Below are 72,089 nucleotides of genomic sequence, written 5' to 3' on the forward strand. Positions count from 1 at the left end.
CTTCTTGAGGGGAAAGCTGTAACTCTCTGAGATGATTTCACAGAACACAAAGAAGTTTCTCAGAAAGCTTCTTTCTCTTTGTTATCGGAGGATATTTCCTTTGGCCCTATAGTCTTCAAAGTGATCCGAAATATCTGTTCTCAGATTCCACAGAAATAGAGCTAGCAAAGAGATCCCCGAAATACACATGTAACGCTGTGAGATGAATTAACAGAACACTAAGCAGTTTCTCAGAAAGCTTCTTTCCAGATTTCATCTGAGGATATTTCCTTTTTCACCATAGCCCTCTAAGGGCTTCCAAATATCACTTTCCCAATTCCACAAGAACTGTCTTAGCGAAAGGCTTCTTGAGGGGAAAGCTGTAACTCTGTGAGATGATTTCACAGAACACAAAGAAGTTTCTCAGAAAGCTTCTTTCTCTTTGTTATCCTAGGATATTTCCTTTGGCCCTATAGTCTTCAAAGGGATCCGAAATATCTGTTCTCAGATTCCACAGAAATAGGGCTAGCAAAGAGATCCTCGAAATACACATGTAACTCTGTGAGATGAATTAACAGAACACTAAGCAGTTTCGCAGAAAGCTTCTTTCCAGATTTCATCTGAGGATATTTCCTTTTTCACCATAGCCCTCTATGGGCTTCCAAATATCACTTTGCCAATTCCACAAGAACTGTCTTAGCGAAAGGCTTCTTGAGGGGAAAGTTGTAACTCTGTGAGATGATTTCACAGAACACAAAGAAGTTTCTCAGAAATCTTCTTTCTCTTTGTTATCGGAGGATATTTCCTTTGGCCCTATAGTCTTCAAAGAGTTCCGAAATATCTTTTCTCAGATTCCACAGAAATAGGGCTAGCAAAGAGATCCTCGAAATACACATGTAACTCTGTGAGATGAATTCACAGAACACTAAGCAGTTTCTCAGAAAGCTTCTTTCCAGATTTCATCTGACAATATTTCCTTTTTCACCATAGCCTTCTAAGGGCTTCCAAATATCACTTTGCCAATTCCACAAGAACTGTCTTAGCGAAAGGCTTCTTGAGGGGAAAGCTGTAACTCTGTGAGATGATTTCAGAGAACACAAAGAAGTTTCTCAGAAAGCTTCTTTCTCTTTGTTATCCGAGGATATTTCCTTTGGCCCTATAGTCTTCAAAGGGATCCGAAATATCTGTTCTCAGATTCCACAGAAATAGGGCTAGCAAAGAGATCCTCGAAATACACATGTAACTCTGTGAGATGAATTAACAGAACACTAAGCAGTTTCCCAGAAAGCTTCTTTCCAGATTTCATCTGAGGATATTTCCTTTTTCACCATAGCCCTCTATGGGCTTCCAAATATCACTTTGCCAATTCCACAAGAACTGTCTTAGCGAAAGGCTTCTTCGGGGAAAGCTGTAACTCTGTGAGATGATTTCACAGAACACAAAGAAGTTTCTCAGAAAGCTTCTTTCTCTTTGTTATCGGAGGATATTTCCTTTGGCCCTATAGTCTTCAAAGGGATCCGAAATATCTTTTCTCAGTTTCCACAGAAATAGGGCTAGCGAAGAGATCCTCGAAATACGCATGTAACTCTGTGAGATGAATTAAGAGAACACTAAGCAGTTTCTCAGAAAGCTTCTTTCCAGATTTCATCTGACGATATTTCCTTTTTCACCATAGCCCTCTATGGGCTTACAAATATCACTTTGCCAATTGCACAAGAACTGTCTTAGCGAAAGGCTTCTTGAGGGGAAAGCTGTAACTCTGTGAGATGATTTCACAGAACACAAAGAAGTTTCTCAGAAAGCTTCTTTCTCTTTGTTATCGGAGGATATTTCCTTTGGCCCTATAGTCTTCAAAGTGATCCGAAATATCTGTTCTCAGATTCCACAGAAATAGAGCTAGCAAAGAGATCCCCGAAATACACATGTAACGCTGTGAGATGAATTAACAGAACACTAAGCAGTTTCTCAGAAAGCTTCTTTCCATATTTCATCTGACGATATTTCCTTTTTCACCATAGCCCTCTATGGGCTTCCAAATATCACTTTGCCAATTCCACAAGAACTGTCTTAGCGAAAGGCTTCTTGAGGGGAAAGCTGTAACTCTGTGAGGTGATTTCACAGAACACAAAGAAGTTTCTCAGAAAGCTTCTTTCTCTTTGTTATCCGAGGATATTTCCTTTGGCCCTATAGTCTTCAAAGGGATCCGAAATATCTGTTCTCAGATTCCACAGAAATAGGGCTAGCAAAGAGATCCTCGAAATACACATGCAACTCTGTGAGATGAATTAACAGAACACTAAGCAGTTTCGCAGAAAGCTTCTTTCCAGATTTCATCTGAGGATATTTCCTTTTTCACCATAGCCCTCTATGGGCTTCCAAATATCACTTTGCCAATTCCACAAGAACTGTCTTAGCGAAAGGCTTCTTCGGGGAAAGCTGTAACTCTGTGAGATGATTTCACAGAACACAAAGAAGTTTCTCAGAAAGCTTCTTTCTCTTTGTTATCGGAGGATATTTCCTTTGGCCCTATAGTCTTCAAAGGGATCCGAAATATCTGTTCTCAGATTCCACAGAAATAGGGCTAGCAAAGAGATCCTCGAAATATGCATGTAACTCTGTGATATGAATTCACAGAACACTAAGCAGTTTCTCAGAAAGCTTCTTTCCAGATTTCATCTGACGATATTTCCTTTTTCACCATAGCCCTCTATGGGCTTCCGAATACCACTTTGCCAATTCCACAAGAACTGTCTTAGCGAAAGGCTTCTTGAGGGAAAAGCTGTAACTCTGTGAGATGATTTCACAGAACACAAAGAAGTTTCTCAGAAAGCTTCTTTCTCTTTGTTATCGGAGGATATTTCCTTTGGCCCTATAGTCTTCAAAGGGATCCGAAATATCTGTTCTCAGATTCCACAGAAATAGGGCTAGCAAAGAGATCCCCGAAATACACATGTAACTCTGTGAGATGAATTCACAGAACACTAAGCAGTTTCGCAGAAACCTTCTTTCCAGATTTCATCTGAGGATATTTCCTTTTTCAACGTAGCCCTCTATGGGCTTCCAAATATCACTTTGCCAATTCCACAAGAACTGTCTTAGCGAAAGGCTTCTTGAGGGGAAAGCTGTAACTCTGTGAGATGATTTCACAGAACACAAAGAAGTTTCTCAGAAAGCTTCTTTCTCTTTGTTATCGGAGGATATTTCCTTTGGCCCTATAGTCTTCAAAGGGATCCGAAATATCTGTTCTCAGATTCCACAGAAATAGGGCTAGCAAAGAGATCCTCGAAATACACATGTAACTCTGTGAGATGAATTAACAGAACACTAAGCAGTTTCTCAGAAAGCTTCTTTCCAGATTTAATCTGACGATATTTCCTTTTTCCCCATAGCCCTCTATGCGCTTACAAATATCACTTTGCCAATTCCACAAGAACTGTCTTAGCGAAAGGCTTCTTGAGGGGAAAGCTGTAACTCTCTGAGATGATTTCACAGAACACAAAGAAGTTTCTCAGAAAGCTTCTTTCTCTTTGTTATCGGAGGATATTTCCTTTGGCCCTATAGTCTTCAAAGGGATCCGAAATATCTGTTCTCAGATTCCACAGAAATAGAGCTAGCAAAGAGATCCCCGAAATACACATGTAACGCTGTGAGATGAATTAACAGAACACTAAGCAGTTTCTCAGAAAGCTTCTTTCCAGATTTTATCTGACGATATTTCCTTTTTCACCATAACCCTCTATGGGCTTCCAAATATCACTTTGGCAATTCCACAAGAACTGTCTTAGCAAAAGGCTTCTTGAGGGGAAAGCTGTAACTCTGTGAGATGATTTCACAGAACAGAAAGAAGTTTCTCAGAAAGCTTCTTTCTCTTTGTTATCGGAGGATATTTCCTTTGGCCCTATAGTCTTCAAAGGGATCCGAAATATCTGTTCTCAGATTCCACAAAAATAGGGCTAGCAAAGAGATCCTCGAAATACACATGAAACTCTGTGAGATGAATTAACAGAACACTAAGCAGTTTCTCAGAAAGCTTCTTTCCAGATTTAATCTGACGATATTTCCTTTTTCCCCATAGCCCTCTATGGGCTTACAAATATCACTTTGCCAATTCCAGAAGAACTGTCTTAGCGAAAGGCTTCTTGAGGGGAAAGCTGTAACTCTCTGAGATGATTTCACAGAACACAAAGAAGTTTCTCAGAAAGCTTCTTTCTCTTTGTTATCGGAGGATATTTCCTTTGGCCCTATAGTCTTCAAAGTGATCCGAAATATCTGTTCTCAGATTCCACAGAAATAGAGCTAGCAAAGAGATCCCCGAAATACACATGTAACGCTGTGAGATGAATTAACAGAACACTAAGCAGTTTCTCAGAAAGCTACTTTCCAGATTTCATCTGACGATATTTCCTTTTTCACCATAACCCTCTACGGGCTTCCAAATATCACTTTGGCAATTCCACAAGAACTGTCTTGGCAAAAGGCTTCTTGAGGGGAAAGCTGTAACTCTGTGAGATGATTTCACAGAACAGAAAGAAGTTTCTCAGAAAGCTTCTTTCTCTTTGTTATCGGAGGATATTTCCTTTGGCCCTATAGTCTTCAAAGGGATCCGAAATATCTGTATTCAGATTCCACAGAAATAGGGCTAGCAAAGAGATCCTCGAAATACACATGAAACTCTGTGAGATGAATTAACAGAACACTAAGCAGTTTCTCAGAAAGCTTCTTTCCAGATTTCATCTGAGGATATTTCCTTTTTCACCATAGCCCTCTAAGGGCTTCCAAATATCACTTTGCCAATTCCACAAGAACTGTCTTAGCGAAAGGCTTCTTGAGGGGAAAGCTGTAACTCTGTGAGATGATTTCACAGAACACAAAGAAGTTTCTCAGAATGCTTCTTTCTCTTTGTTATCGGAGGATATTTCCTTTGGCCCTATAGTCTTCAAAGGGATCCGAAATATCTGTTCTCAGATTCCACAGAAATAGGGCTAGCAAAGAGATCCTCGAAATTCACATGTAACTCTGTGAGATGAATTAACAGAACACTAAGCAGTTTCGCAGAAAGCTTCTTTCCAGATTTCATCTGACGATATTTCCTTTTTCACCATAGCCCTCTATGGGCTTCCAAATATCACTTTGCCAATTCCACAAGAACTGTCTTAGCGAAAGGCTTCTTGAGGGGAAAGTTGTAACTCTGTGAGATGATTTCACAGAACACAAAGAAGTTTCTCAGAAATCTTCTTTCTCTTTGTTATCGGAGGATATTTCCTTTGGCCCTATAGTCTTCAAAGAGTTCCGAAATATCTTTTCTCAGATTCCACAGAAATAGGGCTAGCAAAGAGATCCTCGAAATACACATGTAACTCTGTGAGATGAATTTACAGAACACTAAGCAGTTTCTCAGAAAGCTTCTTTCCAGATTTCATCTGAGGATATTTCCTTTTTCACCATAGCCCTCTATGGGCTTACAAATATCACTTTGCCAATTCCACAAGAACTGTCTTAGCGAAAGGCTTCTTGAGGGGAAAGCTGTAACTCTCTGAGATGATTTAACAGAACACAAAGAAGTTTCTCAGAAAGCTTCTTTCTCTTTGTTATCGGAGGATATTTCCTTTGGCCCTATAGTCTTCAAAGTGATCCGAAATATCTGTTCTCAGATTCCACAGAAATAGAGCTAGCAAAGAGATCCCCGAAATACACATGTAACGCTGTGAGATGAATTAACAGAACACTAAGCAGTTTCTCAGAAAGCTTCTTTCCAGATTTCATCTGAGGATATTTCCTTTTTCACCATAGCCCTCTAAGGGCTTCCAAATATCACTTTCCCAATTCCACAAGAACTGTCTTAGCGAAAGGCTTCTTGAGGGGAAAGCTGTAACTCTGTGAGATGATTTCACAGAACACAAAGAAGTTTCTCAGAAAGCTTCTTTCTCTTTGTTATCCTAGGATATTTCCTTTGGCCCTATAGTCTTCAAAGGGATCCGAAATATCTGTTCTCAGACTCCACAGAAATAGGGCTAGCAAAGAGATCCTCGAAATACACATGTAACTCTGTGAGATGAATTAACAGAACACTAAGCAGTTTCGCAGAAAGCTTCTTTCCAGATTTCATCTGAGGATATTTCCTTTTTCACCATAGCCCTCTATGGGCTTCCAAATATCACTTTGCCAATTCCACAAGAACTGCCTTAGCGAAAGGCTTCTTGAGGGGAAAGTTGTAACTCTGTGAGATGATTTCACAGAACACAAAGAAGTTTCTCAGAAATCTTCTTTCTCTTTGTTATCGGAGGATATTTCCTTTGGCCCTATAGTCTTCAAAGAGTTCCGAAATATCTTTTCTCAGATTCCACAGAAATAGGGCTAGCAAAGAGATCCTCGAAATACACATGTAACTCTGTGAGATGAATTCACAGAACACTAAGCAGTTTCTCAGAAAGCTTCTTTCCAGATTTCATCTGACAATATTTCCTTTTTCACCATAGCCTTCTAAGGGCTTCCAAATATCACTTTGCCAATTCCACAAGAACTGTCTTAGCGAAAGGCTTCTTGAGGGGAAAGCTGTAACTCTGTGAGATGATTTCAGAGAACACAAAGAAGTTTCTCAGAAAGCTTCTTTCTCTTTGTTATCCGAGGATATTTCCTTTGGCCCTATAGTCTTCAAAGGGATCCGAAATATCTGTTCTCAGATTCCACAGAAATAGGGCTAGCAAAGAGATCCTCGAAATACACATGTAACTCTGTGAGATGAATTAACAGAACACTAAGCAGTTTCTCAGAAAGCTTCTTTCCAGATTTCATCTGAGGATATTTCCTTTTTCAACATAGCCCTCTATGGGCTTCCAAATATCACTTTGCCAATTCCACAAGAACTGTCTTAGCGAAAGGCTTCTTCGGGGAAAGCTGTAACTCTGTGAGATGATTTCACAGAACACAAAGAAGTTTCTCAGAAAGCTTCTTTCTCTTTGTTATCGGAGGATATTTCCTTTGGCCCTATAGTCTTCAAAGGGATCCGAAATATCTTTTCTCAGTTTCCACAGAAATAGGGCTAGCGAAGAGATCCTCGAAATACGCATGTAACTCTGTGAGATGAATTAAGAGAACACTAAGCAGTTTCTCAGAAAGCTTCTTTCCAGATTTCATCTGACGATATTTCCTTTTTCACCATAGCCCTCTATGGGCTTCCGAATATCACTTTGCCAATTCCACAAGAACTGTCTTAGCGAAAGGCTTCTTGAGGGGAAAGATGTAACTCTGTGAGATGATTTCACAGAACACAAAGAAGTTTCTCACAAAGCTTCTTTCTCTTTGTTATCGGAGGATATTTCCTTTGGCCCTATATTCTTCAAAGGGATCCGAAATATCTGTTCTCAGATTCCACAGAAATAGGGCTAGCAAAGAGATCCCCGAAATACACATGTAACTCTGTGAGATGAATTCACAGAACACTAAGCAGTTTCTCAGAAAGCTTCTCTCCAGATTTCATCTGAGGATATTTCCTTTTTCAACATAGCCTTCTATGGGCTTCGAAATATCACTTTGCCAATTCCACAAGAACTGTCTTAGCGAAAGGCTTCTTGAGGGGAAAGCTGTAACTCTGTGAGATGATTTCACAGAACACAAAGAAGTTTCTCAGAAAGCTTCTTTCTCTTTGTTATCGGAGGATATTTCCTTTGGCCCTATAGTCTTCAAAGGGATCCGAAATATCTGTTCTCAGATTCCACAGAAATAGGGCTAGCAAAGAGATCCTCGAAATACACATGCAACTCTGTGAGATGAATTAACAGAACACTAAGCAGTTTCTCAGAAAGCTTCTTTCCAGATTTCATCTGACGATATTTCCTTTTTCCCCATAGCCCTCCATGGGCTTACAAATATCACTTTGCCAATTCCACAAGAACTGTCTTAGCGAAAGGCTTCTTGAGGGGAAAGCTGTAACTCTCTGAGATGATTTCACAGAACACAAAGAAGTTTCTCAGAAAGCTTCTTTCTCTTTGTTATCGGAGGATATTTCCTTTGGCCCTATAGTCTTCAAAGGGATCCGAAATATCTGTTCTCAGATTCCACAGAAATAGGGCTAGCAAAGAGATCCTCGAAATACACATGTAACTCTGTGAGATGAATTAACAGAACACTAAGCAGTTTCGCAGAAAGCTTCTTTCCAGATTTCATCTGAGGATATTTCCTTTTTCACCATAGCCCTCTATGGGCTTCCAAATATCACTTTGCCAATTCCACAAGAACTGTCTTAGCGAAAGGCTTCTTGAGGGGAAAGTTGTAACTCTGTGAGATGATTTCACAGAACACAAAGAAGTTTCTCAGAAATCTTCTTTCTCTTTGTTATCGGAGGATATTTCCTTTGGCCCTATAGTCTTCAAAGAGTTCCGAAATATCTTTTCTCAGATTCCACAGAAATAGGGCTAGCAAAGAGATCCTCGAAATACACATGTAACTCTGTGAGATGAATTCACAGAACACTAAGCAGTTTCTCAGAAAGCTTCTTTCCAGATTTCATCTGACAATATTTCCTTTTTCACCATAGCCTTCTAAGGGCTTCCAAATATCACTTTGCCAATTCCACAAGAACTGTCTTAGCGAAAGGCTTCTTGAGGGGAAAGCTGTAACTCTGTGAGATGATTTCAGAGAACACAAAGAAGTTTCTCAGAAAGCTTCTTTCTCTTTGTTATCCGAGGATATTTCCTTTGGCCCTATAGTCTTCAAAGGGATCCGAAATATCTGTTCTCAGATTCCACAGAAATAGGGCTAGCAAAGAGATCCTCGAAATACACATGTAACTCTGTGAGATGAATTAACAGAACACTAAGCAGTTTCTCAGAAAGCTTCTTTCCAGATTTCATCTGAGGATATTTCCTTTTTCAACATAGCCCTCTATGGGCTTCCAAATATCACTTTGCCAATTCCACAAGAACTGTCTTAGCGAAAGGCTTCTTCGGGGAAAGCTGTAACTCTGTGAGATGATTTCACAGAACACAAAGAAGTTTCTCAGAAAGCTTCTTTCTCTTTGTTATCGGAGGATATTTCCTTTGGCCCTATAGTCTTCAAAGGGATCCGAAATATCTTTTCTCAGTTTCCACAGAAATAGGGCTAGCGAAGAGATCCTCGAAATACGCATGTAACTCTGTGAGATGAATTAAGAGAACACTAAGCAGTTTCTCAGAAAGCTTCTTTCCAGATTTCATCTGACGATATTTCCTTTTTCACCATAGCCCTCTATGGGCTTCCGAATATCACTTTGCCAATTCCACAAGAACTGTCTTAGCGAAAGGCTTCTTGAGGGGAAAGATGTAACTCTGTGAGATGATTTCACAGAACACAAAGAAGTTTCTCACAAAGCTTCTTTCTCTTTGTTATCGGAGGATATTTCCTTTGGCCCTATATTCTTCAAAGGGATCCGAAATATCTGTTCTCAGATTCCACAGAAATAGGGCTAGCAAAGAGATCCCCGAAATACACATGTAACTCTGTGAGATGAATTCACAGAACACTAAGCAGTTTCTCAGAAAGCTTCTCTCCAGATTTCATCTGAGGATATTTCCTTTTTCAACATAGCCTTCTATGGGCTTCGAAATATCACTTTGCCAATTCCACAAGAACTGTCTTAGCGAAAGGCTTCTTGAGGGGAAAGCTGTAACTCTGTGAGATGATTTCACAGAACACAAAGAAGTTTCTCAGAAAGCTTCTTTCTCTTTGTTATCGGAGGATATTTCCTTTGGCCCTATAGTCTTCAAAGGGATCCGAAATATCTGTTCTCAGATTCCACAGAAATAGGGCTAGCAAAGAGATCCTCGAAATACACATGCAACTCTGTGAGATGAATTAACAGAACACTAAGCAGTTTCTCAGAAAGCTTCTTTCCAGATTTCATCTGACGATATTTCCTTTTTCCCCATAGCCCTCCATGGGCTTACAAATATCACTTTGCCAATTCCACAAGAACTGTCTTAGCGAAAGGCTTCTTGAGGGGAAAGCTGTAACTCTCTGAGATGATTTCACAGAACACAAAGAAGTTTCTCAGAAAGCTTCTTTCTCTTTGTTATCGGAGGATATTTCCTTTGGCCCTATAGTCTTCAAAGGGATCCGAAATATCTGTTCTCAGATTCCACAGAAATAGGGCTAGCAAAGAGATCCTCGAAATACACATGTAACTCTGTGAGATGAATTAACAGAACACTAAGCAGTTTCGCAGAAAGCTTCTTTCCAGATTTCATCTGAGGATATTTCCTTTTTCACCATAGCCCTCTATGGGCTTCCAAATATCACTTTGCCAATTCCACAAGAACTGTCTTAGCGAAAGGCTTCTTGAGGGGAAAGTTGTAACTCTGTGAGATGATTTCACAGAACACAAAGAAGTTTCTCAGAAATCTTCTTTCTCTTTGTTATCGGAGGATATTTCCTTTGGCCCTATAGTCTTCAAAGAGTTCCGAAATATCTTTTCTCAGATTCCACAGAAATAGGGCTAGCAAAGAGATCCTCGAAATACACATGTAACTCTGTGAGATGAATTCACAGAACACTAAGCAGTTTCTCAGAAAGCTTCTTTCCAGATTTCATCTGACAATATTTCCTTTTTCACCATAGCCTTCTAAGGGCTTCCAAATATCACTTTGCCAATTCCACAAGAACTGTCTTAGCGAAAGGCTTCTTGAGGGGAAAGCTGTAACTCTGTGAGATGATTTCAGAGAACACAAAGAAGTTTCTCAGAAAGCTTCTTTCTCTTTGTTATCCGAGGATATTTCCTTTGGCCCTATAGTCTTCAAAGGGATCCGAAATATCTGTTCTCAGATTCCACAGAAATAGGGCTAGCAAAGAGATCCTCGAAATACACATGTAACTCTGTGAGATGAATTAACAGAACACTAAGCAGTTTCTCAGAAAGCTTCTTTCCAGATTTCATCTGAGGATATTTCCTTTTTCACCATAGCCCTCTATGGGCTTCCAAATATCACTTTGCCAATTCCACAAGAACTGTCTTAGCGAAAGGCTTCTTCGGGGAAAGCTGTAACTCTGTGAGATGATTTCACAGAACACAAAGAAGTTTCTCAGAAAGCTTCTTTCTCTTTGTTATCGGAGGGTATTTCCTTTGGCCCTATAGTCTTCAAAGGGATCCGAAATATCTTTTCTCAGTTTCCACAGAAATAGGGCTAGCGAAGAGATCCTCGAAATACGCATGTAACTCTGTGAGATGAATTAAGAGAACACTAAGCAGTTTCTCAGAAAGCTTCTTTCCAGATTTCATCTGACGATATTTCCTTTTTCACCATAGCCCTCTATGGGCTTCCGAATATCACTTTGCCAATTCCACAAGAACTGTCTTAGCGAAAGGCTTCTTGAGGGGAAAGCTGTAACTCTGTGAGATGATTTCACAGAACACAAAGAAGTTTCTCACAAAGCTTCTTTCTCTTTGTTATCGGAGGATATTTCCTTTGGCCCTATAGTCTTCAAAGGGATCCGAAATATCTGTTCTCAGATTCCACAGAAATAGGGCTAGCAAAGAGATCCCCGAAATACACATGTAACTCTGTGAGATGCATTCACAGAACACTAAGCAGTTTCTCAGAAAGCTTCTCTCCAGATTTCATCTGAGGATATTTCCTTTTTCAACATAGCCCTCTATGGGCTTCGAAATATCACTTTGCCAATTCCACAAGAACTGTCTTAGCGAAAGGCTTCTTGAGGGGAAAGCTGTAACTTTGTGAGATGATTTCACAGAACACAAAGAAGTTTCTCAGAAAGCTTCTTTCTCTTTGTTATCGGAGGATATTTCCTTTGGCCCTATAGTCTTCAAAGGGATCCGAAATATCTGTTCTCAGATTCCACAGAAATAGGGCTAGCAAAGAGATCCTCGAAATACACATGTAACTCTGTGAGATGAATTAACAGAACACTAAGCAGTTTCGCAGAAAGCTTCTTTCCAGATTTCATCTGACGATATTTCCTTTTTCCCCATAGCCCTCCATGGGCTTACAAATATCACTTTGCCAATTCCACAAGAACTGTCTTAGCGAAAGGCTTCTTGAGGGGAAAGCTGTAACTCTCTGAGATGATTTCACAGAACACAAAGAAGTTTCTCAGAAAGCTTCTTTCTCTTTGTTATCGGAGGATATTTCCTTTGGCCCTATAGTCTTCAAAGGGATCCGAAATATCTGTTCTCAGATTCCACAGAAATAGAGCTAGCAAAGAGATCCCCGAAATACACATGTAACGCTGTGAGATGAATTAACAGAACACTAAGCAGTTTCTCAGAAAGCTTCTTTCCAGATTTCATCTGACGATATTTCCTTTTTCACCATAGCCCTCTATGGGCTTCCAAATATCACTTTGGCAATTCCACAAGAACTGTCTTAGCAAAAGGCTTCCTCAGAGGAAAGCTGTAACTCTGTTAGATGATTTCACAGAACAGAAAGAAGTTTCTCAGAAAGCTTCTTTCTCTTTGTTATCGGAGGATATTTCCTTTGGCCCTATAGTCTTCAAAGGGATCCGAAATATCTGTTCTCAGATTCCACAGAAATAGGGCTAGCAAAGAGATCCTCGAAATACACATGTAACTCTGTGAGATGAATTAACAGAACACTAAGCAGTTTCTCAGAAAGCTTCTTTCCAGATTTCATCTGAGGATATTACCTTTTTCAACGTAGCCCTCTAAGGGCTTCCAAATATCACTTTGCCAATTCCACAAGAACTGTCTTAGTGAAAGACTTCTTGAGGGGAAAGCTGTAACTCTGTGAGATGATTTCACAGAACACAAAGAAGTTTCTCAGAAAGCTTCTTTCTCTTTGTTATCGGAGGATATTTCCTTTGGCCCTATAGTCTTCAAAGGGATCCGAAATATCTGTTCTCACATTCCAGAGAAATAGGGCTAGCAAAGAGATCCTCGAAATACACATGTAACTCTGTGAGATGAATTAACAGAACGCTCAGCAGTTTCGCAGAAAGCTTATTTCCAGATTTCATCTGACGATATTTCCTTTTTCACCATAGCCCTCTATGGGCTTCCAAATATCACTTTGCCAATTCCACAAGAACTGTCTTAGCGAAAGGCTTCTTGAGGGGAAAGCTGTAACTCTGTGAGATGATTTCACAGAACACAAAGAAGTTTCTCAGAAAGCTTCTTTCTCTTAGTTATCAGAGGATATTTCCTTTGGCCCTATAGTCTTCAAAGGGATCCGAAATATCTGTTCTCAGATTCCACAGAAATAGGGCTAGCAAAGAGATCCTCGAAATACACATGTAACTCTGTGAGATGAATTAACAGAACACTAAGCAGTTTCGCAGAAAGCTTCTTTCCAGATTTCATCTGAGGATATTTCCTTTTTCACCATAGCCCTCTATGGGCTTCCAAATATCACTTTGCCAATTCCATAAGAACTGTCTTAGCGAAAGGCTTCTTCGGGGAAAGCTGTAACTCTGTGAGATGATTTAACAGAACACAAAGAAGTTTCTCAGAAAGCTTCTTTCTCTTTGTTATCGGAGGATATTTCCTTTGGCCCTATAGTCTTCAAAGGGATCCGAAATATCTTTTCTCAGTTTCCACAGAAATAGGGCTAGCAAAGAGATCCTCGAAATACGCATGTAACTCTGTGAGATGAATTAAGAGAACACTAAGCAGTTTCTCAGAAAGCTTCTTTCCATATTTCATCTGACGATATTTCCTTTTTCACCATAGCCCTCTATGGGCTTCCGAATATCACTTTGCCAATTCCACAAGAACTGTCTTAGCGAAAGGCTTCTTGAGGGGAAAGCTGTAACTCTGTGAGATGATTTCACAGAACACAAAGAAGTTTCTCAGAAAGCTTCTTTCTCTTTGTTATCGGAGGATATTTCCTTTGGCCCTATAGTCTTCAAAGGGATCCGAAATATCTGTTCTCAGATTCCGCAGAAATAGGGCTAGCAAAGAGATCCCCGAAATACACATGTAACTCTGTGAGATGAATTCACAGAACACTAAGCAGTTTCTCAGAAAGCTTCTTTCCAGATTTCATCTGACGATATTTCCTTTTTCCCCATAGCCCTCCATGGGCTTACAAATATCACTTTGCCAATTCCACAAGAACTGTCTTAGCGAAAGGCTTCTTGAGGGGAAAGCTGTAACTCTGTGAGATGATTTCACAGAACACAAAGAAGTTTCTCAGAAAGCTTCTTTCTCTTTGTTATCGGAGGATATTTCCTTTGGCCCTATAGTCTTCAAAGTGATCCGAAATATCTGTTCTCAGATTCCACAGAAATAGAGCTAGCAAAGAGATCCCCGAAATACACATGTAACGCTGTGAGATGAATTAACAGAACACTAAGCAGTTTCTCAGAAAGCTTCTTTCCAGATTTCATCTGACGATATTTCCTTTTTCACCATAGCCCTCTATGGGCTTCCAAATATCACTTTGGCAATTCCACAAGAACTGTCTTAGCAAAAGGCTTCTTGAGGGGAAAGCTGTAACTCTGTGAGATGATTTCACAGAACAGAAAGAAGTTTCTCAGAAAGCTTCTTTCTCTTTGTTATCGGAGGATATTTCTTTGGCCCTATAGTCTTCAAAGGGATCCGAAATATCTGTTCTCAGATTCCACAGAAATAGGGCTAGCAAAGAGATCCTCGAAATACACATGTAACTCTGTGAGATGAATTTACAGAACACTAAGCAGTTTCTCAGAAAGCTTCTTTCCAGATTTCATCTGAGGATATTTCCTTTTTCACCATAGCCCTCTAAGGGCTTCCAAATATCACTTTGCCAATTCCACAAGAACTGTCTTAGCGAAAGGCTTCTTGAGGGGAAAGCTGTAACTCTGTGAGATGATTTCACAGAACACAAAGAAGTTTCTCAGAAAGCTTCTTTCTCTTTGTTATCGGAGGATATTTCCTTTGGCCCTATAGTCTTCAAAGGGATCGAAATATCTGTTCTCAGATTCCACAGAAATAGGGCTAGCAAAGAGATCCTCGAAATACACATGTAACTCTGTGAGATGAATTAACAGAACACTAAGCAGTTTCGCAGAAAGCTTCTTTCCAGATTTCATCTGACGATATTTCCTTTTTCACCATGGCTCTCTATGGGCTTCCAAATATCACTTTGCCAATTCCACAAGAACTGTCTTAGCGAAAGGCTTCTTGAGGGGAAAGCTGTAACTCTTTGAGATGATTTCACAGAACACAAAGAAGTTTCTCAGAAAGCTTCTTTCTCTTTGTTATCGGAGGATATTTCCTTTGGCCCTATAGTCTTCAAAGGGATCCGAAATATCTTTTCTCAGTTTCCACAGAAATAGGGCTAGCAAAGAGATCCTCGAAATACACATGTAACTCTGTGAGATGAATTTACAGAACACTAAGCAGTTTCTCAGAAAGCTTCTTTCCAGATTTCATCTGAGGATATTTCCTTTTTCACCATAGCCCTCTAAGGGCTTCCAAATATCACTTTGCCAATTCCACAAGAACTGTCTTAGCGAAAGGCTTCTTGAGGGGAAAGCTGTAACTCTGTGAGATGATTTCACAGAACACAAAGAAGTTTCTCAGAAAGCTTCTTTCTCTTTGTTATCGGAGGATATTTCCTTTGGCCCTATAGTCTTCAAAGTGATCCGAAATATCTGTTCTCAGATTCCACAGAAATAGAGCTAGCAAAGAGATCCCCGAAATACACATGTAACGCTGTGAGATGAATTAACAGAACACTAAGCAGTTTCTCAGAAAGCTTCTTTCCAGATTTCATCTGACGATATTTCCTTTTTCACCATAGCCCTCTATGGGCTTCCAAATATCACTTTTCCAATTCCACAAGAACTGTCTTAGCAAAAGGCTTCTTGAGGGCAAAGCTGTAACTCTGTGAGATAATTTCACAGAACACAAGGAAGTTTCTCAGAAAGCTTCTTTCTCTTTGTTATCGGAGGATATTTTCTTTGGCCCTATAGTCTTCAAAGGGATTCGAAATATCTGTTCTCATACTCCACAGAAATAGGGCTAGCAAAGAGATCCTCGAAATACACATGCAACTCTGTGAGATGAATTAACAGAACACTAAGCAGTTTCTCAGAAAGCTTCTTTCCAGATTTCATCTGAGGATATTTCCTTTTTCACCATAGCCCTCTAAGGGCTTCCAAATATCACTTTCCCAATTCCACAAGAACTGTCTTAGCGAAAGGCTTCTTGAGGGGAAAGCTGTAACTCTGTGAGATGATTTCACAGAACACAAAGAAGTTTCTCAGAAAGCTTCTTTCTCTTTGTTATCCGAGGATATTTCCTTTGGCCCTATAGTCTTCAAAGGGATCCGAAATATCTGTTCTCAGATTCCACAGAAATAGGGCTAGCAAAGAGATCCTCGAAATACACATGTAACTCTGTGAGATGAATTTTCAGAACACTAAGCAGTTTCGCATAAAGCTTCTTTCCAGATTTCATCTGAGGATATTTCCTTTTTCACCATAGCCCTCTATGGGCTTCCAAATATCACTTTGCCAATTCCACAAGAACTGTCTTAGCGAAAGGCTTCTTGAGGGGAAAGCTGTAACTCTGTGAGATGATTTCACAGAACACAAAGAAGTTTCTCAGAAATCTTCTTTCTCTTTGTTATCGGAGGATATTTCCATTGGCCCTATAGTCTTCAAAGGGATCCGAAATATCTGTTCTCAGATTCCACAGAAATAGGGCTAACAAAGAGATCCCCGAAATACACATGTAACTCTCTGAGATGATTTCACAGAACACTAAGCAGTGTCTCAGAAAGCTTCTTTCCAGATTTCATCTGAGGATATTTCCTTTTTCACCATAGCCCTCTATGGGCTTCCAAATATCACTTTGCCAATTCCAAAAGAACTGTCTTAGCGAAAGGCTTCTTGAGGGGAAAGCTGTAACTCTGTGAGATGATTTCACAGAACACAAAGAAGTTTCTCAGAAAGCTTCTTTCTCTTTGTTATCGGAGGATATTTCCTTTGGCCCTAGAGTCTTCACAGGGATCCGAAATATCTGTTCTCAGATTCCACAGAAATAGGGCTAGCAAAGAGATCCTCGAAATACACATGTAACTCTGTGAGATGAATTAACAGAACACTAAGCAGTTTCTCAGAAAGCTTCTTTCCAGATTTCATCTGAGGATATTTCCTTTTACACCATAGCCCTCTATGGGCTTCCAAATATCACTTTGCCAATTCCACAAGAACTGTCTTAGCAAAAGGCTTCTTCAGGGGAAAGCTGTAACTCTCTGAGATGATTTCACAGAACACAAAGAAGTTTCTCAGAAAGCTTCTTTCTCTTTGTTATCGGAGGATATTTCCTTTGGCCCTATAGTCTTCAAAGGGATCCGAAATATCTGTTCTCAGATTCCACAGAAATAGAGCTAGCAAAGAGATCCCCGAAATACGCATGTAATGCTGTGAGATGAATTAACAGAACACTAAGCAGTTTCTCAGAAAGCTTCTTTCCAGGTTTCATCTGAGGATATTTCCTTTTTCACCATAGCCCTCTATGGGCTTCAAAATATCACTTTCGCAATTCCACAAGAACTGTCTTAGCAAAAGGCTTCTTGAGGGGAAAGCTGTAACTCTGTGAGATGATTTCACAGAACACAAAGAAGTTTCTCAGAAAGCTTCTTTCTCTTTGTTATCGGAGGATATTTCCTTTGGCCCTATACTCTTCAAAGGGATCCGAAATATCTGTTCTCAGATTCCACAGAAATAGGGCTAGCAAAGACATCCTCGAAATACACATGTAACTCTGTGAGATGAATTAACAGAACACTAAGCAGTTTCTCAGAAAGCTTCTTTCCAGATTTCATCTGACGATATTTCCTTTTTCACCATAGCCCTCTAAGGGCTTCCAAATATCACTTTGCCAATTCCACAAGAACTGTCTTAGCGAAAGGCTTCTTGAGGGGAAAGCTGTAACTCTGTGAGATGATTTCACAGAACACAAAGAAGTTTCTCAGAAAGCTTCTTTCTCCTTGTTATCCGAGGATTTTTCCTTTGGCCCTATAGTCTTCAAAGGGATCCGAAATATATGTTCTCAGACTCCACAGAAATAGGGCTAGCAAAGAGATCCTCGAAACACACATGTAACTCTGTGAGATGAATTAACAGAACACTAAGCAGTTTCGCAGAAAGCTTCTTTCCAGATTTCATCTGACGATATTTCCTTTTTCACCATAGCCCTCTATGGGCTTCCAAATATCACTTTGCCAATTCCACAAGAACTGTCTTAGCGAAAGGCTTCTTGAGGGGAAAGCTGTAACTCTGTGAGATGATTTCACAGAACACAAAGAAGTTTCTCAGAAAGCTTCTTTCTCTTTGTTATCGGAGGATATTTCCTTTGGCCCTATAGTCTTCAAAGGGATCCGAAATATCTTTTCTCCGTTTCCACATAAATAGGGCTATCAAAGAGATCCTCGAAATACACATGTAACTCTGTGAGATCAATTCATAGAACACTAAGCAGTTTCTCAGAAATCTTCTTTCCAGTTTTCATCTGAGGATATTTCCTTTTTCACCATAGCCCTCTAAGGGCTTCCAAATATCACTTTGCCAATTCCACAAGAACTGTCTTAGCGAAAGGCTTCTTGAGGGGAAAGCTGTAACTCTGTGAGATGATTTCACAAAACACAAAGAAGTTTCTCAGAAAGCTTCTTTCTCTTTGTTATCGGAGGATATTTCCTTTGGCCCTATACTCTTCAAAGGGAACCGAAATATCTGTTCTCAGATTCCACAGAAATAGGGCTAGCAAAGAGATCCTGGAAATACACATGTAACTCTGTGAGATGAATTAACAGAACACTAAGCACTTTCTCAGAAAGCTTCTTTCCAGATTTCATCTGAGGATATTTCCTTTTTCCCCATAGCCTTCTATGGGCTTCCAAATATCACTTTGCCAATTCCACAAGAACTGTCTTAGCGAAAGGCTTCTTGAGGGGAAAGCTGTAACTCTGTGAGATGATTTCACAGAACACAAAGAAGTTTCTCAGAAAGCTTCTTTCTCTTTGTTATCGGAGGATATTTCCTTTGGCCCTATAGTCTTCAAAGGGATCCGAAATATCTGTTCTCAGATTCCACAGAAATAGGGCTAGCAAAGAGATCCCCGAAATACACATGTAACTCTCTGAGATGATTTCACAGAACACTAAGCAGTGTCTCAGAAAGCTTCTTTCCAGATTTCATCTGAGGATATTTCCTTTTTCACCATAGCCCTCTATGGGCTTCCAAATATCACTTTGCCAATTCCACAAAAACTGTCTTAGCGAAAGGCTTCTTGAGGGGAAAGCTGTAACTCTGTGAGATGATTTCACAGAACACAAAGAAGTTTCTCAGAAAGCTTCTTTCTCTTTGTTATCGGAGGATATTTCCTTTGGCCCTAGAGTCTTCACAGGGATCCGAAATATCTGTTCTCAGATTCCACAGAAATAGGGCTAGCAAAGAGATCCTCGAAATACACATGTAACTCTGTGAGATGAATTAACAGAACACTAAGCAGTTTCTCAAAAATCTTCTTTCCAGATTTCATCTGAGGATATTTCCTTTTTCACCATAGCCCTCTAAGGGCTTCCAAATATCACTTTGCCAATTCCACAAGAACTGTCTTAGCGAAAGGCTTCTTGAGGGGAAAGCTGTAACTCTGTGAGATGATTTCACAGAACACAAAGAAGTTTCTCAGAAAGCTTCTTTCTCTTTGTTATCCGAGGATATTTCCTTTGGCCCTATAGTCTTCAAAGGGATCCGAAATATCTGTTCTCAGATTCCACAGAAATAGGGCTAGCAAAGAGATCCTCGAAATTCACATGTAACTCTGTGAGATGAATTAACAGAACACTAAGCAGTTTCTCAGAAAGCTTCTTTCCAGATTTCATCTGACGATATTTCCTTTTTCACCATAGCCCTCTCTGGGCTTCCGAATGTCACTTTGCCAATTCCACAAGAACTGTCTTAGCGAAAGCTTCTTGAGGGGAAAGCTGTAACTCTGTGAGATGATTTCACAGAACACAAAGAAGTTTCTCAGAAAGCTTCTTTCTCTTTGTTATCGGAGGATATTTCCTTTGGCCCTATAGTCTTCAAAGGGATCCCAAATATCTGTTCTCAGATTCCACAGAAATAGGGCTAGCAAAGAGATACCCGAAATACACATGTAACTCTCTGAGATGATTTCACAGAACACTAAGCAGTGTCTCAGAAAGCTTCTTTCCAGATTTCATCTGAGGATATTTCCTTTTTCACCATAGCCCTCTATGGGCTTCCAAATATCACTTTGCCAATTCCACAAGAACTGTCTTAGCGAAAGGCTTCTTGAGGGGAAAGCTGTAACTCTGTGAGATGATTTCACAGAACACAAAGAATTTTTTCAGAAAGCTTCTTTCTCTTTGTTATCGGAGGATATTTCCTTTGGCCCTAGAGTCTTCACAGGGATCCGAAATATCTGTTCTCAGATTCCACAGAAATAGGGCTAGCAAAGAGATCCTCGAAATACACATGTAACTCTGTGAGATGAATTAACAGAACACTAAGCAGTTTCTCAGAAAGCTTCTTTCCAGATTTCATCTGAGGATATTTCCTTTTTCACCATAGCCCTCTATGGGCTTCCAAATATCACTTTGCCAATTCCACAAGAACTGTCTTAGCAAAAGGCTTCTTGAGGGGAAAGCTGTAACTCTCTGAGATGATTTCACAGAACACAAAGAAGTTTCTCAGAAAGCTTCTTTCTCTTTGTTATCGGAGGATATTTCCTTTGGCCCTATAGTCTTCAAAGTGATCCGAAATATCTGTTCTCAGATTCCACAGAAATAGAGCTAGCAAAGAGATCCCCGAAATACACATGTAACGCTGTGAGATGAATTAACAGAACACTAAGCAGTTTCTCAGAAAGCTTCTTTCCAGGTTTCATCTGAGGATATTTCCTTTTTCACCATAGCCCTCTATGGGCTTCCAAATATCACCTTCGCAATTCCACAAGAACTGTCTTAGCAAAAGGCTTCTTGAGGGGAAAGCTGTAACTCTGTGAGATGATTTCACAGAACAGAAAGAAGTTTCTCAGAAAGCTTCTTTCTCTTTGTTATCGGAGGATATTTCCTTTGGCCCTATACTCTTCAAAGGGATCCGAAATATCTGTTCTCAGATTCCACAGAAATAGGGCTAGCAAAGACATCCTCGAAATACACATGTAACTCTGTGAGATGAATTAACAGAACACTAAGCAGTTTCTCAGAAAGCTTCTTTCCAGATTTCATCTGAGGATATTTCCTTTTTCACCATAGCCCTCTAAGGGCTTCCAAATATCACTTTGCCAATTCCACAAGAACTGTCTTAGCGAAAGGCTTCTTGAGGGGAAAGCTGTAACTCTGTGAGATGATTTCACAGAACACAAAGAAGTTTCTCAGAAAGCTTCTTTCTCCTTGTTATCCGAGGATTTTTCCTTTGGCCCTATAGTCTTCAAAGGGATCCGAAATATATGTTCTCAGACTCCACAGAAATAGGGCTAGCAAAGAGATCCTCGAAACACACATGTAACTCTGTGAGATGAATTAACAGAACACTAAGCAGTTTCGCAGAAAGCTTCTTTCCAGATTTCATCTGACGATATTTCCTTTTTCACCATAGCCCTCTATGGGCTTCCAAATATCACTTTGCCAATTCCACAAGAACTGTCTTAGCGAAAGGCTTCTTGAGGGGAAAGCTGTAACTCTGTGAGATGATTTCACAGAACACAAAGAAGTTTCTCAGAAAGCTTCTTTCTCTTTGTTATCGGAGGATATTTCCTTTGGCCCTATAGTCTTCAAAGGGATCCGAAATATCTTTTCTCCGTTTCCACATAAATAGGGCTATCAAAGAGATCCTCGAAATACACATGTAACTCTGTGAGATCAATTCATAGAACACTAAGCAGTTTCTCAGAAATCTTCTTTCCAGTTTTCATCTGAGGATATTTCCTTTTTCACCATAGCCCTCTAAGGGCTTCCAAATATCACTTTGCCAATTCCACAAGAACTGTCTTAGCGAAAGGCTTCTTGAGGGGAAAGCTGTAACTCTGTGAGATGATTTCACAAAACACAAAGAAGTTTCTCAGAAAGCTTCTTTCTCTTTGTTATCGGAGGATATTTCCTTTGGCCCTATACTCTTCAAAGGGAACCGAAATATCTGTTCTCAGATTCCACAGAAATAGGGCTAGCAAAGAGATCCTGGAAATACACATGTAACTCTGTGAGATGAATTAACAGAACACTAAGCACTTTCTCAGAAAGCTTCTTTCCAGATTTCATCTGAGGATATTTCCTTTTTCCCCATAGCCTTCTATGGGCTTCCAAATATCACTTTGCCAATTCCACAAGAACTGTCTTAGCGAAAGGCTTCTTGAGGGGAAAGCTGTAACTCTGTGAGATGATTTCACAGAACACAAAGAAGTTTCTCAGAAAGCTTCTTTCTCTTTGTTATCGGAGGATATTTCCTTTGGCCCTATAGTCTTCAAAGGGATCCGAAATATCTGTTCTCAGATTCCACAGAAATAGGGCTAGCAAAGAGATCCCCGAAATACACATGTAACTCTCTGAGATGATTTCACAGAACACTAAGCAGTGTCTCAGAAAGCTTCTTTCCAGATTTCATCTGAGGATATTTCCTTTTTCACCATAGCCCTCTATGGGCTTCCAAATATCACTTTGCCAATTCCACAAAAACTGTCTTAGCGAAAGGCTTCTTGAGGGGAAAGCTGTAACTCTGTGAGATGATTTCACAGAACACAAAGAAGTTTCTCAGAAAGCTTCTTTCTCTTTGTTATCGGAGGATATTTCCTTTGGCCCTAGAGTCTTCACAGGGATCCGAAATATCTGTTCTCAGATTCCACAGAAATAGGGCTAGCAAAGAGATCCTCGAAATACACATGTAACTCTGTGAGATGAATTAACAGAACACTAAGCAGTTTCTCAAAAAGCTTCTTTCCAGATTTCATCTGAGGATATTTCCTTTTTCACCATAGCCCTCTAAGGGCTTCCAAATATCACTTTGCCAATTCCACAAGAACTGTCTTAGCGAAAGGCTTCTTGAGGGGAAAGCTGTAACTCTGTGAGATGATTTCACAGAACACAAAGAAGTTTCTCAGAAAGCTTCTTTCTCTTTGTTATCCGAGGATATTTCCTTTGGCCCTATAGTCTTCAAAGGGATCCGAAATATCTGTTCTCAGATTCCACAGAAATAGGGCTAGCAAAGAGATCCTCGAAATTCACATGTAACTCTGTGAGATGAATTAACAGAACACTAAGCAGTTTCTCAGAAAGCTTCTTTCCAGATTTCATCTGACGATATTTCCTTTTTCACCATAGCCCTCTCTGGGCTTCCGAATGTCACTTTGCCAATTCCACAAGAACTGTCTTAGCGAAAGCTTCTTGAGGGGAAAGCTGTAACTCTGTGAGATGATTTCACAGAACACAAAGAAGTTTCTCAGAAAGCTTCTTTCTCTTTGTTATCGGAGGATATTTCCTTTGGCCCTATAGTCTTCAAAGGGATCCCAAATATCTGTTCTCAGATTCCACAGAAATAGGGCTAGCAAAGAGATACCCGAAATACACATGTAACTCTCTGAGATGATTTCACAGAACACTAAGCAGTGTCTCAGAAAGCTTCTTTCCAGATTTCATCTGAGGATATTTCCTTTTTCACCATAGCCCTCTATGGGCTTCCAAATATCACTTTGCCAATTCCACAAGAACTGTCTTAGCGAAAGGCTTCTTGAGGGGAAAGCTGTAACTCTGTGAGATGATTTCACAGAACACAAAGAATTTTTTCAGAAAGCTTCTTTCTCTTTGTTATCGGAGGATATTTCCTTTGGCCCTAGAGTCTTCACAGGGATCCGAAATATCTGTTCTCAGATTCCACAGAAATAGGGCTAGCAAAGAGATCCTCGAAATACACATGTAACTCTGTGAGATGAATTAACAGAACACTAAGCAGTTTCTCAGAAAGCTTCTTTCCAGATTTCATCTGAGGATATTTCCTTTTTCACCATAGCCCTCTATGGGCTTCCAAATATCACTTTGCCAATTCCACAAGAACTGTCTTAGCAAAAGGCTTCTTGAGGGGAAAGCTGTAACTCTCTGAGATGATTTCACAGAACACAAAGAAGTTTCTCAGAAAGCTTCTTTCTCTTTGTTATCGGAGGATATTTCCTTTGGCCCTATAGTCTTCAAAGTGATCCGAAATATCTGTTCTCAGATTCCACAGAAATAGAGCTAGCAAAGAGATCCCCGAAATACACATGTAACGCTGTGAGATGAATTAACAGAACACTAAGCAGTTTCTCAGAAAGCTTCTTTCCAGGTTTCATCTGAGGATATTTCCTTTTTCACCATAGCCCTCTATGGGCTTCCAAATATCACCTTCGCAATTCCACAAGAACTGTCTTAGCAAAAGGCTTCTTGAGGGGAAAGCTGTAACTCTGTGAGATGATTTCACAGAACAGAAAGAAGTTTCTCAGAAAGCTTCTTTCTCTTTGTTATCGGAGGATATTTCCTTTGGCCCTATACTCTTCAAAGGGATCCGAAATATCTGTTCTCAGATTCCACAGAAATAGGGCTAGCAAAGACATCCTCGAAATACACATGTAACTCTGTGAGATGAATTAACAGAACACTAAGCAGTTTCTCAGAAAGCTTCTTTCCAGATTTCATCTGAGGATATTTCCTTTTTCACCATAGCCCTCTAAGGGCTTCCAAATATCACTTTGCCAATTCCACAAGAACTGTCTTAGCGAAAGGCTTCTTGAGGGGAAAGCTGTAACTCTGTGAGATGATTTCACAGAACACAAAGAAGTTTCTCAGAAAGCTTCTTTCTCCTTGTTATCCGAGGATTTTTCCTTTGGCCCTATATTCTTCAAAGGGATCAGAAATATCTGTTCTCAGATTCCACAGAAATAGGGCTAGCAAAGAGATCCTCGAAATACACATGTAACTCTGTGAGATGAATTAACAGAACACTAAGCAGTTTCTCAGAAAGCTTCTTTCCAGATTTCGTCTGAGGATATTTCCTTTTTCACCATAGCCCTCTAAGGGCTTCCAAATATCACTTTGCCAATTCCACAAGAACTGTCTTAGCGAAAGGCTTCTTGAGGGGAAAGCTGTAACTCTGTGAGATGATTTCACAGAACACAAAGAAGTTTCTCAGAAAGCTTCTTTCTCTTTGTTATCGAAGGATATTTCCTTTGGCCCTATAGTCTTCAAAGGGATCCGAAATATCTGTTCTCAGATTCCACAGAAATAGGGCTAGCAAAGAGATCCCTGAAATACACATGTAACTCTGTGAGATGATTTCACAGAACACTAAGCAGTTTCTCAGAAAGCTTCTTTCCAGATTTCATCTGAGGATATTTCTTTTTTCACCATAGCCCTCTATGGGCTTCCAAATATCACTTTGCCAATTCCACAAGAACTGTCTTAGCGAAAGGCTTCTTGAGGGTAAAGCTGTAACTCTGTGTGATGATTTCACAGAACACAAAGAAGTTTCTCAGAAAGCTTCTTTCTCTTTGTTATCCGAGGATATTTCCTTTGGCCCTAGAGTCTTCACAGGGATCCGAAATATCTGTTCTCAGATTCCACAGAAATAGGGCTAGCAAAGAGATCCTCGAAATACACATGTAACTCTGTGAGATGAATTAACAGAACACTAAGCAGTTTCTCAGAAAGCTTCTTTCCAGATTTCATCTGAGGATATTTCCTTTTTCACCATAGCCCTCTATGGGCTTCCAAATATCACTTTGCCAATTCCACAAAAACTGTCTTAGCGAAAGGCTTCTTGAGGGGAAAGCTGTAACTCTGTGAGATGATTTCACAGAACACGAAGAAGTTTCTCAGAAAGCTTCTTTCCCTTTGTTATCGGAGGATATTTCCTTTGGCCCTATAGTCTTCAAAGTGATCCGAAATATCTGTTCTCAGATTCCACAGAAATAGAGCTAGCAAAGAGATCCCCGAAATAAACATGTAACGCTGTGAGATGAATTAACAGAACACTAAGCAGTTTCTCAGAAAGCTTCTTTCCAGATTTCATCTGTGGATATTTCCTTTTTCACCATAGCCCTCTATGGGCTTCCAAATATCACTTTGGCAATTCCACAAGAACTGTCTTAGCAAAAGGCTTCTTGAGGGGAAAGCTGTAACACTGTGAGATGATTTCACAGAACAGAAAGAAGTTTCTCAGAAAGCTTCTTTCTCTTTGTTATCGGAGGATATTTCCTTTGGCCCTATAGTCTTCAAAGGGATCCGAAATATCTGTTCTCAGATTCCACAGAAATAGGGCTAGCAAAGAGATCCTCGAAATACACATGTAACTCTGTGAGATGAATTAACAGAACACTAAGCAGTTTCTCAGAAAGCTTCTTTCCAGATTTCATCTGAGGATATTTCCTTTTTCACCATAGCCCTCTAAGGGCTTCCAAATATCACTTTGCCAATTCCACAAGAACTGTCTTAGCGAAAGGCTTCTTGTGGGGAAAGCTGTAACTCTGTGAGATGATTTCACAGAACACAAAGAATTTTCTCAGAAAGCTTCTTTCTCTTTGTTATCCGAGGATATTTCCTTTGGCCCTATAGTCTTCAAAGGGATCCGAAATATCTGTTCTCAGATTCCACAGAAATAGGGCTAGCAAAGAGATCCTCGAAATACACATGTAACTCTGTGAGATGAATTAACAGAACACTAAGCAGTTTCTCAGAAAGCTTCTTTCCAGATTTCATCTGACGATATTTCCTTTTTCACCATAGCCCTCTATGGGCTTCCGAATATCACTTTGCCAATTCCACAAGAACTGTCTTAGCGAAAGGCTTCTTGAGGGGAAAGCTGTAACTCTGTGAGATGATTTCACAGAACACAAAGAAGTTTCTCAGAAAGCTTCTTTCTCTTTGTTATCGGAGGATATTTCCATTGGCCCTATAGTCTTCAAAGGGATCCGAAATATCTGTTCTCAGATTCGACAGAAATAGGGCTAGCAAAGAGATCCCCGAAATACACATGTAACTCTCTGAGATGATTTCACAGAACACTAAGCAGTGTCTCAGAAAGCTTCTTTCCAGATTTCATCTGAGGATATTTCCTTTTTCACCATAGTCCTCTATGGGCTTCCAAATATCACTTTGCCAATTCCAAAAGAACTGTCTTAGCGAAAGGCTTCTTGAGGGGAAAGCTGTAACTCTGTGAGATGATTTCACAGAACACAAAGAAGTTTCTCAGAAAGCTTCTTTCTCTTTGTTATCCGAGGATATTTCCTTTGGCCCTAGAGTCTTCACAGGGATCCGAAATATCTGTTCTCAGATTCCACAGAAATAGGGCTAGCAAAGAGATCCTCGAAATACACATGTAACTCTGTGAGATGAATTAACAGAACACTAAGCAGTTTCTCAGAAAGCTTCTTTCCAGATTTCATCTGAGGATATTTCCTTTTTCACCATAGCCCTCTATGGGCTTCCAAATATCACTTTGCCAATTCCACAAGAACTGTCTTAGCAAAAGGCTTCTTCAGGGGAAAGCTGTAACTCTCTGAGATGATTTCACAGAACACAAAGAAGTTTCTCAGAAAGCTTCTTTCTCTTTGTTATCGGAGGATATTTCCTTTGGCCCTATAGTCTTCAAAGGGATCCGAAATATCTGTTCTCAGATTCCACAGAAATAGAGCTAGCAAAGAGATCCCCGAAATACACATGTAACGCTGTGAGATGAATTAACAGAACACTAAGCAGTTTCTCAGAATGCTTCTTTCCAGGTTTCATCTGAGGATATTTCCTTTTTCACCATAGCCCTCTATGGGCTTCAAAATATCACTTTCGCAATTCCACAAGAACTGTCTTAGCAAAAGGCTTCTTGAGGGGAAAGCTGTAACTCTGTGAGATGATTTCACAGAACACAAAGAAGTTTCTCAGAAAGCTTCTTTCTCTTTGTTATCGGAGGATATTTCCTTTGGCCCTATACTCTTCAAAGGGATCCGAATATCTGTTCTCAGATTCCACAGAAATAGGGCTAGCAAAGACATCCTCGAAATACACATGTAACTCTGTGAGATGAATTAACAGAACACTAAGCAGTTTCTCAGAAAGCTTCTTTCCAGGTTTCATCTGAGGATATTTCCTTTTTCACCATAGCCCTCTAAGGGCTTCCAAATATCACTTTGCCAATTCCACAAGAACTGTCTTAGCGAAAGGCTTCATGAGGGGAAAGCTGTAACTCTGTGAGATGATTTCACAGAACACAAAGAAGTTTCTCAGAAAGCTTCTTTCTCCTTGTTATCCGAGGATTTTTCCTTTGGCCCTATAGTCTTCAAAGGGATCCGAAATATCTGTTCTCAGATTCCACAGAAATAGGGCTAGCAAAGAGATCCTCGAAACACACATGTAACTCTGTGAGATGAATTAACAGAACACTAAGCAGTTTCGCAGAAAGCTTCTTTCCAGATTTCATCTGATGATATTTCCTTTTTCACCATAGCCCTCTATGGGCTTCCAAATATCACTTTGCCAATTCCACAAGAACTGTCTTAGCGAAAGGCTTCTTGAGGGGAAAGCTGTAACTCTGTGAGATGATTTCACAGAACACAAAGAAGTTTCTCAGAAAGCTTCTTTCTCTTTGTTATCGGAGGATATTTCCTTTGGCCCTATAGTCTTCAAAGGGATTCGAAATATCTTTTCTCAGTTTCCACAGAAATAGGGCTAGCAAAGAGATCCTCGAAATACACATGTAACTCTGTGAGATGAATTTACAGAACACTAAGCAGTTTCTCAGAAAGCTTCTTTCCAGATTTCATCTGAGGATAATTCCTTTTTCACCATAGCCCTCTATGGGCTTACAAATATCACTTTGCCAATTCCACAAGAACTGTCTTAGCGAAAGGCTTCTTGAGGGGAAAGCTGTAACTCTCTGAGATGATTTCACAGAACACAAAGAAGTTTCTCAGAAAGCTTCTTTCTCTTTGTTATCGGAGGATATTTCCTTTGGCCCTATATTCTTCAAAGTGATCCGAAATATCTGTTCTCAGATTCCACAGAAATAGAGCTAGCAAAGAGATCCCGGAAATACACATGTAACGCTGTGAGATGAATGAACAGAACACTAAGCAGTTTCGCAGAAAGCTTCTTTCCAGATTTCATGTGACGATATTTCCTTTTTCACCATAGCCCTCTATGGGCTTCCAAATATCACTTTGCCAATTCCACAAGAACTGTCTTAGCAAAAGGCTTCTTGAGGGCAAAGCTGTAACTCTGTGAGATGATTTCACAGAACACAAAGAAGTTTCTCAGAAAGCTTCTTTCTCTTTGTTATCGGAGGATATTTTCTTTGGCCCTATAGTCTTCAAAGGGATTCGAAATATCTGTTCTCATACTCCACAGAAATAGGGCTAGCAAAGAGATCCTCGAAATACACATGTAACTCTGTGAGATGAATTAACAGAACACTAAGCAGTTTCGCAGAAAGCTTCTTTCCAGATTTCATCTGAGGATATTTCCTTTTTCACCATAGCCCTCTATGGGCTTCCAAATATCACTTTGCCAATTCCACAAGAACTATCTTAGCGAAAGGCTTCTTGAGGGGAAAGCTGTAACTCTGTGAGATGATTTCACTGAACACAAAGAAGTTTCTCAGAAATCTTCTTTCTCTTTGTTATCGGAGGATATTTCCTTTGGCCCTATAGTCTTCAAAGGGATCCGAAATATCTTTTCTCCGTTTCCACATAAATAGGGCTGTCAAAGAGATCCTCGAAATACACATGTAACTCTGTGAGATCAATTCATAGAACACTAAGCAGTTTCTCAGAAATCTTCTTTCCAGTTTTCATCTGAGGATATTTCCTTTTTCACCATAGCCCTCTAAGGGCTTCCAAATATCACTTTGCCTATTCCACAAGAACTGTCTTAGCGAAAGGCTTCTTGAGGGGAAAGCTGTAACTCTGTGAGATGATTTCACAAAACACAAAGAAGTTTCTAAGAAAGCTTCTTTCTCTTTGTTATCGGAGGATATTTCCTTTGGCCCTATACTCTTCAAAGGGAACCGAAATATCTGTTCTCAGATTCCACAGAAATAGGGCTAGCAAAGAGATCCTGGAAATACACATGTAACTCTGTGAGATGAATTAACAGAACACTAAGCACTTTCTCAGAAAGCTTCTTTCCAGATTTCATCTGAGGATATTTCCTTTTTCCCCATAGCCTTCTATGGGCTTCCAAATATCACTTTGCCAATTCCACAAGAACTGTCTTAGCGAAAGGCTTCTTGAGGGGAAAGCTGTAACTCTGTGAGATGATTTCACAGAACACAAAGAATTTTCTCAGAAAGCTTCTTTCTCTTTGTTATCCGAGGATATTTCCTTTGGCCCTATAGTCTTCAAAGGGATCCGAAATATCTGTTCTCAGATTCCACAGAAATAGGGCTAGCAAAGAGATCCTCGAAATACACATGTAACTCTGTGAGATGAATTAACAGAACACTAAGCAGTTTCTCAGAAAGCTTCTTTCCAGATTTCATCTGACGATATTTCCTTTTTCACCATAGCCCTCTATGGGCTTCCGAATATCACTTTGCCAATTCCACAAGAACTGTCTTAGCGAAAGGCTTCTTGAGGGGAAAGCTGTAACTCTGTGAGATGATTTCACAGAACACAAAGAAGTTTCTCAGAAAGCTTCTTTCTCTTTGTTATCGGAGGATATTTCCATTGGCCCTATAGTCTTCAAAGGGATCCGAAATATCTGTTCTCAGATTCGACAGAAATAGGGCTAGCAAAGAGATCCCCGAAATACACATGTAACTCTCTGAGATGATTTCACAGAACACTAAGCAGTGTCTCAGAAAGCTTCTTTCCAGATTTCATCTGAGGATATTTCCTTTTTCACCATAGTCCTCTATGGGCTTCCAAATATCACTTTGCCAATTCCAAAAGAACTGTCTTAGCGAAAGGCTTCTTGAGGGGAAAGCTGTAACTCTGTGAGATGATTTCACAGAACACAAAGAAGTTTCTCAGAAAGCTTCTTTCTCTTTGTTATCCGAGGATATTTCCTTTGGCCCTAGAGTCTTCACAGGGATCCGAAATATCTGTTCTCAGATTCCACAGAAATAGGGCTAGCAAAGAGATCCTCGAAATACACATGTAACTCTGTGAGATGAATTAACAGAACACTAAGCAGTTTCTCAGAAAGCTTCTTTCCAGATTTCATCTGAGGATATTTCCTTTTTCACCATAGCCCTCTATGGGCTTCCAAATATCACTTTGCCAATTCCACAAGAACTGTCTTAGCAAAAGGCTTCTTCAGGGGAAAGCTGTAACTCTCTGAGATGATTTCACAGAACACAAAGAAGTTTCTCAGAAAGCTTCTTTCTCTTTGTTATCGGAGGATATTTCCTTTGGCCCTATAGTCTTCAAAGGGATCCGAAATATCTGTTCTCAGATTCCACAGAAATAGAGCTAGCAAAGAGATCCCCGAAATACACATGTAACGCTGTGAGATGAATTAACAGAACACTAAGCAGTTTCTCAGAATGCTTCTTTCCAGGTTTCATCTGAGGATATTTCCTTTTTCACCATAGCCCTCTATGGGCTTCAAAATATCACTTTCGCAATTCCACAAGAACTGTCTTAGCAAAAGGCTTCTTGAGGGGAAAGCTGTAACTCTGTGAGATGATTTCACAGAACACAAAGAAGTTTCTCAGAAAGCTTCTTTCTCTTTGTTATCGGAGGATATTTCCTTTGGCCCTATACTCTTCAAAGGGATCCGAAATATCTGTTCTCAGATTCCACAGAAATAGGGCTAGCAAAGACATCCTCGAAATACACATGTAACTCTGTGAGATGAATTAACAGAACACTAAGCAGTTTCTCAGAAAGCTTCTTTCCAGGTTTCATCTGAGGATATTTCCTTTTTCACCATAGCCCTCTAAGGGCTTCCAAATATCACTTTGCCAATTCCACAAGAACTGTCTTAGCGAAAGGCTTCATGAGGGGAAAGCTGTAACTCTGTGAGATGATTTCACAGAACACAAAGAAGTTTCTCAGAAAGCTTCTTTCTCCTTGTTATCCGAGGATTTTTCCTTTGGCCCTATAGTCTTCAAAGGGATCCGAAATATCTGTTCTCAGATTCCACAGAAATAGGGCTAGCAAAGAGATCCTCGAAACACACATGTAACTCTGTGAGATGAATTAACAGAACACTAAGCAGTTTCGCAGAAAGCTTCTTTCCAGATTTCATCTGATGATATTTCCTTTTTCACCATAGCCCTCTATGGGCTTCCAAATATCACTTTGCCAATTCCACAAGAACTGTCTTAGCGAAAGGCTTCTTGAGGGGAAAGCTGTAACTCTGTGAGATGATTTCACAGAACACAAAGAAGTTTCTCAGAAAGCTTCTTTCTCTTTGTTATCGGAGGATATTTCCTTTGGCCCTATAGTCTTCAAAGGGATCCGAAATATCTTTTCTCAGTTTCCACAGAAATAGGGCTAGCAAAGAGATCCTCGAAATACACATGTAACTCTGTGAGATGAATTTACAGAACACTAAGCAGTTTCTCAGAAAGCTTCTTTCCAGATTTCATCTGAGGATAATTCCTTTTTCACCATAGCCCTCTATGGGCTTACAAATATCACTTTGCCAATTCCACAAGAACTGTCTTAGCGAAAGGCTTCTTGAGGGGAAAGCTGTAACTCTCTGAGATGATTTCACAGAACACAAAGAAGTTTCTCAGAAAGCTTCTTTCTCTTTGTTATCGGAGGATATTTCCTTTGGCCCTATATTCTTCAAAGTGATCCGAAATATCTGTTCTCAGATTCCACAGAAATAGAGCTAGCAAAGAGATCCCGGAAATACACATGTAACGCTGTGAGATGAATTAACAGAACACTAAGCAGTTTCGCAGAAAGCTTCTTTCCAGATTTCATGTGACGATATTTCCTTTTTCACCATAGCCCTCTATGGGCTTCCAAATATCACTTTGCCAATTCCACAAGAACTGTCTTAGCAAAAGGCTTCTTGAGGGCAAAGCTGTAACTCTGTGAGATGATTTCACAGAACAGAAAGAAGTTTCTCAGAAAGCTTCTTTCTCTTTGTTATCGGAGGATATTTTCTTTGGCCCTATAGTCTTCAAAGGGATTCGAAATATCTGTTCTCATACTCCACAGAAATAGGGCTAGCAAAGAGATCCTCGAAATACACATGTAACTCTGTGAGATGAATTAACAGAACACTAAGCAGTTTCGCAGAAAGCTTCTTTCCAGATTTCATCTGAGGATATTTCCTTTTTCACCATAGCCCTCTATGGGCTTCCAAATATCACTTTGCCAATTCCACAAGAACTATCTTAGCGAAAGGCTTCTTGAGGGGAAAGCTGTAACTCTGTGAGATGATTTCACTGAACACAAAGAAGTTTCTCAGAAATCTTCTTTCTCTTTGTTATCGGAGGATATTTCCTTTGGCCCTATAGTCTTCAAAGGGATCCGAAATATCTTTTCTCCGTTTCCACATAAATAGGGCTGTCAAAGAGATCCTCGAAATACACATGTAACTCTGTGAGATCAATTCATAGAACACTAAGCAGTTTCTCAGAAATCTTCTTTCCAGTTTTCATCTGAGGATATTTCCTTTTTCACCATAGCCCTCTAAGGGCTTCCAAATATCACATTGCCTATTCCACAAGAACTGTCTTAGCGAAAGGCTTCTTGAGGGGAAAGCTGTAACTCTGTGAGATGATTTCACAAAACACAAAGAAGTTTCTAAGAAAGCTTCTTTCTCTTTGTTATCGGAGGATATTTCCTTTGGCCCTATACTCTTCAAAGGGAACCGAAATATCTGTTCTCAGATTCCACAGAAATAGGGCTAGCAAAGAGATCCTGGAAATACACATGTAACTCTGTGAGATGAATTAACAGAACACTAAGCACTTTCTCAGAAAGCTTCTTTCCAGATTTCATCTGAGGATATTTCCTTTTTCCCCATAGCCTTCTATGGGCTTCCAAATATCACTTTGCCAATTCCACAAGAACTGTCTTAGCGAAAGGCTTCTTGAGGGGAACGCTGTAACTCTGTGAGATGATTTCACAGAACACAAAGAAGTTTCTCAGAAAGCTTCTTTCTCTTTGTTATCGGAGGATATTTCCTTTGGCCCTATAGTCTTCAAAGGGATCCGAAATATCTGTTCTCAGATTCCACAGAAATAGGGCTAGCAAAGAGATCCCCGAAATACACATGTAACTCTCTGAGATGATTTCACAGAACACTAAGCAGTGTCTCAGAAAGCTTCTTTCCAGATTTCATCTGAGGATATTTCCTTTTTCACCATAGCCCTCTATGGGCTTCCAAATATCACTTTGCCAATTCCACAAGAACTGTCTTAGCGAAAGGCTTCTTGAGGGGAAAGCTGTAACTCTGTGAGATGATTTCACAGAACACAAAGAAGTTTCTCAGAAAGCTTCTTTCTCTTTGTTATCCGAGGATATTTCCTTTGGCCCTATAGTCTTCAAAGGGATCCGAAATATCTGTTCTCAGATTCCACAGAAATAGGGCTAGCAAAGAGATCCTCGAAATACACATGTAACTCTGTGAGATGAATTAACAGAACACTAAGCAGTTTCTCAGAAAGCTTCTTTCCAGATTTCATCTGACGATATTTCCTTTTTCACCATAGCCCTCTCTGGGCTTCCGAATGTCACTTTGCCAATTCCACAAGAACTGTCTTAGCGAAAGGCTTCTTGAGGGGAAAGCTGTAACTCTGTGAGATGATTTCACAGAACACAAAGAAGTTTCTCAGAAAGCTTCTTTCTCTTTGTTATCGGAGGATATTTCCTTTGGCCCTATAGTCTTCAAAGGGATCCGAAATATCTGTTCTCAGATTCCACAGAAATAGGGCTAGCAAAGAGATCCCCGAAATACACATGTAACTCTCTGAGATGATTTCACAGAACACTAAGCAGTGTCTCAGAAAGCTTCTTTCCAGATTTCATCTGAGGATATTTCCTTTTTCACCATAGCCCTCTATGGGCTTCCAAATATCACTTTGCCAATTCCACAAGAACTGTCTTAGCGAAAGGCTTCTTGAGGGGAAAGCTGTAACTCTGTGAGATGATTTCACAGAACACAAAGAAGTTTCTCAGAAAGCTTCTTTCTCTTTGTTATCGGAGGATATTTCCTTTGGCCCTAGAGTCTTCACAGGGATCCGAAATATCTGTTCTCAGATTCCACAGAAATAGGGCTAGCAAAGAGATCCTCGAAATACACATGTAACTCTGTGAGATGAATTAACAGAACACTAAGCAGTTTCTCAGAAAGCTTCTTTCCAGATTTCATCTGAGGATATTTCCTTTTTCACCATAGCCCTCTATGGGCTTCCAAATATCACTTTGCCAATTCCACAAGAACTGTCTTAGCAAAAGGCTTCTTGAGGGGAAAGCTGTAACTCTGTGAGATGATTTCACAGAACACAAAGAAGTTTCTCAGAAAGCTTCTTTCTCTTTGTTATCGGAGGATATTTCCTTTGGCCCTATATTCTTCAAAGTGATCCGAAATATCTGTTCTCAGATTCCACAGAAATAGAGCTAGCAAAGAGATCCCCGAAATACACATGTAACGCTGTGAGATGAATTAACAGAACACTAAGCAGTTTCTCAGAAAGCTTCTTTCCAGATTTCATCTGTGGATATTTCCTTTTTCACCATAGCCCTCTATGGGCTTCCAAATATCACTTTGGCAATTCCACAAGAACTGTCTTAGCAAAAGGCTTCTTGAGGGGAAAGCTGTAACACTGTGAGATGATTTCACAGAACACAAAGAAGTTTCTCAGAAAGCTTCTTTCTCTTTGTTATCGGAGGATATTTCCTTTGGCCCTATAGTCTTCAAAGGGATCCGAAATATCTGTTCTCAGATTCCACAGAAATAGGGCTAGCAAAGAGATCCTCGAAATACACATGTAACTCTGTGAGATGAATTAACAGAACACTAAGCAGTTTCTCAGAAAGCTTCTTTCCAGATTTCATCTGAGGATATTTCCTTTTTCACCATAGCCCTCTAAGGGCTTCCAAATATCACTTTGCCAATTCCACAAGAACTGTCTTAGCGAAAGGCTTCTTGTGGGGAAAGCTGTAACTCTGTGAGATGATTTCACAGAACACAAAGAATTTTCTCAGAAAGCTTCTTTCTCTTTGTTATCCGAGGATATTTCCTTTGGCCCTATAATCTTCAAAGGGATCCGAAATATCTGTTCTCAGATTCCACAGAAATAGGGCTAGCAAAGAGATCCTCGAAATACACATGTAACTCTGTGAGATGAATTAACAGAACACTAAGCAGTTTCTCAGAAAGCTTCTTTCCAGATTTCATCTGATGATATTTCCTTTTTCACCATAGCCCTCTATGGGCTTCCGAATATCACTTTGCCAATTCCACAAGAACTGTCTTAGCGAAAGGCTTCTTGAGGGGAAAGCTGTAACTCTGTGAGATGATTTCACAGAACACAAAGAAGTTTCTCAGAAAGCTTCTTTCTCTTTGTTATCGGAGGATATTTCCATTGGCCCTATAGTCTTCAAAGGGATCCGAAATATCTGTTCTCAGATTCGACAGAAATAGGGCTAGCAAAGAGATCCCCGAAATACACATGTAACTCTCTGAGATGATTTCACAGAACACTAAGCAGTGTCTCAGAAAGCTTCTTTCCAGATTTCATCTGAGGATATTTCCTTTTTCACCATAGTCCTCTATGGGCTTCCAAATATCACTTTGCCAATTCCAAAAGAACTGTCTTAGCGAAAGGCTTCTTGAGGGGAAAGCTGTAACTCTGTGAGATGATTTCACAGAACACAAAGAAGTTTCTCAGAAAGCTTCTTTCTCTTTGTTATCCGAGGATATTTCCTTTGGCCCTAGAGTCTTCACAGGGATCCGAAATATCTGTTCTCAGATTCCACAGAAATAGGGCTAGCAAAGAGATCCTCGAAATACACATGTAACTCTGTGAGATGAATTAACAGAACACTAAGCAGTTTCTCAGAAAGCTTCTTTCCAGATTTCATCTGAGGATATTTCCTTTTTCACCATAGCCCTCTATGGGCTTCCAAATATCACTTTGCCAATTCCACAAGAACTGTCTTAGCAAAAGGCTTCTTCAGGGGAAAGCTGTAACTCTCTGAGATGATTTCACAGAACACAAAGAAGTTTCTCAGAAAGCTTCTTTCTCTTTGTTATCGGAGGATATTTCCTTTGGCCCTATAGTCTTCAAAGGGATCCGAAATATCTGTTCTCAGATTCCACAGAAATAGAGCTAGCAAAGAGATCCCCGAAATACACATGTAACGCTGTGAGATGAATTAACAGAACACTAAGCAGTTTCTCAGAAAGCTTCTTTCCAGGTTTCATCTGAGGATATTTCCTTTTTCACCATAGCCCTCTATGGGCTTCAAAATATCACTTTCGCAATTCCACAAGAACTGTCTTAGCAAAAGGCTTCTTGAGGGGAAAGCTGTAACTCTGTGAGATGATTTCACAGAACACAAAGAAGTTTCTCAGAAAGCTTCTTTCTCTTTGTTATCGGAGGATATTTCCTTTGGCCCTATACTCTTCAAAGGGATCCGAAATATCTGTTCTCAGATTCCACAGAAATAGGGCTAGCAAAGACATCCTCGAAATACACATGTAACTCTGTGAGATGAATTAACAGAACACTAAGCAGTTTCTCAGAAAGCTTCTTTCCAGGTTTCATCTGAGGATATTTCCTTTTTCACCATAGCCCTCTAAGGGCTTCCAAATATCACTTTGCCAATTCCACAAGAACTGTCTTAGCGAAAGGCTTCTTGAGGGGAAAGCTGTAACTCTGTGAGATGATTTCACAGAACACAAAGAAGTTTCTCAGAAAGCTTCTTTCTCCTTGTTATCCGAGGATTTTTCCTTTGGCCCTATAGTCTTCAAAGGGATCCGAAATATCTGTTCTCAGATTCCACAGAAATAGGGCTAGCAAAGAGATCCTCGAAACACACATGTAACTCTGTGAGATGAATTAACAGAACACTAAGCAGTTTCGCAGAAAGCTTCTTTCCAGATTTCATCTGATGATATTTCCTTTTTCACCATAGCCCTCTATGGGCTTCCAAATATCACTTTGCCAATTCCACAAGAACTGTCTTAGCGAAAGGCTTCTTGAGGGGAAAGCTGTAACTCTGTGAGATGATTTCACAGAACACAAAGAAGTTTCTCAGAAAGCTTCTTTCTCTTTGTTATCGGAGGATATTTCCTTTGGCCCTATAGTCTTCAAAGGGATCCGAAATATCTTTTCTCAGTTTCCACAGAAATAGGGCTAGCAAAGAGATCCTCGAAATACACATGTAACTCTGTGAGATGAATTTACAGAACACTAAGCAGTTTCTCAGAAAGCTTCTTTCCAGATTTCATCTGAGGATAATTCCTTTTTCACCATAGCCCTCTATGGGCTTACAAATATCACTTTGCCAATTCCACAAGAACTGTCTTAGCGAAAGGCTTCTTGAGGGGAAAACTGTAACTCTCTGAGATGATTTCACAGAACACAAAGAAGTTTCTCAGAAAGCTTCCTTCTCTTTGTTATCGGAGGATATTTCCTTTGGCCCTATATTCTTCAAAGTGATCCGAAATATCTGTTCTCAGATTCCACAGAAATAGAGCTAGCAAAGAGATCCCGGAAATACACATGTAACGCTGTGAGATGAATTAACAGAACACTAAGCAGTTTCGCAGAAAGCTTCTTTCCAGATTTCATCTGACGATATTTCCTTTTTCACCATAGCCCTCTATGGGCTTCCAAATATCACTTTGCCAATTCCACAAGAACTGTCTTAGCAAAAGGCTTCTTGAGGGCAAAGCTGTAACTCTGTGAGATGATTTCACAGAACAGAAAGAAGTTTCTCAGAAAGCTTCTTTCTCTTTGTTATCGGAGGATATTTTCTTTGGCCCTATAGTCTTCAAAGGGATTCGAAATATCTGTTCTCATACTCCACAGAAATAGGGCTAGCAAAGAGATCCTCGAAATACACATGTAACTCTGTGAGATGAATTAACAGAACACTAAGCAGTTTCGCAGAAAGCTTCTTTCCAGATTTCATCTGAGGATATTTCCTTTTTCACCATAGCCCTCTATGGGCTTCCAAATATCACTTTGCCAATTCCACAAGAACTATCTTAGCGAAAGGCTTCTTGAGGGGAAAGCTGTAACTCTGTGAGATGATTTCACTGAACACAAAGAAGTTTCTCAGAAATCTTCTTTCTCTTTGTTATCGGAGGATATTTCCTTTGGCCCTATAGTCTTCAAAGGGATCCGAAATATCTTTTCTCCGTTTCCACATAAATAGGGCTGTCAAAGAGATCCTCGAAATACACATGTAACTCTGTGAGATCAATTCATAGAACACTAAGCAGTTTCTCAGAAATCTTCTTTCCAGTTTTCATCTGAGGATATTTCCTTTTTCACCATAGCCCTCTAAGGGCTTCCAAATATCACTTTGCCTATTCCACAAGAACTGTCTTAGCGAAAGGCTTCTTGAGGGGAAAGCTGTAACTCTGTGAGATGATTTCACAAAACACAAAGAAGTTTCTAAGAAAGCTTCTTTCTCTTTGTTATCGGAGGATATTTCCTTTGGCCCTATACTCTTCAAAGGGAACCGAAATATCTGTTCTCAGATTCCACAGAAATAGGGCTAGCAAAGAGATCCTGGAAATACACAGGTAACTCTGTGAGATGAATTAACAGAACACTAAGCACTTTCTCAGAAAGCTTCTTTCCAGATTTCATCTGAGGATATTTCCTTTTTCCCCATAGCCTTCTATGGGCTTCCAAATATCACTTTGCCAATTCCACAAGAACTGTCTTAGCGAAAGGCTTCTTGAGGGGAACGCTGTAACTCTGTGAGATGATTTCACAGAACACAAAGAAGTTTCTCAGAAAGCTTCTTTCTCTTTGTTATCGGAGGATATTTCCTTTGGCCCTATAGTCTTCAAAGGGATCCGAAATATCTGTTCTCAGATTCCACAGAAATAGGGCTAGCAAAGAGATCCCCGAAATACACATGTAACTCTCTGAGATGATTTCACAGAACACTAAGCAGTGTCTCAGAAAGCTTCTTTCCAGATTTCATCTGAGGATATTTCCTTTTTCACCATAGCCCTCTATGGGCTTCCAAATATCACTTTGCCAATTCCACAAGAACTGTCTTAGCGAAAGGCTTCTTGAGGGGAAAGCTGTAACTCTGTGAGATGATTTCACAGAACACAAAGAAGTTTCTCAGAAAGCTTCTTTCTCTTTGTTATCCGAGGATATTTCCTTTGGCCCTATAGTCTTCAAAGGGATCCGAAATATCTGTTCTCAGATTCCACAGAAATAGGGCTAGCAAAGAGATCCTCGAAATACACATGTAACTCTGTGAGATGAATTAACAGAACACTAAGCAGTTTCTCAGAAAGCTTCTTTCCAGATTTCATCTGACGATATTTCCTTTTTCACCATAGCCCTCTCTGGGCTTCCGAATGTCACTTTGCCAATTCCACAAGAACTGTCTTAGCGAAAGGCTTCTTGAGGGGAAAGCTGTAACTCTGTGAGATGATTTCACAGAACACAAAGAAGTTTCTCAGAAAGCTTCTTTCTCTTTGTTATCGGAGGATATTTCCTTTGGCCCTATAGTCTTCAAAGGGATCCGAAATATCTGTTCTCAGATTCCACAGAAATAGGGCTAGCAAAGAGATCCCCGAAATACACATGTAACTCTCTGAGATGATTTCACAGAACACTAAGCAGTGTCTCAGAAAGCTTCTTTCCAGATTTCATCTGAGGATATTTCCTTTTTCACCATAGCCCTCTATGGGCTTCCAAATATCACTTTGCCAATTCCACAAGAACTGTCTTAGCGAAAGGCTTCTTGAGGGGAAAGCTGTAACTCTGTGAGATGATTTCACAGAACACAAAGAAGTTTCTCAGAAAGCTTCTTTCTCTTTGTTATCGGAGGATATTTCCTTTGGCCCTAGAGTCTTCACAGGGATCCGAAATATCTGTTCTCAGATTCCACAGAAATAGGGCTAGCAAAGAGATCCTCGAAATACACATGTAACTCTGTGAGATGAATTAACAGAACACTAAGCAGTTTCTCAGAAAGCTTCTTTCCAGATTTCATCTGAGGATATTTCCTTTTTCACCATAGCCCTCTATGGGCTTCCAAATATCACTTTGCCAATTCCACAAGAACTGTCTTAGCAAAAGGCTTCTTGAGGGGAAAGCTGTAACTCTCTGAGATGATTTCACAGAACACAAAGAAGTTTCTCAGAAAGCTTCTTTCTCTTTGTTATCGGAGGATATTTCCTTTGGCCCTATAGTCTTCAAAGTGATCCGAAATATCTGTTCTCAGATTCCACAGAAATAGAGCTAGCAAAGAGATCCCCGAAATACACATGTAACGCTGTGAGATGAATTAACAGAACACTAAGCAGTTTCTCAGAAAGCTTCTTTCCAGGTTTCATCTGAGGATATTTCCTTTTTCACCATAGCCCTCTATGGGCTTCCAAATATCACCTTCGCAATTCCACAAGAACTGTCTTAGCAAAAGGCTTCTTGAGGGGAAAGCTGTAACTCTGTGAGATGATTTCACAGAACAGAAAGAAGTTTCTCAGAAAGCTTCTTTCTCTTTGTTATCGGAGGATATTTCCTTTGGCCCTATACTCTTCAAAGGGATCCGAAATATCTGTTCTCAGATTCCACAGAAATAGGGCTAGCAAAGACATCCTCGAAATACACATGTAACTCTGTGAGATGAATTAACAGAACACTAAGCAGTTTCTCAGAAAGCTTCTTTCCAGATTTCATCGGAGGATATTTCCTTTTTCACCATAGCCCTCTAAGGGCTTCCAAATATCACTTTGCCAATTCCACAAGAACTGTCTTAGCGAAAGGCTTCTTGAGGGGAAAGCTGTAACTCTGTGAGATGATTTCACAGAACACAAAGAAGTTTCTCAGAAAGCTTCTTTCTCCTTGTTATCCGAGGATTTTTCCATTGGCCCTATAGTCTTCAAAGGGATCCGAAATATCTGTTCTCAGATTCGACAGAAATAGGGCTAGCAAAGAGATCCCCGAAATACACATGTAACTCTCTGAGATGATTTCACAGAACACTAAGCAGTGTCTCAGAAAGCTTCTTTCCAGATTTCATCTGAGGATATTTCCTTTTTCACCATAGTCCTCTATGGGCTTCCAAATATCACTTTGCCAATTCCAAAAGAACTGTCTTAGCGAAAGGCTTCTTGAGGGGAAAGCTGTAACTCTGTGAGATGATTTCACAGAACACAAAGAAGTTTCTCAGAAAGCTTCTTTCTCTTTGTTATCCGAGGATATTTCCTTTGGCCCTAGAGTCTTCACAGGGATCCGAAATATCTGTTCTCAGATTCCACAGAAATAGGGCTAGCAAAGAGATCCTCGAAATACACATGTAACTCTGTGAGATGAATTAACAGAACACTAAGCAGTTTCTCAGAAAGCTTCTTTCCAGATTTCATCTGAGGATATTTCCTTTTTCACCATAGCCCTCTATGGGCTTCCAAATATCACTTTGCCAATTCCACAAGAACTGTCTTAGCAAAAGGCTTCTTCAGGGGAAAGCTGTAACTCTCTGAGATGATTTCACAGAACACAAAGAAGTTTCTCAGAAAGCTTCTTTCTCTTTGTTATCGGAGGATATTTCCTTTGGCCCTATAGTCTTCAAAGGGATCCGAAATATCTGTTCTCAGATTCCACAGAAATAGAGCTAGCAAAGAGATCCCCGAAATACACATGTAACGCTGTGAGATGAATTAACAGAACACTAAGCAGTTTCTCAGAAAGCTTCTTTCCAGGTTTCATCTGAGGATATTTCCTTTTTCACCATAGCCCTCTATGGGCTTCAAAATATCACTTTCGCAATTCCACAAGAACTGTCTTAGCAAAAGGCTTCTTGAGGGGAAAGCTGTAACTCTGTGAGATGATTTCACAGAACACAAAGAAGTTTCTCAGAAAGCTTCTTTCTCTTTGTTATCGGAGGATATTTCCTTTGGCCCTATACTCTTCAAAGGGATCCGAAATATCTGTTCTCAGATTCCACAGGAATAGGGCTAGCAAAGACATCCTCGAAATACACATGTAACTCTGTGAGATGAATTAACAGAACACTAAGCAGTTTCTCAGAAAGCTTCTTTCCAGGTTTCATCTGAGGATATTTCCTTTTTCACCATAGCCCTCTAAGGGCTTCCAAATATCACTTTGCCAATTCCACAAGAACTGTCTTAGCGAAAGGCTTCTTGAGGGGAAAGCTGTAACTCTGTGAGATGATTTCACAGAACACAAAGAAGTTTCTCAGAAAGCTTCTTTCTCCTTGTTATCCGAGGATTTTTCCTTTGGCCCTATAGTCTTCAAAGGGATCCGAAATATCTGTTCTCAGATTCCACAGAAATAGGGCTAGCAAAGAGATCCTCGAAACACACATGTAACTCTGTGAGATGAATTAACAGAACACTAAGCAGTTTCGCAGAAAGCTTCTTTCCAGATTTCATCTGATGATATTTCCTTTTTCACCATAGCCCTCTATGGGCTTCCAAATATCACTTTGCCAATTCCACAAGAACTGTCTTAGCGAAAGGCTTCTTGAGGGGAAAGCTGTAACTCTGTGAGATGATTTCACAGAACACAAAGAAGTTTCTCAGAAAGCTTCTTTCTCTTTGTTATCCGAGGATATTTCCTTTGGCCCTATAGTCTTCAAAGGGATCCGAAATATCTTTTCTCAGTTTCCACAGAAATAGGGCTAGCAAAGAGATCCTCGAAATACACATGTAACTCTGTGAGATGAATTTACAGAACACTAAGCAGTTTCTCAGAAAGCTTCTTTCCAGATTTCATCTGAGGATAATTCCTTTTTCACCATAGCCCTCTATGGGCTTACAAATATCACTTTGCCAATTCCACAAGAACTGTCTTAGCGAAAGGCTTCTTGAGGGGAAAGCTGTAACTCTCTGAGATGATTTCACAGAACACAAAGAAGTTTCTCAGAAAGCTTCTTTCTCTTTGTTATCGGAGGATATTTCCTTTGGCCCTATATTCTTCAAAGTGATCCGAAATATCTGTTCTCAGATTCCACAGAAATAGAGCTAGCAAAGAGATCCCGGAAATACACATGTAACGCTGTGAGATGAATTAACAGAACACTAAGCAGTTTCTCAGAAAGCTTCTTTCCAGATTTCATCTGTGGATATTTCCTTTTTCACCATAGCCCTCTATGGGCTTCCAAATATCACTTTGGCAATTCCACAAGAACTGTCTTAGCAAAAGGCTTCTTGAGGGGAAAGCTGTAACACTGTGAGATGATTTCACAGAACACAAAGAAGTTTCTCAGAAAGCTTCTTTCTCTTTGTTATCGGAGGATATTTCCTTTGGCCCTATAGTCTTCAAAGGGATCCGAAATATCTGTTCTCAGATTCCACAGAAATAGGGCTAGCAAAGAGATCCTCGAAATACACATGTAACTCTGTGAGATGAATTAACAGAACACTAAGCAGTTTCTCAGAAAGCTTCTTTCCAGATTTCATCTGAGGATATTTCCTTTTTCACCATAGCCCTCTAAGGGCTTCCAAATATCACTTTGCCAATTCCACAAGAACTGTCTTAGCGAAAGGCTTCTTGTGGGGAAAGCTGTAACTCTGTGAGATGATTTCACAGAACACAAAGAATTTTCTCAGAAAGCTTCTTTCTCTTTGTTATCCGAGGATATTTCCTTTGGCCCTATAGTCTTCAAAGGGATCCGAAATATCTGTTCTCAGATTCCACAGAAATAGGGCTAGCAAAGAGATCCTCGAAATACACATGTAACTCTGTGAGATGAATTAACAGAACACTAAGCAGTTTCTCAGAAAGCTTCTTTCCAGATTTCATCTGACGATATTTCCTTTTTCACCATAGCCCTCTATGGGCTTCCGAATATCACTTTGCCAATTCCACAAGAACTGTCTTAGCGAAAGGCTTCTTGAGGGGAAAGCTGTAACTCTGTGAGATGATTTCACAGAACACAAAGAAGTTTCTCAGAAAGCTTCTTTCTCTTTGTTATCGGAGGATATTTCCATTGGCCCTATAGTCTTCAAAGGGATCCGAAATATCTGTTCTCAGATTCGACAGAAATAGGGCTAGCAAAGAGATCCCCGAAATACACATGTAACTCTCTGAGATGATTTCACAGAACACTAAGCAGTGTCTCAGAAAGCTTCTTTCCAGATTTCATCTGAGGATATTTCCTTTTTCACCATAGTCCTCTATGGGCTTCCAAATATCACTTTGCCAATTCCAAAAGAACTGTCTTAGCGAAAGGCTTCTTGAGGGGAAAGCTGTAACTCTGTGAGATGATTTCACAGAACACAAAGAAGTTTCTCAGAAAGCTTCTTTCTCTTTGTTATCCGAGGATATTTCCTTTGGCCCTAGAGTCTTCACAGGGATCCGAAATATCTGTTCTCAGATTCCACAGAAATAGGGCTAGCAAAGAGATCCTCGAAATACACATGTAACTCTGTGAGATGAATTAACAGAACACTAAGCAGTTTCTCAGAAAGCTTCTTTCCAGATTTCATCTGAGGATATTTCCTTTTTCACCATAGCCCTCTATGGGCTTCCAAATATCACTTTGCCAATTCCACAAGAACTGTCTTAGCAAAAGGCTTCTTCAGGGGAAAGCTGTAACTCTCTGAGATGATTTCACAGAACACAAAGAAGTTTCTCAGAAAGCTTCTTTCTCTTTGTTATCGGAGGATATTTCCTTTGGCCCTATAGTCTTCAAAGGGATCCGAAATATCTGTTCTCAGATTCCACAGAAATAGAGCTAGCAAAGAGATCCCCGAAATACACATGTAACGCTGTGAGATGAATTAACAGAACACTAAGCAGTTTCTCAGAAAGCTTCTTTCCAGGTTTCATCTGAGGATATTTCCTTTTTCACCATAGCCCTCTATGGGCTTCAAAATATCACTTTCGCAATTCCACAAGAACTGTCTTAGCAAAAGGCTTCTTGAGGGGAAAGCTGTAACTCTGTGAGATGATTTCACAGAACACAAAGAAGTTTCTCAGAAAGCTTCTTTCTCTTTGTTATCGGAGGATATTTCCTTTGGCCCTATACTCTTCAAAGGGATCCGAAATATCTGTTCTCAGATTCCACAGAAATAGGGCTAGCAAAGACATCCTCGAAATACACATGTAACTCTGTGAGATGAATTAACAGAACACTAAGCAGTTTCTCAGAAAGCTTCTTTCCAGGTTTCATCTGAGGATATTTCCTTTTTCACCATAGCCCTCTAAGGGCTTCCAAATATCACTTTGCCAATTCCACAAGAACTGTCTTAGCGAAAGGCTTCTTGAGGGGAAAGCTGTAACTCTGTGAGATGATTTCACAGAACACAAAGAAGTTTCTCAGAAAGCTTCTTTCTCTTTGTTATCGGAGGATATTTCCATTGGCCCTATAGTCTTCAAAGGGATCCGAAATATCTGTTCTCAGATTCGACAGAAATAGGGCTAGCAAAGAGATCCCCGAAATACACATGTAACTCTCTGAGATGATTTCACAGAACACTAAGCAGTGTCTCAGAAAGCTTCTTTCCAGATTTCATCTGAGGATATTTCCTTTTTCACCATAGTCCTCTATGGGCTTCCAAATATCACTTTGCCAATTCCAAAAGAACTGTCTTAGCGAAAGGCTTCTTGAGGGGAAAGCTGTAACTCTGTGAGATGATTTCACAGAACACAAAGAAGTTTCTCAGAAAGCTTCTTTCTCTTTGTTATCCGAGGATATTTCCTTTGGCCCTAGAGTCTTCACAGGGATCCGAAATATCTGTTCTCAGATTCCACAGAAATAGGGCTAGCAAAGAGATCCTCGAAATACACATGTAACTCTGTGAGATGAATTAACAGAACACTAAGCAGTTTCTCAGAAAGCTTCTTTCCAGATTTCATCTGAGGATATTTCCTTTTTCACCATAGCCCTCTATGGGCTTCCAAATATCACTTTGCCAATTCCACAAGAACTGTCTTAGCAAAAGGCTTCTTCAGGGGAAAGCTGTAACTCTCTGAGATGATTTCACAGAACACAAAGAAGTTTCTCAGAAAGCTTCTTTCTCTTTGTTATCGGAGGATATTTCCTTTGGCCCTATAGTCTTCAAAGGGATCCGAAATATCTGTTCTCAGATTCCACAGAAATAGAGCTAGCAAAGAGATCCCCGAAATACACATGTAACGCTGTGAGATGAATTAACAGAACACTAAGCAGTTTCTCAGAAAGCTTCTTTCCAGGTTTCATCTGAGGATATTTCCTTTTTCACCATAGCCCTCTATGGGCTTCAAAATATCACTTTCGCAATTCCACAAGAACTGTCTTAGCAAAAGGCTTCTTGAGGGGAAAGCTGTAACTCTGTGAGATGATTTCACAGAACACAAAGAAGTTTCTCAGAAAGCTTCTTTCTCTTTGTTATCGGAGGATATTTCCTTTGGCCCTATACTCTTCAAAGGGATCCGAAATATCTGTTCTCAGATTCCACAGAAATAGGGCTAGCAAAGACATCCTCGAAATACACATGTAACTCTGTGAGATGAATTAACAGAACACTAAGCAGTTTCTCAGAAAGCTTCTTTCCAGGTTTCATCTGAGGATATTTCCTTTTTCACCATAGCCCTCTAAGGGCTTCCAAATATCACTTTGCCAATTCCACAAGAACTGTCTTAGCGAAAGGCTTCTTGAGGGGAAAGCTGTAACTCTGTGAGATGATTTCACAGAACACAAAGAAGTTTCTCAGAAAGCTTCTTTCTCCTTGTTATCCGAGGATTTTTCCTTTGGCCCTATAGTCTTCAAAGGGATCCGAAATATCTGTTCTCAGATTCCACAGAAATAGGGCTAGCAAAGAGATCCTCGAAACACACATGTAACTCTGTGAGATGAATTAACAGAACACTAAGCAGTTTCGCAGAAAGCTTCTTTCCAGATTTCATCTGATGATATTTCCTTTTTCACCATAGCCCTCTATGGGCTTCCAAATATCACTTTGCCAATTCCACAAGAACTGTCTTAGCGAAAGGCTTCTTGTGGGGAAAGCTGTAACTCTGTGAGATGATTTCACAGAACACAAAGAAGTTTCTCAGAAAGCTTCTTTCTCTTTGTTATCGGAGGATATTTCCTTTGGCCCTATAGTCTTCAAAGGGATCCGAAATATCTTTTCTCAGTTTCCACAGAAATAGGGCTAGCAAAGAGATCCTCGAAATACACATGTAACTCTGTGAGATGAATTTACAGAACACTAAGCAGTTTCTCAGAAAGCTTCTTTCCAGATTTCATCTGAGGATAATTCCTTTTTCACCATAGCCCTCTATGGGCTTACAAATATCACTTTGCCAATTCCACAAGAACTGTCTTAGCGAAAGGCTTCTTGAGGGGAAAGCTGTAACTCTCTGAGATGATTTCACAGAACACAAAGAAGTTTCTCAGAAAGCTTCTTTCTCTTTGTTATCGGAGGATATTTCCTTTGGCCCTATATTCTTCAAAGTGATCCGAAATATCTGTTCTCAGATTCCACAGAAATAGAGCTAGCAAAGAGATCCCGGAAATACACATGTAACGCTGTGAGATGAATTAACAGAACACTAAGCAGTTTCGCAGAAAGCTTCTTTCCAGATTTCATCTGACGATATTTCCTTTTTCACCATAGCCCTCTATGGGCTTCCAAATATCACTTTGCCAATTCCACAAGAACTGTCTTAGCAAAAGGCTTCTTGAGGGCAAAGCTGTAACTCTGTGAGATGATTTCACAGAACAGAAAGAAGTTTCTCAGAAAGCTTCTTTCTCTTTGTTATCGGAGGATATTTTCTTTGGCCCTATAGTCTTCAAAGGGATTCGAAATATCTGTTCTCATACTCCACAGAAATAGGGCTAGCAAAGAGATCCTCGAAATACACATGTAACTCTGTGAGATGAATTAACAGAACACTAAGCAGTTTCGCAGAAAGCTTCTTTCCAGATTTCATCTGAGGATATTTCCTTTTTCACCATAGCCCTCTATGGGCTTCCAAATATCACTTTGCCAATTCCACAAGAACTATCTTAGCGAAAGGCTTCTTGAGGGGAAAGCTGTAACTCTGTGAGATGATTTCACTGAACACAAAGAAGTTTCTCAGAAATCTTCTTTCTCTTTGTTATCGGAGGATATTTCCTTTGGCCGTATAGTCTTCAAAGGGATCCGAAATATCTTTTCTCCGTTTCCACATAAATAGGGCTGTCAAAGAGATCCTCGAAATACACATGTAACTCTGTGAGATCAATTCATAGAACACTAAGCAGTTTCTCAGAAATCTTCTTTCCAGTTTTCATCTGAGGATATTTCCTTTTTCACCATAGCCCTCTAAGGGCTTCCAAATATCACTTTGCCTATTCCACAAGAACTGTCTTAGCGAAAGGCTTCTTGAGGGGAAAGCTGTAACTCTGTGAGATGATTTCACAAAACACAAAGAAGTTTCTAAGAAAGCTTCTTTCTCTTTGTTATCGGAGGATATTTCCTTTGGCCCTATACTCTTCAAAGGGAACCGAAATATCTGTTCTCAGATTCCACAGAAATAGGGCTAGCAAAGAGATCCTGGAAATAAACATGTAACTCTGTGAGATGAATTAACAGAACACTAAGCACTTTCTCAGAAAGCTTCTTTCCAGATTTCATCTGAGGATATTTCCTTTTTCCCCATAGCCTTCTATGGGCTTCCAAATATCACTTTGCCAATTCCACAAGAACTGTCTTAGCGAAAGGCTTCTTGAGGGGAACGCTGTAACTCTGTGAGATGATTTCACAGAACACAAAGAAGTTTCTCAGAAAGCTTCTTTCTCTTTGTTATCGGAGGATATTTCCTTTGGCCCTATAGTCTTCAAAGGGATCCGAAATATCTGTTCTCAGATTCCACAGAAATAGGGCTAGCAAAGAGATCCCCGAAATACACATGTAACTCTCTGAGATGATTTCACAGAACACTAAGCAGTGTCTCAGAAAGCTTCTTTCCAGATTTCATCTGAGGATATTTCCTTTTTCACCATAGCCCTCTATGGGCTTCCAAATATCACTTTGCCAATTCCACAAGAACTGTCTTAGCGAAAGGCTTCTTGAGGGGAAAGCTGTAACTCTGTGAGATGATTTCACAGAACACAAAGAAGTTTCTCAGAAAGCTTCTTTCTCTTTGTTATCCGAGGATATTTCCTTTGGCCCTATAGTCTTCAAAGGGATCCGAAATATCTGTTCTCAGATTCCACAGAAATAGGGCTAGCAAAGAGATCCTCGAAATACACATGTAACTCTGTGAGATGAATTAACAGAACACTAAGCAGTTTCTCAGAAAGCTTCTTTCCAGATTTCATCTGACGATATTTCCTTTTTCACCATAGCCCTCTCTGGGCTTCCGAATGTCACTTTGCCAATTCCACAAGAACTGTCTTAGCGAAAGGCTTCTTGAGGGGAAAGCTGTAACTCTGTGAGATGATTTCACAGAACACAAAGAAGTTTCTCAGAAAGCTTCTTTCTCTTTGTTATCGGAGGATATTTCCTTTGGCCCTATAGTCTTCAAAGGGATCCGAAATATCTGTTCTCAGATTCCACAGAAATAGGGCTAGCAAAGAGATCCCCGAAATACACATGTAACTCTCTGAGATGATTTCACAGAACACTAAGCAGTGTCTCAGAAAGCTTCTTTCCAGATTTCATCTGAGGATATTTCCTTTTTCACCATAGCCCTCTATGGGCTTCCAAATATCACTTTGCCAATTCCACAAGAACTGTCTTAGCGAAAGGCTTCTTGAGGGGAAAGCTGTAACTCTGTGAGATGATTTCACAGAACACAAAGAATTTTCTCAGAAAGCTTCTTTCTCTTTGTTATCGGAGGATATTTCCTTTGGCCCTAGAGTCTTCACAGGGATCCGAAATATCTGTTCTCAGATTCCACAGAAATAGGGCTAGCAAAGAGATCCTCGAAATACACATGTAACTCTGTGAGATGAATTAACAGAACACTAAGCAGTTTCTCAGAAAGCTTCTTTCCAGATTTCATCTGAGGATATTTCCTTTTTCACCATAGCCCTCTATGGGCTTCCAAATATCACTTTGCCAATTCCACAAGAACTGTCTTAGCAAAAGGCTTCTTGAGGGGAAAGCTGTAACTCTCTGAGATGATTTCACAGAACACAAAGAAGTTTCTCAGAAAGCTTCTTTCTCTTTGTTATCGGAGGATATTTCCTTTGGCCCTATAGTCTTCAAAGTGATCCGAAATATCTGTTCTCAGATTCCACAGAAATAGAGCTGGCAAAGAGATCCCCGAAATACACATGTAACGCTGTGAGATGAATTAACAGAACACTAAGCAGTTTCTCAGAAAGCTTCTTTCCAGGTTTCATCTGAGGATATTTCCTTTTTCACCATAGCCCTCTATGGGCTTCCAAATATCACCTTCGCAATTCCACAAGAACTGTCTTAGCAAAAGGCTTCTTGAGGGGAAAGCTGTAACTCTGTGAGATGATTTCACAGAACAGAAAGAAGTTTCTCAGAAAGCTTCTTTCTCTTTGTTATCGGAGGATATTTCCTTTGGCCCTATACTCTTCAAAGGGATCCGAAATATCTGTTCTCAGATTCCACAGAAATAGGGCTAGCAAAGACATCCTCGAAATACACATGTAACTCTGTGAGATGAATTAACAGAACACTAAGCAGTTTCTCAGAAAGCTTCTTTCCAGATTTCATCGGAGGATATTTCCTTTTTCACCATAGCCCTCTAAGGGCTTCCAAATATCACTTTGCCAATTCCACAAGAACTGTCTTAGCGAAAGGCTTCTTGAGGGGAAAGCTGTAACTCTGTGAGATGATTTCACAGAACACAAAGAAGTTTCTCAGAAAGCTTCTTTCTCCTTGTTATCCGAGGATTTTTCCTTTGGCCCTATATTCTTCAAAGGGATCCGAAATATCTGTTCTCAGATTCCACAGAAATAGGGCTAGCAAAGAGATCCTCGAAATACACATGTAACTCTGTGAGATGAATTAACAGAACACTAAGCAGTTTCTCAGAAAGCTTCTTTCCAGATTTCGTCTGAGGATATTTCCTTTTTCACCATAGCCCTCTAAGGGCTTCCAAATATCACTTTGCCAATTCCACAAGAACTGTCTTAGCGAAAGGCTTCTTGAGGGGAAAGCTGTAACTCTGTGAGATGATTTCACAGAACACAAAGAAGTTTCTCAGAAAGCTTCTTTCTCTTTGTTATCGAAGGATATTTCCTTTGGCCCTATAGTCTTCAAAGGGATCCGAAATATCTGTTCTCAGATTCCACAGAAATAGGGCTAGCAAAGAGATCCCTGAAATACACATGTAACTCTGTGAGATGATTTCACAGAACACTAAGCAGTTTCTCAGAAAGCTTCTTTCCAGATTTCATCTGAGGATATTTCTTTTTTCACCATAGCCCTCTATGGGCTTCCAAATATCACTTTGCCAATTCCACAAGAACTGTCTTAGCGAAAGGCTTCTTGAGGGGAAAGCTGTAACTCTGTGTGATGATTTCACAGAACACAAAGAAGTTTCTCAGAAAGCTTCTTTCTCTGTGTTATCGGAGGATATTTCCTTTGGCCCTATAGTCTTCACAGGGATCCGAAATATCTGTTCTCAGATTCCACAGAAATAGGGCTAGCAAAGAGATCCTCGAAATACACATGTAACTCTGTGAGATGAATTTACAGAACACTAAGCAGTTTCTCAGAAAGCTTCTTTCCAGATTTCATCTGAGGATATTTCCTTTTTCACCATAGCCCTCTAAGGGCTTCCAAATATCACTTTGCCAATTCCACAAGAACTGTCTTAGTGAAAGGCTTCTAGAGGGGAAAGCTGTAACTCTGTGAGATGATTTCACAGAACACAAAGAAGTTTCTCAGAAAGCTTCTTTCTCTTTGTTATCCGAGGATATTTCCTTTGGCCCTATAGTCTTCAAAGGGATCCGAAATATCTCTTCTCAGATTCCACAGAAATAGGGCTAGCAAAGAGATCCTCGAAATACACATGTAACTCTGTGAGATGAATTAACAGAACACTAAGCAGTTTCGCAGAAATCTTCATTCCAGATTTCATCTGACGATATTTCCTTTTTCACCATAGCCTTCCATGGGCTTCCAAATATCACTTTGCCAATTCCACAAGAACTGTCTTAGCGAAAGGCTTCTTGAGGGGAATGCTGTAACTCTGTGAGATGATTTCACAGAACACAAAGAAGTTTCTCAGAAAGCTTCTTTCTCTTTGTTATCGGAGGATATTTCCTTTGGCCCTATAGTCTTCAAAGGGATCCGAAATATCTTTTCTCAGTTTCCACAGAAATAGGGCTAGCAAAGAGATCTTCGAAATACACATGTAACTCTGTGAGATGAATTCACAGAACACTAAGCAGTTTCTCAGAAAGCTTCTTTCCAGATTTCATCTGAGGATATTTCCTTTTTCACCATAGCCCTCTATGGGCTTCCAAATATCACTTTGCCAGTTCCACAAAAACTGTCTTAGCGAAAGGCTTCTTGAGGGGAAAGCTGTAACTCTACGAGATGATTTCACAGAACACAAAGAAGTTTCTCAGAAAGCTTCTTTCTCTTTGTTATCCGAGGATATTTCCTTTGGCCCTACAGTCTTCGAAGGGATCCGAAATATCTGTTCTCAGATTCCACAGAAATAGGGCTAGCAAAGAGATCCTCGAAATACACATGTAACTCTGTGAGATGAATTAACAGAACACTAAGCAGTTTCTCAGAAAGCTTCTTTCCAGATTTCATCTGAGGATATTTCCTTTTTCACCATAGCCCTCTAAGGGCTTCCAAATATCACTTTGCCAATTCCACAAGAACTGTCTTAGTGAAAGGCTTCTAGAGGGGAAAGCTGTAACTCTGTGAGATGATTTCACAGAACACAAAGAAGTTTCTCAGAAAGCTTCTTTCTCTTTGTTATCCGAGGATATTTCCTTTGGCCCTATAGTCTTCAAAGGGATCCGAAATATCTCTTCTCAGATTCCACAGAAATAGGGCTAGCAAAGAGATCCTCGAAATACACATGTAACTCTGTGAGATGAAATAACAGAACACTAAGTAGTTTCGCAGAAATCTTCATTCCAGATTTCATCTGACGTTATTTCCTTTTTCACCATAGCCTTCCATGGGCTTCCAAATATCACTTTGCCAATTCCACAAGAACTGTCTTAGCGAAAGGCTTCTTGAGGGGAAAGCTGTAACTCTGTGAGATGATTTCACAGAACACAAAGAAGTTTCTCAGAAAGCTTCTTTCTCTTTGTTATCCGAGGATATTTCCTTTGGCCCTACAGTCTTCGAAGGGATCCGAAATATCTGTTCTCAGATTCCACAGAAATAGGGCTAGCAAAGAGATCCTCGAAATACACATGTAACTCTGTGAGATGAATTAACAGAACACTAAGCAGTTTCGCAGAAAGCTTCTTTCCAGATTTCATCTGACGATATTTCCTTTTTCACCATAGCCCTCTATGGGCTTCCAAATATCACTTTGCCAATTCCACAAGAACTGTCTTAGCGAAAGGCTTCTTCGGGGAAAGCTGTAAATCTGTGAGATGATTTCACAGAACACAAAGAAGTTTCTCAGAAAGCTTCTTTCTCTTTGTTATCGGAGGATATTTCCTTTGGCCCTATAGTCTTCAAAGGGATCCGAAATATCTTTTCTGAGTTTCCACAGAAATAGGGCTAGCAACGCGATCCTCGAAATACGCCTGTAACTCTGTGAGATGAATTCACAGAACACTAAGCAGTTTCGCAGAAAGCTTCTTTCCAGATTTCATCTGACGATATTTCCTTTTTCACCATAGCCCTCTATGGGCTTCCGAATATCACTTTGCCAATTCCACAAGAACTGTCTTAGCCAAAGGCTTCTTGAGGGGAAAGCTGTAACTCTGTGAGATGATTTCACAGAACACAAAGAATTTTCTCAGAAAGCTTCTTTCTCTTTGTTATCAGAGGATATTTCCTTTGGCCCTATATTCTTCAAAGGCATCCGAAATATCTGTTCTCAGATTCCACAGAAATAGGGCTAGCAAAGAGATCCCCGAAATACACATGTAACTCTGTGAGATGAATTCACAGAACACTAAGCAGTTTCTCAGAAAGCTTCTTTCCAGATTTCATCTGAGGATATTTCCTTTTTCACCATAGCCCTCTATGGGCTTCCAAATATCACTTTGCCAATTCCACAAGAACTGTCTTAGCGAAAGGCTTCTTGAGGGGAAAGCTGTAACTCTGTGAGATGATTTCACAGAACACAAAGAAGTTTCTCAGAAAGCTTCTTTCTCTTTGTTATCGGAGGATATTTCCTTTGGCCCTATAGTCTTCAAAGGGATCCGAAATATCTGTTCTCAGATTCCACAGAAATAGGGCTAGCAAAGAGGTCCTAGAAATACACATGTAACTCTGTGAGATGAATTAACAGAACACTAAGCAGTTTCTCAGAAAGCTTCTTTCCAGATTTCATCTGAGGATATTTCCTTTTTCACCGTAGCCCTCTATGGGCTTACAAATATCACTTTGCCAATTCCACAAGAACTGTCTTAGCGAAAGGCTTCTTGAGGGGAAAGGTGTAACTCTGTGAGATGATTTCACAGAACACAAAGAAGTTTCTGAGAAAGCTTCTTTCTCTTTGTTATCGGAGGATATTTCCTTTGGCCCTATAGTCTTCAAAGTGATCCGAAATATCTGTTCTCAGATTCCACAGAAATAGGGCTAGCAAAGAGATCCTCGAAATACACATGTAACTCTGTGAGATGAATTAACAGAACACTAAGCAGTTTCGCAGAAAGCTTCTTTCCAGATTTCATCTGACGATATTTCCTTTTTCACCATAGCCCTCTATGAGCTTCCAAATATCACTTTGCCAATTCCACAAGAACTGTCTTAGCGAAAGGCTTCTTCGGGGAAAGCTGTAACTCTGTGAGATGATTTCACAGAACACAAAGAAGTTTCTCAGAAAGCTTCTTTCTCTTTGTTATCGGAGGATATTTCCTTTGGCCCTATAGTCTTCAAAGGGATCCGAAATATCTTTTCTGAGTTTCCACAGAAATAGGGCTAGAAAAGAGATCCTCGAAATACGCATGTAACTCTGTGACATGAATTCACAGAACACTAAGCAGTTTCTCAGAAAGCTTCTTTCCAATTTCATCTGACGATATTTCATTTTTCACCATAGCCCTCTAGGGGCTTCCGAATATCACTTTGCCAATTCCACAAGAACTGTCTTAGCGAAAGGCTTCTTGAGGGGAAAGCTGTAACTCTGTGAGATGATTTCACAGAACACAAAGAAGTTTCTCAGAAAGCTTCTTTCTCTTTGTTATCGGAGGATATTTCCTTTGGCCCTATAGTCTTCAAAGGCATCCGAAATATCTGTTCTCACATTCCACAGAAATAGGGCTAGCAAAGAGATCCCCGAAATACACATGTAACTCTGTGAGATGAATTAACAGAACACTAAGCAGTTTCTCAGAAAGCTTCCTTCCAGATTTCATCTGAGGATATTTCCTTTTTCACCATAGCCCTCTATGGGCTTCCAAATATCACTTTGCCAATTCCACAAGAACTGTCTTAGCGAAAGGCTTCTTGAGGGGAAAGCTGTAACTCTGTGAGATGATTTCACAGAACACAAAGAAGTTTCTCAGAAAGCTTCTTTCTCTTTGTTATCGGAGGATATTTCCTTTGGCCCTATAGTCTTCAAAGGGATCCGAAATATCTGTTCTCAGATTCCACAGAAATAGGGCTAGCAAAGAGATCCTCGAAATACACATGTAACTCTGTGAGATGAATTAACAGAACACTAACCACTTTCTCAGAAAGCTGCTTTCCAGATTTCATCTGAGGATATTTCCTTTTTCACCATAGCCCTCTATGGGCTTCCAAATATCACTTTGCCAATTCCACAAGAACTGTCTTAGCAAAAGGCTTCTTGAGGGGAAAGCTGTAACACTGTGAGATGATTTCACAGAACAGAAAGAAGTTTCTCAGAAAGCTTCTTTCTCTTTGTTATCGGAGGATATTTCCTTTGGCCCTATAGTCTTCAAAGGGATCCGAAATATCTGTTCTCAGATTCCACAGAAATAGGGCTAGCAAAGAGATCCTCGAAATACACATGTAACTCTGTGAGATGAATTTACAGAACACTAAGCAGTTTCTCAGAAAGCTTCTTTCCAGATTTCATCTGAGGATATTTCCTTTTTCACCATAGCCCTCTAAGGGCTTCCAAATATCACTTTGCCAATTCCACAAGAACTGTCTTAGTGAAAGGTGTCTAGAGGGGAAAGCTGTAACTCTGTGAGATGATTTCACAGAACACAAAGAAGTTTCTCAGAAAGCTTCTTTCTCTTTGTTATCCGAGGATATTTCCTTTGGCCCTATAGTCTTCAAAGGGATCCGAAATATCTCTTCTCAGATTCCACAGAAATAGGGCTAGCAAAGAGATCCTCGAAATACACATGTAACTCTGTGAGATGAATTAACAGAACACTAAGTAGTTTCGCAGAAATCTTCATTCCAGATTTCATCTGACTATATTTCCTTTTTCACCATAGCCTTCCATGGGCTTCCAAATATCACTTTGCCAATTCCACAAGAACTGTCTTAGCGAAAGGCTTCTTGAGGGGAATGCTGTAACTCTGTGAGATGATTTCACAGAACACAAAGAAGTTTCTCAGAAAGCTTCTTTCTCTTTGTTATCGGAGGATATTTCCTTTGGCCCTATAGTCTTCAAAGGGATCCGAAATATCTTTTCTCAGTTTCCACAGAAATAGGGCTAGCAAAGAGATCTTCGAAATACACATGTAACTCTGTGAGATGAATTCACAGAACACTAAGCAGTTTCTCAGAAAGCTTCTTTCCAGATTTCATCTGAGGATATTTCCTTTTTCACCATAGCCCTCTATGGGCTTCCAAATATCACTTTGCCAGTTCCACAAAAACTGTCTTAGCGAAAGGCTTCTTGAGGGGAAAGCTGTAACTCTGCGAGATGATTTCACAGAACACAAAGAAGTTTCTCAGAAAGCTTCTTTCTCTTTGTTATCCGAGGATATTTCCTTTGGCCCTACAGTCTTCGAAGGGATCCGAAATATCTGTTCTCAGATTCCACAGAAATAGGGCTAGCAAAGAGATCCTCGAAATACACATGTAACTCTGTGAGATGAATTAACAGAACACTAAGCAGTTTCTCAGAAAGCTTCTTTCCAGATTTCATCTGAGGATATTTCCTTTTTCACCATAGCCCTCTAAGGGCTTCCAAATATCACTTTGCCAATTCCACAAGAACTGTCTTAGTGAAAGGCTTCTAGAGGGGAAAGCTGTAACTCTGTGAGATGATTTCACAGAACACAAAGAAGTTTCTCAGAAAGCTTCTTTCTCTTTGTTATCCGAGGATATTTCCTTTGGCCCTATAGTCTTCAAAGGGATCCGAAATATCTCTTCTCAGATTCCACAGAAATAGGGCTAGCAAAGAGATCCTCGAAATACACATGTAACTCTGTGAGATGAAATAACAGAACACTAAGTAGTTTCGCAGAAATCTTCATTCCAGATTTCATCTGACGTTATTTCCTTTTTCACCATAGCCTTCCATGGGCTTCCAAATATCACTTTGCCAATTCCACAAGAACTGTCTTAGCGAAAGGCTTCTTGAGGGGAAAGCTGTAACTCTGTGAGATGATTTCACAGAACACAAAGAAGTTTCTCAGAAAGCTTCTTTCTCTTTGTTATCGGAGGATATTTCCTTTGGCCCTATAGTCTTCAAAGGGATCCGAAATATCTTTTCTCAGTTTCCACAGAAATAGGGCTAGCAAAGAGATCTTCGAAATACACATGTAACTCTGTGAGATGAATTCACAGAACACTAAGCAGTTTCTCAGAAAGCTTCTTTCCAGATTTCATCTGAGGATATTTCCTTTTTCACCATAGCCCTCTATGGGCTTCCAAATATCACTTTGCCAATTCCACAAAAACTGTCTTAGCGAAAGGCTTCTTGAGGGGAAAGCTGTAACTCTGCGAGATGATTTCACAGAACACAAAGAAGTTTCTCAGAAAGCTTCTTTCTCTTTGTTATCCGAGGATATTTCCTTTGGCCCTACAGTCTTCGAAGGGATCCGAAATATCTGTTCTCAGATTCCACAGAAATAGGGCTAGCAAAGAGATCCTCGAAATACACATGTAACTCTGTGAGATGAATTAACAGAACACTAAGCAGTTTCGCAGAAAGCTTCTTTCCAGATTTCATCTGACGATATTTCCTTTTTCACCATAGCCCTCTATGGGCTTCCAAATATCACTTTGCCAATTCCACAAGAACTGTCTTAGCGAAAGGCTTCTTCGGGGAAAGCTGTAAATCTGTGAGATGATTTCACAGAACACAAAGAAGTTTCTCAGAAAGCTTCTTTCTCTTTGTTATCGGAGGATATTTCCTTTGGCCCTATAGTCTTCAAAGGGATCCGAAATATCTTTTCTGAGTTTCCACAGAAATAGGGCTAGCAACGCGATCCTCGAAATACGCCTGTAACTCTGTGAGATGAATTCACAGAACACTAAGCAGTTTCGCAGAAAGCTTCTTTCCAGATTTCATCTGACGATATTTCCTTTTTCACCATAGCCCTCTATGGGCTTCCGAATATCACTTTGCCAATTCCACAAGAACTGTCTTAGCCAAAGGCTTCTTGAGGGGAAAGCTGTAACTCTGTGAGATGATTTCACAGAACACAAAGAATTTTCTCAGAAAGCTTCTTTCTCTTTGTTATCGGAGGATATTTCCTTTGGCCCTATATTCTTCAAAGGCATCCGAAATATCTGTTCTCAGATTCCACAGAAATAGGGCTAGCAAAGAGATCCCCGAAATACACATGTAACTCTGTGAGATGAATTCACAGAACACTAAGCAGTTTCTCAGAAAGCTTCTTTCCAGATTTCATCTGAGGATATTTCCTTTTTCACCATAGCCCTCTATGGGCTTCCAAATATCACTTTGCCAATTCCACAAGAACTGTCTTAGCGAAAGGCTTCTTGAGGGGAAAGCTGTAACTCTGTGAGATGATTTCACAGAACACAAAGAAGTTTCTCAGAAAGCTTCTTTCTCTTTGTTATCGGAGGATATTTCCTTTGGCCCTATAGTCTTCAAAGGGATCCGAAATATCTGTTCTCAGATTCCACAGAAATAGGGCTAGCAAAGAGGTCCTAGAAATACACATGTAACTCTGTGAGATGAATTAACAGAACACTAAGCAGTTTCTCAGAAAGCTTCTTTCCAGATTTCATCTGAGGATATTTCCTTTTTCACCGTAGCCCTCTATGGGCTTACAAATATCACTTTGCCAATTCCACAAGAACTGTCTTAGCGAAAGGCTTCTTGAGGGGAAAGCTGTAACTCTGTGAGATGATTTCACAGAACACAAAGAAGTTTCTGAGAAAGCTTCTTTCTCTTTGTTATCGGAGGATATTTCCTTTGGCCCTATAGTCTTCAAAGTGATCCGAAATATCTGTTCTCAGATTCCACAGAAATAGGGCTAGCAAAGAGATCCCCGAAATACACATGTAACGCTGTGAGATGAATTAACAGAACACTAATCAGTTTCGCAGAAAGCTTCTTTCCAGATTTCATCTGACGATATTTCCTTTTTCACCATAGCCCTCTATGGGCTTCCAAATATCACTTTTCCAATTCCACAAGAACTGTCTTAGCAAAAGGCTTCTTGAGGGGAAAGCTGTAACTCTGTGAGATGATTTCACAGAACAGAAAGAAGTTTCTCAGAAAGCTTCTTTCTCTTTGTTATCGGAGGATATTTCCTTTGGCCCTATAGTCTTCAAAGGGATCCGAAATATCTTTTCTCAGTTTCCACAGAAATAGGGCTAGCAAAGAGATCCTCGAAATACACATGTAACTCTGTGAGATGAATTCACAGAACACTAAGCAGTTTCTCAGAAAGCTTCTTTCCAGATTTCATCTGAGGATATTTCCTTTTTCACCGTAGCCCTCTATGGGCTTCCAAATATCACTTTGCCAATTCCACAAGAACTGTCTTAGCGAAAGGCTTCTTGAGGGGAAAGCTGTAACTCTGTGAGATGATTTCACAGAACACAAAGAAGTTTCTCAGAAAGCTTCTTTCTCTTTGTTATCGGAGGATATTTCCTTTGGCCCTATAGTCTTCAAAGGGATCCGAAATATCTGTTCTCAGATTCCACAGAAATAGGGCTAGCAAAGAGATCCTCGAAATACACATGTAACTCTGTGAGATAAATTCACAGAACACTAAGCAGTTTCTCAGAAAGCTTCTTTCCAGATTTCATCTGAGGATATTTCCTTTTTCACCATAGCCCTCTATGGGCTTCCAAATATCACTTTGCCAAATCCAGAAGAACTGTCTTAGCGAAAGGCTTCTTCAGGGGAAAGCTGTTACTCTGCGAGATGATTTCACAGAACACAAAGAAGTTTCTCAGAAAGCTTCTTTCTCTTTGTTATCCGAGGATATTTCCTTTGGCCCTATAGTCTTCGAAGGGATCCGAAATATCTGTTCTCAGATTCCACAGAAATAGGGCTAGCAAAGAGATCCTCGAAATACACATGTAACTCTGTGAGATGAATTAACGGAACACTAAGCAGTTTCGCAGAAAGCTTCTTTCCAGATTTCATCTGACGATATTTCCTTTTTCACCATAGCCCTCTATGGGCTTCCAAATATCACTTTGCCAATTCCACAAGAACTGTCTTAGGGAAAGGCTTCTTCGGGGAAAGCTGTAACTCTGTGAGATGATTTCACAGAACACAAAGAAGTTTCTCAGAAAGCTTCTTTCTCTTTGTTATCCGAGGATATTTCCTTTGGCCCTATAGTCTTCGAAGGGATCCGAAATATCTGTTCTCAGATTCCACAGAAATAGGGCTAGCAAAGAGATCCTCGAAATACACATGTAACTCTGTGAGATTAATTAACAGAACACTAAGCAGTTTCTCAGAAAGCTTCTTTCCAGATTTCATCTGAGGATATTTCCTTTTTCACCATAGCCCTCTATGGGCTTCCAAATATCACTTTGCCTATTCCACAAGAACTGTCTTAGCGAAAGGCTTCTTGAGGGGAAAGCTGTAACTCTGTGAGATGATTTCACAGAACACAAAGAAGTTTCTCAGAAAGCTTCTTTCTCTTTGTTATCGGAGGATATTTCCTTTGGCCCTATAGTCTTCAAAGGGATCCGAAATATCTGTTCTCAGATTCCACAGAAATAGGGCTAGCAAAGAGATCCTCGAAAAACACATGTAACTCTGTGAGATGAATTAACAGAACACTAAGCAGTTTCTCAGAAAGCTTCTTTCCAGATTTCATCTGAGGATATTTCCTTTTTCACCATAGCCCTCTATGGGCTTCCAAATATCACTTTGCCAATTCCACAAGAACTGTCTTAGCGAAAGGCTTCTTGAGGGGAAAGCTGTAACTCTGTGAGATGATTTCACAGAACACAAAGAAGTTTCTCAGAAAGCTTCTTTCTCTTTGTTATCCGAGGATATTTCCTTTGGCCCTATAGTCTTCGAAGGGATCCGAAATATCTGTTCTCAGATTCCACAGAAATAGGGCTAGCAAAGAGATCCTCGAAATACACATGTAACTCTGTGAGATGAATTAACAGAACACTAAGCAGTTTCTCAGAAAGCTTCTTTCCAGATTTCATCTGAGGATATTTCCTTTTTCACCATAGCCCTCTATGGGCTTCCAGATATCACTTTGCCTATTCCACAAGAACTGTCTTAGCGAAAGGCTTCTTGAGGGGAAAGCTGTAACTCGGTGAGATGATTTCACAGAACACAAAGAAGTTTCTCAGAAAGCTTCTTTCTCTTTGTTATCGGAGGATATTTCCTTTGGCCCTATAGTCTTCGAAGGGATCCGAAATATCTGTTCTCAGATTCCACAGAAATAGGGCTAGCAAAGAGATACTCGAAATACACATGTAACTCTGTGAGATGAATTAACAGAACACTAAGCAGTTTCTCAGAAAGCTTCTTTCCAGATTTCATCTGACGATATTTCCTTTTTCACCATAGCCCTCTATGGGCTTCCAAATATCACTTTGCCAATTCCACAAGAACTGTCTTAGCGAAAGGCTTCTTGAGGGGAAAGCTGTAACTCTCTGAGATGATTTCACAGAACACAAAGAAGTTTCTCAGAAAGCTTCTTTCTCTTTGTTATCGGAGGATATTTCCTTTGGCCCTATAGTCTTCAAAGGGATCCGAAATATCTGTTCTCAGATTCCACAGAAATAGAGCCCGCAAAGAGATCCCCGAAATACACATGTAACGCTGTGAGATGAGTTAACAGAACACTAAGCAGTTTCGCAGAAAGCTTCTTTCCAGATTTCATCTGACGATATTTCCTTTTTCACCATAGCCCTCTATGGGCTTCCAAATATCACTTTGCCAATTCCACAAGAACTGTCTTAGCGAAAGGCTTCTTCAGGGGAAAGCTGTAACTCTGTGAGATGATTTCACAGAACACAAAGAAGTTTCTCAGAAAGCTTCTTTCTCTTTGTTATCGGAGGATATTTCCTTTGGCCCTCTACTCTTCAAAGGGATCCGAAATATCTGTTCTCAGATTCCACAGAAATAGGGCTAGCAAAGAGATCCTCGGAATACACATGTAACTCTGTGAGATGAATTCACAGAACACTAAGCAGTTTCGCAGAAATCTTCTTTCCAGATTTCATCTGACGATATTTCCTTTTTCACCATAGCCCTCTATGGGCTTCCGAATATCACTTTGCCAATTCCACAAGAACTGTCTTAGCGAAAGGCTTCTTGAGGGGAAAGCTGTAACTCTGTGAGATGATTTCACAGAACACAAAGAAGTTTCTCAGAAAGCTTCTTTCTCTTTGTTATCCGAGGATATTTCCTTTGGCCCTCTACTCTTCAAAGGGATCCGAAATATCTATTCTCAGATTCCACAGAAATAGGGCTAGCAAAGAGATCCTCGAAATACACATGTAACTCTGTGAGATGAATTAACAGAACACTAAGCAGTTTCTCAGAAAGCTTCTTTCCAGATTTCATCTGAGGATATTTCCTTTTTCACCATAGCCCTCTAAGGGCTTCCAAATATCACTTTGCCAATTCCACAAGAACTGTCTTAGCGAAAGGCTTCTTGAGGGGAAAGCTGTAACTCTCTGAGATGATTTCACAGAACACAAAGAAGTTTCTCAGAAAGCTTCTTTCTCTTTGTTATCGGAGGATATTTCCTTTGGCCCTAGAGTCTTCAAAGTGATCCGAAATATCTGTTCTCAGATTCCACAGAAATAGAGCCCGCAAAGAGATCCCCGAAATACACATGTAACGCTGTGAGATGAGTTAACAGAACACTAAGCAGTTTCGCAGAAAGCTTCTTTCCAGATTTCATCTGACGATATTTCCTTTTTCACCATAGCCCTCTATGGGCTTCCAAATATCACTTTGCCAATTCCACAAGAACTGTCTTAGCGAAAGGCTTCTTCAGGGGAAAGCTGTAACTCTGTGAGATGATTTCACAGAACACAAAGAAGTTTCTCAGAAAGCTTCTTTCTCTTTGTTATCGGAGGATATTTTCTTGGCCCTCTACTCTTCAAAGGGATCCGAAATATCTGTTCTCAGATTCCACAGAAATAGGGCTAGCAAAGAGATCCTCGAAATACACATGTAACTCTGTGAGATGAATTAACAGAACACTAAGCAGTTTCTCAGAAAGCTTCTTTCCAGATTTCATCTGAGGATATTTCCTTTTTCACCATAGCCCTCAAAGTGCTTCCAAATATGACTTTGCCAATTCCACAAGAACTGTCTTAGCGAAAGGCTTCTTCAGGGGAAAGCTGTAACTCTGTGAGATGATTTCACAGAACACAAAGAAGTTTCTCAGAAAGCTTCTTTCTCTTTGTTATCGGAGGATATTTCCTTTGGCCCTCTACTCTTCAAAGGGATCCGAAATATCTGTTCTCAGATTCCACAGAAATAGGGCTAGCAAAGAGATCCTCGAAATACACATGTAACTCTGTGAGATGAATTAACAGAACACTAAGCAGTTTCTCAGAAAGCTTCTTTCCAGATTTCATCTGAGGATATTTCCTTTTTCACCATAGCCCTCTAAGGGCTTTCAAATATCACTTTGCCAATTCCACAAGAACTGTCTTAGCGAAAGGCTTCTTGAGGGGAAAGCTGTAACTCTGTGAGATGATTTCACAGAACACAAAGAAGTTTCTCAGAAAGCTTCTTTCTCTTTGTTATCCGAGGATATTTCCTTTGGCCCTATAGTCTTCAAAGGGATCCGAAATATCTGTTCTCAGATTCCACAGAAATAGGGCTAGCAAAGAGATCCTCGAAATACACGTGTAACTCTGTGAGATGAATTCACAGAACACTAAGCAGTTTCGCAGAAAGCTTCTTTCCAGATTTCATCTGACGATATTTCCTTTTTCACCATAGCCCTCTATGGGCTTCCGAATATCACTTTGCCAATTCCACAAGAACTGTCTTAGCGAAAGGCTTCTTGAGGGGAAAGCTGTAACTCTGTGAGATGATTTCACAGAACACAAAGAAGTTTCTCAGAAAGCTTCTTTCTCTTTGTTATCGGAGGATATTTCCTTTGGCCCTATAGTCTTCAAAGGCATCCGAAATATCTGTTCTCAGATTCCACAGAAATAGGGCTAGCAAAGAGATCCTCGAAATACACATGTAACTCTGTGAGATGAATTCACAGAACACTAAGCAGTTTCTCAGAATGCTTCTTTCCAGATTTCATCTGAGTATATTTCCTTTTTCACCATAGCCCTCTATGGGCTTCCAAATATCACTTTGCCAATTCCACAAGAACTGTCTTAGCGAAAGGCTTCTTGAGGGGAAAGCTGTAACTCTGTGAGATGATTTCACAGAACACAAAGAAGTTTCTCAGAAAGCTTCTTTCTCTTTGTTATCGGAGGATATTTCCTTTGGCCCTATAGTCTTCAAAGGGATCCGAAATATCTGTTCTCAGATTCCACAGAAATAGGGCTAGCAAAGAGGTCCTAGAAATACACATGTAACTCTGTGAGATGAATTCACAGAACACTAAGCAGTTTCTCAGAAAGCTTCTTTCCAGATTTCATCTGAGGATATTTCCTTTTTCACCATAGCCCTCTATGGACTTACAAATATCACTTTGTCAATTCCACAAGAACTGTCTTAGCGAAAGGCTTCTTGAGGGGAAAGCTGTAACTCTGTGAGATGATTTCACAGAACACAAAGAAGTTTCTGAGAAAGCTTCTTTCTCTTTGTTATCGGAGGATATTTCCTTTGGCCCTATAGTCTTCAAAGTGATCCGAAATATCTGTTCTCAGATTCCACAGAAATAGAGCTAGCAGAGAGATCCCCGAAATACACGTGTAACGCTGTGAGATGAATTAACAGAACACTAAGCAGTTTCTCAGAAAGCTTCTTTCCAGATTTCATCTGACGATATTTCCTTTTTCACCATAGCCCTCTATGGGCTTCCAAATATCACTTTGCCAATTCCACAAGAAAAGTCTTAGCAAAAGGCTTTTTGAGGGGAAAGCTGTAACTCTGTGAGATGATTTCCCAGAACAGAAAGAAGTTTCTCAGAAAGCTTCTTTCTCTTGGTTATCGGAGGATATTTCCTTTGGCCCTATACTCTTCGAAGGGATCCGAAATATCTGTTCTCAGATTCCACAGAAATAGGGCTAGCAAAGAGATACTCGAAATACACATGTAACTCTGTGAGATGAATTAACAGAACACTAAGCAGTTTCTCAGAAAGCTTCTTTCCAGATTTCATCTGACGATATTTCTTTTTTCAACATAGCCCTCTATGGGCTTCCGAATATCACTTTGCCAATTCCACAAGAACTGTCTTAGCGAAAGGCTTCTTGAGGGGAAAGCTGTAACTCTGTCAGATGATTTCACAGAACACAAAGAAGTTTCTCAGAAAGCTTCTTTCTCTTTGTTATCGGAGGATATTTCCTTTGGCCCTATAGTCTTCAAAGGCATCCGAAATATCTGTTCTCAGATTCCACAGAAATAGGGCTAGCAAAGAGATCCCCGAAATACACATGTAACTATGTGAGATGAATTAACAGAACACTAAGCAGTTTCTCAGAAAGCTTCTTTCCAGATTTCATCTGAGGATATTTCCTTTTTCACCATAGCCCTCTAGGGGCTTCCAAATATCACTTTGCCAATTCCACAAGAAGTGTCTTAGCGAAAGGCTTCTTGAGGGGAAAGCTGTAATTCTGTGAGATGATTTCACAGAACACAAAGAAGTTTCTCAGAAAGCTTCTTTCTCTTTGTTATCCGAGGATATTTCCTTTGGCCCTATAGTCTTCAAAGGGATCCGAAATATCTTTTCTCAGTTTCCACAGAAATAGGGATAGCAAAGAGATCCTTGAAATACACATGTAACTCTGTGAGATGAATTCACAGAACACTAAGCAGTTTCTCAGAAAGCTTCTTTCCAGATTTCATCTGAGGATATTTCCTTTTTCACCATAGCCCTCTATGGGCTTCCAAATATCACTTTGCCAATTCCACAAGAACTGTCTTAGCGAAAGGCTTCTTGAGGGGAAAGCTGTAACTCTGCGAGATGATTTCACAGAACACAAAGAAGTTTCTCAGAAAGCTTCTTTCTCTTTGTTATCCGAGGATATTTCCTTTGGAACTATAGTCTTCGAAGGGATCCGAAATATCTGTTCTCAGATTCCACAGAAATAGGGCTAGCAAAGAGATCCTCGAAATACACATGTAACTCTGTGAGACGAATTAACAGAACACTAAGCAGTTTCACAGAAAGCTTCTTTCCAGATTTCATCTGAGGATATTTCCTTTTTCACCATAGCCCTCTATGGGCTTCCAAATATCACTTTGCCAATTCCACAAGAACTGTCTTAGCGAAAGGCTTCTTGAGGGGAAAGCTGTAACTCTGCGAGATGATTTCACAGAACACAAAGAAGTTTCTCAGAAAGCTTCTTTCTCTTTGTTATCGGAGGATATTTCCTTTGGCCCTATAGTCTTCAAAGGGATCCGAAATATCTTTTCTGAGTTTCCATAGAAATAGGGCTAGAAAAGAGATCCTCGAAATACGCATGTAACTCTGTGACATGAATTCACAGAACACTAAGCAGTTTCTCAGAAAGCTTCTTTCCAGATTTCATCTGACGATATTTCCTTTTTCACCATAGCCCTCTAGGGGCTTCCGAATATCACTTTGCCAATTCCACAAGAACTGTCTTAGCGAAAGGCTTCTTGAGGGGAAAGCTGTAACTCTGTCAGATGATTTCACAGAACACAAAGAAGTTTCTCATAAAGCTTCTTTCTCTTTGTTATCGGAGGATATTTCCTTTGGCCCTATAGTCTTCAAAGGGATCCGAAATATCTGTTCTCAGATTCCACCGAAATAGGGCTAGCAAAGAGGTCCTAGAAATACACATGTAACTCTGTGAGATGAATTAACAGAACACTAAGCAGTTTCTCAGAAAGCTTCTTTCCAGATTTCATCTGAGGATATTTCCTTTTTCACCATAGCCCTCTATGGGCTTCCAAATATCACTTTGCCAATTCCACAAGAACTGTCTTAGCGAAAGGCTTCTTGAGGGGAAAGCTGTAACTCTGTGAGATGATTTCACAGAACACAATGAAGTTTCTCAGAAAGCTTCTTTCCCTTTGTTATCGGAGGATATTTCCTTTGGCCCTATAGTCTTCAAAGGGATCCGAAATATCTGTTCTCAGATTCCACAGAAATAGGGCTAGCAAAGAGATCCTCGAAATACACATGTAACTCTGTGAGATGAATTCACAGAACACTAAGCAGTTTCTCAGAAAGCTTCTTTCCAGATTTCATCTTAGGATATGTCCTTTTTCACCATAGCCCTCTATGGGCTTACAAATATCACTTTGCCAATTCCACAAGAACTGTCTTAGCGAAAGGCTTCTTGAGGGGAAAGCTGTAACTCTGTGAGATGATTTCACAGAACACAAAGAAGTTTCTCAGAAAGCTTCTTTCTCTTTGTTATCGGAGAATATTTCCTTTGGCCCTATAGTCTTCAAAGTGATCCGAAATATCTGTTCTCAGATTCCACAAAAATAGAGCTAGCAAAGAGATCCCCGAAATACACATGTAACGCTGTGAGATGAATTAACAGAACACTAATCAGTTTCACAGAAAGCTTCTTTCCAGATTTCATCTGACGATATTTCCTTTTTCACCATAGCCCTCTATGGGCTTCCAAATATCACTTTGCCAATTCCACAAGAACTGTCTTAGCAAAAGGCTTCTTGAGGGGAAAGCTGTAACTCTGTGAGATGATTTCACAGAACAGAAAGAAGTTTCTCAGAAAGCTTCTTTCTCTTTGTTATCGGAGGATATTTCCTTTGGCCCTATAGTCTTCAAAGGGTTCCGAAATATCTTTTCTCAGTTTCCACAGAAATAGGGCAAGCAAAGAGATCCTCGAAATACACATGTAACTCTTTGAGATGAATTCACAGAACACTAAGCAGTTTCTCAGAAAGCTTCTTTCCAGATTTCATCTGAGGATATTTCCTTTTTCACCATAGCCCTCTATGGGCTTCCAAATATCACTTTGCCAATTCCACAAGAACTGTCTTAGCGAAAGGCATCTTGAGGGGAAAGCTGTAACTCTGTGAGATGATTTCACAGAACACAAAGAAGTTTCTCAGAAAGCTTCTTTCTCTTTGTTATCGGAGGATATTTCCTTTGGCCCTATACTCTTCAAAGGGATCCGAAATATCTGTTCTCAGATTCCACAGAAATAGGGCTACCAAAGACATCCTAGAAATACACATGTAACTCTGTGAGATGAATTAACAGAACACTAAGCAGTTTCTCAGAAAGCTTCTTTCCAGATTTCCTCTGAGGATATTTCCTTTTTCACCATAGCCCTCTATGGGCTTACAAATATCACTTTGCCAATTCCACAAGAACTGTCTTAGCGAAAGGCTTCTTGAGGGGAAAGCTGTAACTCTGTGAGATGATTTCACAGAACACAAAGAAGTTTCTCAGAAAGCTTCTTTCTATTTGTTATCGGAGGATATTTCCTTTGGCCCTATAGTCTTCAAAGGGATCCGAAATATCTGTTCTCAGATTCCACAGAAATAGGGCTAGCAAAGAGATCCTCGAAATACACATGTAACTCTGTGAGATGAATTAACAGAACACTAAGCAGTTTCGCAGAAAGCTTCTTTTCATATTTCATCTGACGATATTTCCTTTTTCACCTTAGCCCTCTATGGGCTTCCAAATATCACTTTGCCAATTCCACAAGAACTGTCTTAGCCAAAGGCTTCTTGAGGGGAAAGCTGTAACTCTGTGAGATGATTTCACAGAACACAAAGAAGTTTCTCAGAAAGCTTCCTTCTCTTTGTTAACGGAGGATATTTCCTTTGGCCCTATAGTCTTCAAAGGGATCCGAAATATCTTTTCTCAGTTTCCACAGAAATAGGGCTAGCAAAGAGATCCTCGAAATACATATGTAACTCTGTGAGATGAATTTACAGAACACTAAGCAGTTTCTCAGAAAGCTTCTTTCCAGATTTCATCTGAGGATATTTCCTTTTTCACCATAGCCCTCTCTGGGCTTCCAAATATCACTTTACCAATTCCACAAGAACTGTCTTAGCGAAAGGCTTCTTGAGGGGAAAGCTGTAACTCTCTGAGATGATTTCACAGAACACAAAGAAGTTTCTCAGAAAGCTTCTTTCTCTTTGTTATCGGAGGATATTTCCTTTGTCCCTATAGTCTTCAAAGTGATCCGAAATATCTGTTCTCAGATTCCACAGAAATAGAGCTAGCAAAGAGATCCCCGAAATACACATGTAACGCTGTGAGATGAATTAACAGAACACTAAGCAGTTTCTCAGAAAGCTTCTTTCCAGATTTCATCTGAGGATATTTCCTTTTTCACCATAGCCCTCTATGGGCTTCCAAATATCACTTTGCCAATTCCACAAGTACTGTCTTAGCAAAAGGCTTCTTGAGGGGAAAGCTGTAACTCTGTGAGATGATTTCACAGAACAGAAAGAAGTTTCTCAGAAAGCTTCTTTCTCTTTGTTATCGGAAGATATTTCCTTTGGCCCTATAGTCTTCAAAGGGATCCGAAATATATGTTCTCAGACTCCACAGAAATAGGGCTAGCAAAGAGATCCTCGAAATACTCATGTAACTCTGTGATATGAATTCACAGAACACTAAGCAGTTTCGCAAGAAAGCTTCTTTCCAGATTTCATCTGAGTATATTTCCTTTTTCACCATAGCCCTCTATGGGCTTCCAAATATCACTTTGCCAATTCCACAAGAACTGTCTTAGCGAAAGGCTTCTTGAGGGGAAAGCTGTAACTCTGTGAGATGATTTCACAGAACACAAAGAAGTTTCTCAGAAAGCTTCATTCTCTTTGTTATCCGAGGATATTTCCTTTGGCCCTATAGTCTTCAAAGGGATCCGAAATATCTGTTCTCAGATTCCACAGAAATAGAGCCCGCAAAGAGATCCTCGAAATACACATGTAACTCTGTGAGATGAATTAACAGAACACTAAGCAGTTTCGCTGAAAGCTTCTTTCCAGATTTAATCTGACGATATTTCCTTTTTCACCATAGCCCTCTATGGGCTTCCAAATATCACTTTACCAATTCCACAAGAACTGTCTTAGCTTAAGGCTTCTTGAGAGGAAAGCTGTAACTCTGTGAGATGATTTCACAGAACACAAAGAAGTTTCTCAGAAAGCTTCTTTCTCTTTGTATCGGAGGATATTTCCTTTGGCCCTCTAGTCTTCAAAGTGATCCGAAATATCTGTTCTCAGATTCCACAGCAAATAGAGCTAGCAAAGAGATCCCCGAAATAAACATGTAACGGTGTGAGATGAATTAACAGAACACTAATCAGTTTCGCAGAAAGCTTCTTTCCAGATTTCATCTGACGATATTTCCTTTTTCACCGTAGCCCTCTATGGGCTTCCAAATATCACTTTGCCAATTCAACAAGAACTGTCTTAGCGAAAGGCTTCTTGAGGGGAAAGCTGTAACTCTGTGAGATGATTTCACAGAACACAAAGAAGTTTCTCAGAAAGCTTCTTTC

Source organism: Macaca nemestrina, chromosome 11 (assembly GCF_043159975.1).
Source record: "Macaca nemestrina isolate mMacNem1 chromosome 11, mMacNem.hap1, whole genome shotgun sequence".
Taxonomy (NCBI): domain Eukaryota; kingdom Metazoa; phylum Chordata; class Mammalia; order Primates; family Cercopithecidae; genus Macaca; species Macaca nemestrina.